General features: G+C 31.2%; 6 protein-coding genes, 1 long non-coding RNA gene and 1 other non-coding gene across 18 annotated transcripts in view; 5 read left to right on the top strand and 3 right to left on the bottom strand.

The window, feature by feature from the left end:
* Positions 1-24,047: 24,047 nt before the first annotated feature.
* LOC107909806 (transcription factor MTB1) lies at positions 24,048-27,050 on the top strand. Its single transcript, XM_016837467.2, has 2 exons — positions 24,048-24,494; positions 24,580-27,050. The coding sequence occupies exon 2, from the start codon at positions 24,789-24,791 to the stop codon at positions 26,637-26,639; it is 1,851 nt and encodes a 616-aa protein (XP_016692956.2). The 5' UTR covers positions 24,048-24,494; positions 24,580-24,788; the 3' UTR covers positions 26,640-27,050.
* A 5,516-nt stretch (positions 27,051-32,566) lies between these two features.
* LOC107922697 (copia protein) lies at positions 32,567-35,452 on the bottom strand. Of its 2 annotated transcripts, XR_005904827.1 has the most exons (5): positions 34,931-35,443; positions 34,419-34,524; positions 33,947-34,037; positions 32,718-33,709; positions 32,567-32,629 (listed from the first exon to the last, which is right to left on the bottom strand). XR_005904827.1 is itself a non-coding variant. In XM_016852829.2 (4 exons), the coding sequence occupies exons 1-4, from the start codon at positions 35,231-35,233 to the stop codon at positions 32,773-32,775; spliced, it is 1,437 nt and encodes a 478-aa protein (XP_016708318.2). In that variant the 5' UTR covers positions 35,234-35,452; the 3' UTR covers positions 32,567-32,772. The 2 variants fall into 2 exon arrangements, 1 of the variants encoding a protein (XP_016708318.2); XM_016852829.2 differs by having other exon boundaries at positions 32,567-33,709; positions 34,931-35,452.
* Positions 35,397-35,468, bottom strand: TRNAQ-CUG (transfer RNA glutamine (anticodon CUG)). The gene has a single exon. It is a non-coding gene; the product is annotated as a tRNA-Gln (tRNA).
* Positions 35,469-38,063: 2,595 nt separating this feature from the next.
* On the top strand, positions 38,064-50,692 carry LOC107909805 (lysine-specific demethylase JMJ25). Of its 7 annotated transcripts, none has more exons than XR_005904825.1 (15): positions 38,064-38,824; positions 39,061-39,191; positions 39,316-39,415; positions 39,524-39,656; positions 39,739-39,802; positions 39,897-40,671; positions 40,755-41,084; positions 41,189-42,107; positions 42,213-42,529; positions 42,603-42,675; positions 42,772-42,857; positions 42,954-43,073; positions 43,560-44,012; positions 44,361-44,770; positions 50,327-50,692. XR_005904825.1 is itself a non-coding variant. In XM_041080997.1 (13 exons), the coding sequence occupies exons 1-13, from the start codon at positions 38,342-38,344 to the stop codon at positions 50,402-50,404; spliced, it is 3,609 nt and encodes a 1,202-aa protein (XP_040936931.1). In that variant the 5' UTR covers positions 38,064-38,341; the 3' UTR covers positions 50,405-50,692. The 7 variants fall into 7 exon arrangements, 3 of the variants coding, with proteins under 3 accessions (XP_040936931.1, XP_040936929.1, XP_040936928.1); XR_005904823.1 differs by having other exon boundaries at positions 41,189-42,131; positions 43,676-44,012; positions 44,684-44,770; XR_005904822.1 differs by having other exon boundaries at positions 41,189-42,131; positions 43,676-44,012.
* Positions 44,546-52,104, bottom strand: LOC121209735 (uncharacterized). The gene is made up of 2 exons (XR_005904826.1): positions 51,968-52,104; positions 44,546-44,990 (listed from the first exon to the last, which is right to left on the bottom strand). It is a non-coding gene; the product is annotated as an uncharacterized lncRNA (long non-coding RNA).
* Positions 51,777-58,118, top strand: LOC107909804 (cyclic pyranopterin monophosphate synthase, mitochondrial). 4 transcript variants are annotated; one of them, XM_041080998.1, is made up of 5 exons: positions 51,779-52,197; positions 52,309-52,785; positions 53,404-53,522; positions 53,810-54,492; positions 56,879-58,118. In XM_041080998.1, exons 3-4 carry the CDS (start codon positions 53,421-53,423, stop codon positions 54,458-54,460), a joined length of 753 nt encoding a protein of 250 aa, XP_040936932.1. In that variant the 5' UTR covers positions 51,779-52,197; positions 52,309-52,785; positions 53,404-53,420; the 3' UTR covers positions 54,461-54,492; positions 56,879-58,118. The 4 variants fall into 4 exon arrangements, with proteins under 4 accessions (XP_016692953.2, XP_040936932.1, XP_016692955.2 ...); XM_016837464.2 differs by having other exon boundaries at positions 51,777-52,197; positions 53,810-58,118; XM_016837466.2 differs by lacking the exons at positions 51,779-52,197; positions 52,309-52,785 and adding an exon at positions 52,812-53,207 and having other exon boundaries at positions 53,810-58,118.
* Positions 58,119-61,928: 3,810 nt separating this feature from the next.
* On the top strand, positions 61,929-64,950 carry LOC107909803 (aspartyl protease family protein 2). Its single transcript, XM_016837463.2, has 2 exons — positions 61,929-63,784; positions 64,419-64,950. The coding sequence occupies exon 1, from the start codon at positions 62,309-62,311 to the stop codon at positions 63,776-63,778; it is 1,470 nt and encodes a 489-aa protein (XP_016692952.2). The 5' UTR covers positions 61,929-62,308; the 3' UTR covers positions 63,779-63,784; positions 64,419-64,950.
* Positions 64,951-69,241: 4,291 nt separating this feature from the next.
* The window catches only part of LOC107907895 (E3 ubiquitin-protein ligase SINAT5), a 3,612-nt gene continuing 1,090 nt past the window's right edge, over positions 69,242-71,763 (top strand). The window contains exons 1-2 of the mRNA XM_041080993.1: positions 69,242-70,020; positions 71,542-71,763. The exon at positions 71,542-71,763 is cut by the window's right edge and continues 165 nt beyond it. Coding sequence (XP_040936927.1) covers positions 69,799-70,020; positions 71,542-71,763 — 444 coding nt within the window. The 5' untranslated portion in view covers positions 69,242-69,798. The remainder of the gene's footprint in view (positions 70,021-71,541) is intronic.

The following is a 71,763-nucleotide window of genomic DNA, read 5'->3' as shown; positions in this document are numbered from 1 at the left end:
TTTATGGGGTAAACCGAAATAACGAAAACGTTTCTAGCTGAAGTATTTTTACCGAATTTGCAGGAAAACGCTTCAAACTGGAAACATTTTCTTTTCTGTCCCGAATTTGTAGCAAATCATTATGTTGGCCTACTCCCGTATTTTAAAAAAAAACAAAATTTTAGAAAATTTACTCTTAAGTTTTAGAAATTTTTAATTTTACTTTATATTAGTTAGTGGGCTAACTATTTTACACTTATAACCATTTCTCTTTTCATATTAATTCAAGATTATGACCAACAGTAAAAGGGGAAAATAACACTATGGTCTCCTAATTTACTACGACATTAATTTTTTGTATTAGAAATGGCAGCAAAAGTAAACAATCTCACAGTAGATTTGGTCTTATATATATATACACGTTTTAGATCTTCGGAGCTTTCATAGTTCCAATGGCTGTTGAGAATGTGATAGATGTTATGTAAACTTGGTTTCCCAGCAAACATGCAAGGAAATCGTGCATAGGCCTATACTGCTATAATTTGACTGCCCCTTACTACTGTTGAATTAGTTAAAATCTTAAATTATTATATGATCAAGTTTATCAACAAATATTGAAAGTAGTGGTGAAGTACATTTCACTTTTAATAAGGAAATATAAATTTGAAGACAATATTGTTTAGAGAAACAATCATAAACTTAAAAAATGAACTGTAAAACAGATATAAAAAATTAAAATATATATGACAGAAATTGAGGCAGCATATAAATTCTATTTTATGTTTCTTTCTTCGAGCTTTGGCTTCGAGGATTGCTATAATCGTATGACCTGTCAGGGCACATGTATGACAAGAGATACTTTGCCCTAAATTGCAACTTGTTGCTATCAATCACATGTGTGTTGAAATGGTGTAGCCCTATGCTGTTTTGGGGAAATTCGACCAACTCCAAACAACGCCACAACACCTTGTTTGGTTCGGCAACTCCTGGAGAAAGACGATCAATTAAACTCTTGAAATGTAAGATGGTTGGAGGTTTAACTGGACTCACACACAACTATTGGCCATGGCGAGAGCTCAGAAAGCAATTATGTAGATGGGAGGACCACTTTCTGAATGAATGTCGCATTCATCTAATGTTTCGTTGGGACAGAATGTTAGAGTAGTTAGTTTGTTATGAGTTGTTATAAGTTGTTAGTCTGGTGCAAATAAGTAGTTACGCTAATGAGAGAGGATGTTCAGTAGTATAGTCAGTAGTGATCTTCTATAAATACTTTTGTATTTCTTAAAGAGGGGGTTTTTGAGAATTCAATATATGAGTTTGTTCTTAATATTCCTAAGGTTTACCTTAGGTTCTTTCACAGAAACAAAGAACCACCATCCCAAGTGTGACAAGATCCATTTTTAACCAATGAGTCAGGTTGTTGTCAACGTTGAAGTAATTTGTGGATACTTCAGCTGATGCAACTGACAATGCTAATCTCCACTAAATTTTTAGGCATACTGCAAAATAATTTGTCACACTTAATAACTAGATGGAGAAACTTTTGAAGGAACATCTCTCTCTTTCTACTGAAGAAAATGATGAACTAAATCGTAGCACAAAGAAGGTTAAACAAGATAATCAGACAAAAATCAAAGATCATAAAGTGATATCATAAAGTTACTTTGGAGGGAACGGAGTTTGGTAACTATGAGGAAATGGTCCTGGAAAAGGAGGAGGAAAATCAGGTTTCAGAGGATGAAATGGAGAGTGAATCACCAAGGGATGAGAAAGATGTTGAAGGAAATATTTGTATTAAGCTTACTAAAGAGGAAAAGCTTAGGATAAAAAAGAAATGGTCCAACACACTCATAGTCAAAATTTTTGGTAAGAGTGTTGGCTTTCAACACCTCTCTTACAAGTGAAACCAAGTTTTGGAACATGCTGAATTTCTTCAACTGATCGACCTCGGCTTGGACTATTTCCTGGTGAAGTTTGCTTGCCTGGAAGATTATATCAAAGCGATTAAATGAGGGCCATGGTTCATAAACGGGAACTTCCTCACCATGAGGAAATGGAGACCGAATTTTTTAGCATCTCAAGCCTCCTTTAATGCTACTCGGTCTGGGTCAGACCGCCTGAGTAGCCAATTGAAGACTATGATGCTGAAATCTTGGCTAAGTTAGGAAAGAGCATGGGGTGTCTTCTCAGGGTTGATAACTTTACTAGTGAAAACTCAAGAGGAAAATATGCTCGTTATTGCATACAGGTCAATTTGGAGTAACCTTCAAAGAATTTCATTGTTGTTGAAGGTAAGAAACTACTTCTGTTCAAGACTTCCAGATCAAAAGATTTGCTTATCCACCGTCAGAATTTGGCGACTATATATCTAATCGAAGACTTAAAAAAAAAAAAAAAAGGGTCTGTTATATTCCCTCGTTAGATTGAACTCAGTTTGTAAGGCCTAGCCTTACCTTTTTGCTTACCAAAAAAAATTTAATGAGAATAACTTATAATGATTCTAAAAATTAAAATTTTGAGGTATTAATAAAATTTTGTTAGAGAATTAAATTTTAAAGACATGAAATTATTACTATACAACCATTCATAGAGACATTATTTTATGAACCATTCTCATTACATTATTCATGATATTTTTCCAATTATTTATTAGATAATTTTTTTCAGATCATTGACACATGATTTTGATAATTTCGAACCCTAAACCCAAAATATAGAATCCTAAAATCGTAAACTTGAATCCTAAACTCGTAATCTTGAACCCTTGAACCTTAAACATGAACCCTAAACTTTGAATACTTAAACCTTAAATCTAAACCTTAAATCTCAAACCCTAAACCATAAATCTCAAACCCTAAACCTTGGGGTTTAAGGTTTAAGATTCGAGTTTAAGGTTTAAGATTTTGGGTTTAAGGTGAAATAATTATCAAAATTATGTGTCAATAACATAGAAAAAATTAGATAAAAATAAAAATATATATAAACTTATGGAAAAAATAAAATGATTAAATTTTGTAAAAAAAGAAAATATTTGTTTATAATTTAAAAAATTAATTATTTTAAGTAATTTAATTAAATTTAAATTAAGTTGGAGAAGATATTGAATATAGATTAGTATATAATAGTACTTTGTTATTCTCAAATTTTAATAATGTGGTACTATTTTATTAGTGTCGAAAAATTATACTTTCTAGAATGATCCTGATATAATTTATTTCTAAATTTAAAAGATAATTTTTAAGATAAATTTTACCCTTCGTATTAATTTTTACCGTAATTTTCTAACCACAAAATCATAAAATTTTAATTAATTTTAAGTTATTTTAATTAAGTTATTTATATTGAGCCAAGTTGTCAAACGGATGTGTCCCCTTCCATCCAACACTACGACAACTTGAAGTTTGTTATATTTGGAGTTAGCGATAAACAATTTTTTTTAATTTTGAATGTATACAAACTTAACTTTGAAGACCAATTTATTTAATGTAGTTTTCTTTGAAAATTGGATTGATTCGAATCAAACAATTAAATTCTTTAAATTGTGGGAATAGATTAGGATAATATTTAAGATATCATCAAAGAATGAATCTCTAGGAGTCTACTTTACATTGGTCTTTATTAGTATATTATATTTTTCTATTTTATACTCAAGGAATTGACTGAAATTAATCTCTAGTATATTAGCAAATCTCATTAAGTTTATATATCGAAAGGCTTGCATAGGTTTATATACAAAGTATAAAGAGTACTTTATTATTCATTGAGCAGCGTGTTTGTGAGTACATTTTAGAGTAAACAGTTTGTGTTTACAACCTAAATTCCTAGGAGAAGATTTAGAGGTGAGTGATATAGGTTTTTAAGATACAAAAGTGAAGTTGTTATATTAGGATATTGATAGAACTTGAATCACTTATTGTATTAGGGATTAAAAATAGTGAATTTACTTATTGAAATAAGCTTCGCAAATGTAAAGAAACTGAACACATAAACTATCTCTTATGTCATCTGTTTACTCTATTTTTTATTTGTTTATCGCAGTATCACTCGAAGTGATTACAGCACACAATTTAAGGTTTTTCAAAATTAAATTTTAGTTTACAGTATATAATATCTATGTCTATTTATTCATAGATTAATTCCAAAATAAAAGTGTTATTTAGTTTTTATTTAAGATAAATAAATATTATTTAAAAATAGCTTAAGTGCACATTTTGTTAATGATAACTAATTTCTACCATCATGACTTTTGTATATTTAGCTTTTTTTTTTAATTGGTTAAATAATATATTGATTCATATAATTAATGCAAAGTAAATAATTCAAAAAATGATACTTAATAAGCATAATTAAAATATTCAACTATTTTGATAATTCAAATATTATAATAATAAAAGAAATATTAATATTTGGTATACAAATAATTTTAAAAAATTTTCTATATATTTTTTTAAATATTTATTTTTTTAAATATTTTATTATGCTCTTATAAGATATTTGTCAACCTTTTGATGTATTATAAATTAATACTCCACGCTGTTTAATTTTCATTTTTTCTTTTCTTAACAGTTAATAAATTTATCATCTTAGTTAATATATATTATATTTGATTATATAAATGTGTTTTCTATAAAATTTTATGCATAGAATATAAGGTTACTTATTATATAAATAATTAAAATTGAATTTTTTATTTACAATTTTGATAATTTTTTTAAATATAAAAATTTTAAAAATGTCTAAATCATTAATAAAATGAAGAGCAAAAAAAAAATTGGTTATAACTCTTCTATATATTACTACTTCTTTTGTCACATTGGTTACATGTGAATATTCACATTTATTTTTATGATTTAATATTTTTTAATTTATTCATTTAATATATATAATATTTTAAAAATTAATTTCATGATTTCTAAATTTTTTACTAATCTCATACTTTTAGTATAGATTGTATATACATAGATGAACTTTTTTTTTGTTAATAATAAATATTATAAAAAAATCAAAATAACTAATTTAAATTTTATTTGATGAAAGTAATTTTGATAATGATAATATTAATCAAACATAAATAAACGTATAATAAATGTCATAAAGTTACATTAATCCATTCTTAATAATCATATTGAGATGGAAAAGGTGAGTGAATTAGTATTTGGATTGAAATAAGGATGAGCATGGACCATCCGCAATTGGGCTTAAAAATTAAGGAAGGGAAGCAAGGGGGCTGCACTCTAGGCCTGTCCTGCTTTTACATATTTCACCACATCTCTTCACGACCCACATTCAGCCTCTCATGTTTTGAAAATAAATATGACAAAATCTAAAACAAGACAAAACATTCAGTCTCCCATATGTCTACCTTTAAGAGGCTTTGTATTCCATCTTAGTATCAACGTTCAAATAAAGGGCGTTATCATCATTTATTATTAACCTTTTTCCCCTTAATGGAATACACTTGGGCGGATTTTAATTTGTAAATAAATAAAGGAAATAATGCCACATCATCTTCATGGTTTTTAATTAAAAATAAATATATTATTTATGATCTATTTACCAATTATACATATAACGTTGAAAAAAATGATGTGTTTATTTTTAATTAATAAGAATAATAAATGATGTGATTAAGAAGGTTCATAAAAAAAATTAAAAATAAATTTATATTTTATTTTTAAAAAAAGGGGGGAAAACAAGTTTTGTTGTCATCATATCAGACATGTTATGGTAGATTCATCTCGTAACATGTAGAAAAAGGAATGGAAGAAGAAGATGTTTTATACCATTTTTTCAACATAAACTCGTATTACAGGGCTATCAAATCCACGCACTGATTCCAACTACCGAGTGGGGTTAGCACATATTTAGCTTATTTGACGTTTTAGTTCCTAAAATACAGCATTTTCATATGGTAAATGTGATCTCCTAAACTCTAAGGGTGAGCATTCGATCGAATCGAATCGAATCAAATGAAAAAATTTCGAGTTAGTCGAGTTGACAAACCATATTTTTGTTGTTCCAATAGGGTCGGAAGCGTGTAAATTATTGTACTAAAAAATCACACAAAGTTCAATTCCCAGGGAAGAGAGGTGGATCACATGGATCTCTTAAATACCAAGTCTTTCCTTAGACAGAATATCCCTTCTATAGTAATTTAATAGCACAATTAAATACTACTATTATACCCTCAAATATTGAAAGAAAAATAGGACAAGAAAGAACACAAGAGATTTAACGAGGTTCGGTAAATTATACCTACGTCCTCGGGCACTAACACCAGATGATAACTTTACTATCTCCAAAGTATTACAAACAAATAGAATTCCTTAAGAATTCTCAAATGGGAGAAGAGAGAAAACTAAGAGAGAAAGATTGGTTGGGATGAATTAAAATGAGAAATGAGAAGGCCTATTTATAGTTGAGGTTCAAGGACCAAACAATAAATAGCCCATTATCTCAAGGACCAAAAAAAAATTATCCCTTGCCACTTTTCCAAAGTTGGTGGTTGTCATTATTGATTGTCTCCCATTAATGTTAATGGCAACCATTATTAATTGTCTTCCATTAATGTTAACAATCTCCACCTTGAAGATTTGATTAGGATAATCTCATCTTCACACACTTCCTTCAACTCCCCAAATTCGATAAAGCTATCTTTTGTAGTGCCTACAAATGCGCTCTCGAGCGCTATACACCTGAAGGTGCTCAAATTCTCAGGATGTTAATCAAGTTCAAACAATGATTAAACTTGATAGTTGTTACCACCTTGGTCATCATATCTGCGGGATTATCTGCTGTCGGAATCTTCTGAAGTAGAAATTTTCTTTTTTCAAAGACTTCCCGCACAAAGTGATATCTTACGTCGATATGCTTGGTTCTTGAATGATAGACTTGATTTTTCGCTAAATGAATAGCGCTCTGACTGTCACAATATAAACTTATGTGACTTTGAACAACTCCTAAGTCTTTCAACAATCCATTAAGCCAAATAGCCTCCTTAACAGCTTCTATAACTGTCATATATTCTGCCTCTGTAGTAGACACAGCTACTGTAGACTGTAAGGTAGACTTCCAACTCACTGGGGCTTTTGCAAGAGTAAACAGATACCCCTTAGTTGAACGACGTTTATCTAAATCACCAGCAAAGTCGGAATCAACATATCCAACTACAAACTGACCAAGTGCTTCATCCTGTTCAAAAATTAAACCAATATCTACGATTTTTCGAAGATACCGTAGAATCCATTTCACAGCTTGCCAATGTCCTTTTCCAGGATCATGCATATACCTGCTCACAACTCCAACAGCTTGTGAAATGTCAGGCCTCGTACACACCATCGCATACATCAAACTCCCAACTGCATTAGCATATGGGACTTTCGCCATATATTCTCTTTCTTCTTCAGTTTTTGGAGATAATTGAGCACTAAGTTTCAAATGAGAAGCAAGTGGGGTACTTACATGTTTTATGTTTTCATTTACACCAAAACATTGTAATATCTTTTTTCAGATATTGCTTCTGATTTAAACAGAGCTTGCCTCTCGGTCTATCTCTACTTATCTCCATGTCGAGAATCTTCTTGGCCTCACCTAGATCTTTCATCTCGAACTCTTGATTCAACTGAGCCTTCAGCTTATCTATCTCATTTTGGCTCTTTGAAGCGATTAACATATCATCAACATACAAGAGTAGATAAATGAAAGATCCGTCATGCAGCTTCTACAAATATACACAATTGTCATATTTGCTTCTTGTGTACTTCTGCCTTCTCATAAAGCTATCAAATCGCTTGTACCACTGCCTCGGGGATTGCTTCAATCCATATAGCGATTTGTTAAGCTTACAAACCCAATTTCTACCACCAGCATCTGTGTATCCTTCTGGCTGAGTCATATAGATCTCCTCTTCTAACTCACCATGCAAGAAAGCCGTCTTAACATCAAGTTGAGCTAGCACCAAATTCAACTGTGCTACCAAGGCCAACAAAATTCTAATGGAGGAATGCTTCACAACAGGAGAAAATACATCATTGTAGTTAATTCCCTCCTTCTGAGCGTAGCCTTTAGCTACCAATCTTGCCTTGTAGTGAATATCCTTCTTGCTAGGAGATCCATCTTTCTTTGCAAATACCCACTTGCATCCGATTGCCCTTTTACCTTTCGGTAATTGCGCCAACTCCCAAGTATTGTTCTTCCGGAGAGACTGCATTTCTTCATCCATGGCGCTTTTCCATTTATCACTTTCTAAGCTTTGCATTGCTTCTTGATAAGTGATAGGAATATCATCAACAACGGGAAGGGCGTAGGCCACCATATCAGTAAATCGAGCAGGTTTACGAATTTCTCTCCGTGGCCTTGCAACTGCAACTGGTTCTGGTGTACTTAGTGGTTCTTGGGTCAGAACCTCTTCAACCTCTAATTCCTCCATTGTGGCTGGAAAATTAGACTTATTAACTGGGCAAATCCCCATCTGCTCAAACTCCACCTGTTTTGGAGTACACTCCACCTGCTGTGGAGTATTGCTCGTCTGAATATCTTTATCTGCTACCTTTTTCAATGTGGCAGATTCATCAAAGGTAACATCTCTGCTACAGATCATTTTCTTTGTGCTTAAGCACCAAAGACGAAATCCCTTCACTCCAGAAGTGACCATAAAGAGAGCTTTCTTTGCCCTTGGATCTAACTTTGACTCCTTCACATGGTAATATGCAGTGGTTCCAAACACATGTAAGGAATCATAATCTGTAGCCGGTTTTCCAGACCATACCTCCATAGGAGTTTTTCTTTCTAATGCAGATGATGGCAAACGATTAACAAGATAGCCAGCGTATGTCACAGCCTCAGCCCAAAATTGCTTGCCCAACCCAGCATTGGACAACATACATCGAACTTTCTCCAGCAATGTTCGATTCATACGCTCTGCCAATCCATTCTGCTGTGGTGTATCCCTAACTGTGAAGTGTCGAACAATACCATACTCTTGGCACACATCGAAGAACGGATCACTTTTATATTCCCCTCCATTGTCTGTCCTAAGCCGCTTGATTTTCTTGCCAGTCTGGTTTTCGATCATAGTTTTCCATTTAAGAAAAACTCTAAGCACTTCATCCTTAGTTCTCATGGTATACACCCAAACTCTTCTGGAAAAGTCATCAACAAAAGTAACAAAGTAGTGTTTTCCTCCCAATGAAGGTGTCTTGGAAGGCCCCCACACATCTGAGTGAACATATTCCAAAATACCTTTTGTATTATGGATAGCAGTACCGAATTTCACTCTCTTTTGCTTTCCCAGAACACAATGCTCACAAAATTTTAATTTGCAAGCCTTTGCACCTTTCAACAATCCTTGCTTTGCCAGAATTTGCAAGGATTTTTCGCTGGCATGTCCCAACTTCATATGCCACAACTGCATTGAGTCCAAGTCTTTGTTACCGGAAGCTGCAGCGACTACTCCAATAACTGTACTACCTTGGTAGTAATACAAGTTATTTTTCCTGATGCCCTTCAATATCACAAGTGCGCCAGATGTCACTTTCAAAACCCCATCTCTCATAGTAACAACTGAACCATTGGATTCCAAGGCTCCCAATGAGATGAGATTTTTCTTCAAACTAGGCACGTACCGAACATCAGTCAGAACTCTGGTTGATCCATCTTTATTCTTTAATTGGATTGAACCTATCCCAACAGTTTTACAGGCATTGTCATTGCCCATATAAACAACTCTTCCATTTAGTTCTACTAAATCAGAGAACCACTCCCGGTTAGGGGACATATGATAGGTACAACCCGAATCCAATATCCACTCTTCTGAATGGAACGACGATGATGATGCAACCAGTGATAGTTCAGAGTCACTAGTATCATGCTTAGCAACACAAGCATCTACAGCAGCTTTTCCCTTATTCTTCAGCTTTGGACAATTTTTCTTCCAGTGGCCTTTCTCATGACAAAAAGCACATTCATCTTTCCCGAGTCTGGACTTTGACTTTGATCTCCCCTTTTGAGTTTTCTTCCGAGTGTATGAACGACCTCGGACTACTAAAGCTTCTGTATCTCTGATTGAGTTTTTCTGTTTGTCCTTCTTTCTCTGTTCATAACTGTATAAGGCCGCACAGACTTCGCTCAGAGATATATCACTCCTGCCATGAAGTAGAGTAGTTTCTAGGAACTCAAACTCCTCAGGAAGTGACCCCAATAGCATCAAAGCCAAATCTTCATCTTTGAATGTCTCATCCATATTCAGCAAATCAGTGACTAACTGATTAAATTTGGTGATGTGATCATTCATTGTGGTACTTGGGACGTATGTGAAGCGAAATAGTCTTTTCTTCAAGTGGAGCTTATTTTGACTGTTTTTCTTCAAAAATTTTTCTTCAAGTGCCACCCACAACTTATTTGCAGAAGTCTCCTTTGAAAAAGTATACCTCTGCTCTCGAGAAAGGCATGATCAAATTGTGCCACATGCCAACCGATTGATCGCCTTCCAATCTTTCTCCTGTACATCATCTGGTTTCTCTTCATCAATGGCAATGTCTAGACCCTGCTGAAAAAGGGCATCTAGAACCTCACTTTGCCACATACCAAAATGGCCCGTGCCATCAAAGATCTCCACGGCCAATCTTGCATTTGCAATTGTCGGTCTTGTCCACATGGACGATGTTGAAGCTCCTACACCGACCGTTTTCTCCATAATCTTTCAATATACCTAAGGAAATCTTTTCTAATGTGGAAGATCAGTTTAAACTGCAACCACAGAGCATACTACGATTAACCTTCGGCTCTGATACCACTTGTTGTTCCAATAGGGTCGGAAGCGTGTAAATTATTGTACTAAAAAATCACACAAAGTTCAATTCCCAGGGAAGAGAGGTGGATCACATGATCTCTTAAATACCAAGTCTTTCCTTAGACAGAATATCCCTTCTATAGTAATTTAATAGCACAATTAAATACTACTATTATACCCTCAAATATTGAAAGAAAAATAGGACAAGAAAGAACACAAGAGATTTAACGAGGTTCGGTAAATTATACCTACGTCCTCGGGCACTAACACCAGATGATAACTTTACTATCTCCAAAGTATTACAAACAAATAGAATTCCTTAAGAATTCTCAAATGGGAGAAGAGAGAAAACTAAGAGAGAAAGATTGGTTGGGATGAATTAAAATGAGAAATGAGAAGGCCTATTTATAGTTGAGGTTCAAGGACCAAACAATAAATAGCCCATTATCTCAAGGACCAAAAAAAAAATTATCCCTTGCCACTTTTCCAAAGTTGGTGGTTGTCATTATTGATTGTCTCCCATTAATGTTAATGGCAACCATTATTAATTGTCTTCCATTAATGTTAACAATTTTATCATCCTAATTTGATTTGAAATTTTCTCGAATCGAGTCAAGTGAGATGGAATTCGAATTGAATCGAATATATTTGTTCAAATTAAATTTTAAAAAATAATTTTGGATCCTTGTTACAACTTTCACCTATCGTAATAAAATTCGTCCACAGTAATCAAATTTTTTATTACCTTTAATCACCTCATAATTTATTTATTAATCTTTTATATACGGTTTAGCTTCTTTACTTGCTTAGTTGTTTCAATTATCTTCATATTCTTGTCACTATATATATTGAAATTAAAAAATATATTAAATGTAAAAATGTGATTTTTTAATAAAATTTATTTTAAAGATAAAATGTGAAATTGATACCAATATAAAATTTTAACACGAATATTTTATGGCATTATTAATAATTCAATTTTAATATAAATATTTAATATGACTAAACAATTCAATAATATAAATAATATAAAATGTGAAATTTAATTTAATAATATAAATAGTAGATATAAATAAAATTATTACTATGTATGTTTAGGGATTTTTTTGGATAATTTTAATTTTTTATTTGGGAATAAAGTGTGAGAAGTAAAATTTTAGGGGGAAAATAAAAAGTTTTGGAGAGTAAAAGTTTGAGGGAAAGTAAATAGGGGGAGTAAAATTTTGGAGGAAAAATATTAAAAAAAATAGGGGGATGGGTTTGGGGTAGATGGGGGTGGGATGGGAAGGAAGTAAAAGTTTTAGAGGGAAAGTGGGAGAGAGAAAATTTAGGGGGAAAATAAAAAGTTTTAAGGGTTTTGGGAGTAAAATTTTGAGGAAAAGTAAATGGGAGAGTAAAATTTTGGTGAGAAATGGATTTTGGGTAGATGAGAGGGTTGGGATAGGAGGAGAGTAAAAGTTTTGAGAGAAAAATAAAAAGGTTGGAAGTTTGGGGTAAAACTGTAAAAATATTATAGTTTGATATTCGAATTCAAAAACTCAATTCGATTCGAACTCAAAATTCGAAAAAATTTGAGTTGACTCGAATAACTCAATTAAGTCAAATAATCTGATTCGTTTAACTTGAATTTTTTTAATTTTTTAAAATTAAATCAAATTTTGTTCACCTTTAATCAACCCTTTGTTTTCAAAAAATTACTTTTAAAAAGGAATATATATAATATATATATTTCTAGAGCTTAATTTTTTTTAGTAAAAAATTATTTAAATATTAGCATATTCATAAAAGTAAGAAGAATATAAGGTAGGGATTGCCCTATCCAAAAGGGAAAAGAAAATCCAAAATCATTTCAACGAGGACAAGAACGTCAGATTTATGGGGGAATAGGAGGGAAATTAGCATAGGTAGTGTCAAACCCTATTAGCACGTGAAATTTTGGTATAGCGACTTTTTTCTCCCTGCATTCAAATTAAGGGGATGTTAGTATTAAGCTCAAACTTTAGAGTGAAAATCCATATTTTTTTTAAAAAATAATTGATAATAACTAAAAAATTCTAAAAACTTTTTTTTCCAAGTTATTTGTTTTTTATATTTTGTTTTGTTCAATAACGGTGTCAGCTTTCAGTTTAGTTATTATCCGTCTTTTTTCTCTCGTCAACCATTTATTTCTTTCTTCTTTCCATTCACTACACGTATATTCTTTCTTTTCAGTTTATAAATATATTTTGTGAATATATTTGTTGTCTTTACAAGTTGTGATAGACATATGACAGTATTTGTCGTTTACTAAAACTTCACCGGCCACCATTAATTTTTCTTGAAAAGTGGGTGGCTCTTCGTTAACTTCTTAATCTATTTCTATTTTGAGAGTATTTTAAAATAATAAATTATTTCACGTGTCGATTTAGACCCATGTTGTCTTAAGTTTTATATGGTTTTTGTTTGTTTTTCTATTGTTGAATAAGTCTTCAATTTTAGAAAATTTTGTCTGCTCTTGTTTCACGGTTTTTAGTTTTGCTTATACATGTAATTTTAGTTTTACAAGTGATTTTATGTATGATTTTGTTGTCGGCCTCTCTAGTTTGGTGAATGCTCGATTCTTTTGTTGATTTTTACTCACCGTTTTGGACCTTTCGAGATTTATTTTCTTATCGTATTAAGTGTTCGTAATCACTTCAAATACGTCGTACTTAAATTGTGATAAAATCATTTGTCAACATGTCATAATGTTTTATTAATGCTGAGGCTATAGCCTTTTTTGTGTTGATGGAGCTAGGACAAACTATTTACTACGATTGTTTATTATTTTTTTCTCTGAATTGTATAATTCTAGCTATTGAATTGATAAATTTGTATTTAAAAAATAATAATTTGGTGGTATGTTATTCTAAAGTTACTTTCTCTGAAGTAATAGAAAGTAATTTACCTAATAATTAGGGAGACCTTTCTCATATAAATAAAAAATAGGATAAATTTAAATTTTCTTTTATTCGTGCTTAGTGTGTTAATTTATTAATCCTAAAAACAAAATTTTGAGAAAAAATGGCTAATTGTACGTACAAAGTTAATATGCAAGTTGTTTTTTGAATCTATTCACGTGATAGATTCAATCAAAATTTGAGAAAATCACATTTCGTAGACTAATCCAAATATTTGTCAATAACAAATATTATTAAAAATATTTTTAATGATAAAAATTACTGTACAATATTAAAATACATGAATATTATTTTTTATTTAATAATATGTAATTTTATAATGTAACATTATATTCTAATGAAAATGTTGAATGTTCGAAACGTGTTAATATAATTTTACTGAGAATTTAATCAATACTTTTTAATGTATGTCAAATGTTGTAATGTAACTGAAGACATTTTCATCAATCACGTCCTATTGGAATCATAATATTAAAAACATCAAACTTAACTTTAAATCTTAAGGTGTCAACACAAAATTTTAACTACGTGCTTCTCTAATATTTTTACAAAATTAATTTATATAACATTTAGTATGAAGAAAAAATTTTATTAAATCAACACTAATGTTTAAACTCTCATAAAAAAAAAGTTACAAAAGTTTCAACTAATTTATTCATTCATTTTAATATATATTTTAAAATTATAGTTTAAGTTATTTGATTTAAAATGTTTTATGAAATCATTAGAAAAAATAAACAACTTTATAATAAATTTTGTTGTTTTTTTAAATATATATATATTTAATTTTTAATTAAATTAGTGTTTGATTAACTCGTAACACCAGTTCGTTTAAACATTTAATAATAGTAGAGAATATTCATAATAACGACATTTCTTTTGTAGTCTTGGAAGGACTCAAATGTCAATCACGTTATTAAAACATAGATTTAGTTACTAGGTCAAGTTCGAGTAAGATTATGTATAGTATCAATATCATGTATAGTTGTTCAAGTCCAACTTAACCTAAAATATGGGCTTTAAATTTGTTCATGCTCATATAAATATGCAAATAGCTGAACCAAACTCATTTAGACATACACGTATTATTTTCTATTCATATAATTATTTTACTTAATATTTATATTATAGTACAACATATTTAAGTTTCATACCATATAAATTATATAATATTTAAAATAAATTAAAATATAGCATATCATAAACTTAAAATCAACCGCTAGATTAAATTCTAACCTTTAATATTGAAGTTTGAGTTAAGGTTATATTTTAAACTGGCATAAGTCTTTTGTTTAAGTTTATTTTTTAAATTCAATATTTTAATTATTTTAATTATATCTTTGAAAGCAATTTAAGCTGCTTATAAATATTGTTTTTAAAAAAAATGGCATATGACATAAATTTTCCTATTTTATGTATATCTTTTAAGTATTTTGGTTCTTTAAAAATAAAGATGGTTAGAAAATGGAAAATGATTTCCATTTGACAAGAAAACTTTTGAATAATAAAATTAGCTTTATCAGATGAGTGGGCCCGAAATCGGTGTTAAAGACATGTGATGCCCCGTGACAGACATTTCACATTTTGCTTTTTGGTTGCACCAAAAGACGTCACTCATTTGCAAATGACAATTTCAACTCTCACATGTACGTCCACATCCCACGTGCGAGGACACCCATCATCCTCTCTTCTTAACGCTAATCATCTTTTTTCTTTTTCATTTCTAAAAACTTTAGCCTCTTTTCCCCTAATCTCTCAGCATACTCAACTACTTTTTATAAAATCACAACAGTAACTACTTATTCAAAAATAATTATACCCAGAGACAAATCATATTTTTTAATATAAAAGTAATATCTATTATAAAAAAAAACTCATGTAAATACCATTTAAAGCTTCATAGTGTTTAATATAATAATTTTACTTTTAAAATTTTTAACTCTAATTTCTCACAATCTATTATCAATAGATAGGTTGTTGACGAAAAAAAAAAAAAAAGAAGCTAAAGATCCTTAGTGATTTGGGCCAATCTTATGGGCCTAGCTTAGCAGCTGTTCCGCCATATATAAAGACAAGCATTGTACATGTTTTTGTATTTAACGTGCGCAGTTTATTTTGAATTTTTTATTCTTACTTTTTTTAATTTTTGATAGTTGAAAAAATATTAACTTTTTCATGACACGATATTTTAAGCGATATGCTATACTTAAATAATTCATTGTAATTTAACCAGATTAAGCTACAATGTATAAAGTGATGGTTAAACTCATGATAATTTATTTAATATAATTTACATTTTGAAAAAAAAAACTATGTTATCCGTTTCAAAATTTCAACAATAATTTATTTACAAAATATTGCAGTGAAAAACAGTCTGGTAATTGGTTTCAATTTAATTCATTTGACTGAATGGCAGTGAACGCCGACGTAGCCAAAACAGTGCGGCTGGAAGCGGCAGGCGGTTGAAAATGGTAAAATGGGAGTGGACCAAAAACGAAAATGATTTTGACAGCTCAGTAGTAGGAGCAGAGCTAAAATGTCGTGGGATTATCAATTACTCACACACGTCTATCACGTTATTCCCATCTCTCTCTTTTTTACTTTCCTTTTCATTTTTTTTTCCAAATATGCGATTTATTTAGGAATCTTATTACAGTAAGATTGATGGTTGATAGTTCAGATAAAAAAAACGGAAAATATTAATTTATCGTTAATTATTCTATGTAAGATTTGCGCTGAAAAATGAAAGTTTATTTTTTAGTCTAATGAGAAAAGGAGAAATGAGCTAAATTTCAAACAAACAATATACTCCGATTTAATAAATTTTAAATTATAGGTATAATTTTTTTAATTTTTAATGTGACTTAATTAAACAATTATATTTTTTTAATTTTTTAATATGTTAATTTAAAAATAATCTTATAAAATTTTATCTTAGTGTTATCTAAATATAATTATACAATTTTTTTTTGTTTTTCATAATTGTACAAATATTAATAAAGAATTAGTTGATTTAATTAAATGAACATCACGTTCTTCTCACCCTATAAAGACCACCTCGATTCACGTTATTTCTCACGTGCTCTTCACGAGCTTTACGTCTCTTTCCTTTCTTCTCACCCCAAGGTTAATTTGGTAGTTCTCTTTTTTTTCTACTATTGGGTAAATTTAAATTTAAATTAATCAGAAAATTAATATCGAAAATAGAAAAAGAAAAACTGATTAAATTTTAGTTCATTAGGTTAAAATTTTTTTATGAAAAAACTAAATTATAAAAAAGGTAAAATTTAAACTTTTAATTAGTAAAAATAGTGGGAATAAAAAAAATTACTTATAAAGCAATTAATTTGTTTGGTGGATAAGATAAGTAAAACAGCATGCTGTGACGACACGTATGAGAGATCAGAAAAAGAACGCACGTGGCACGCGTATTCTTTGTTAAACGTGTTTCCTTTTTTCGGTTTCGGAAAGGCGTGAGTGACGGATGGACGTGATTTTTTGTTTATTCATTAAAAATTCAGACTTTATCATTTCTAAAAACTTCTTTTTGTTCTAATAATATGAAAATGAATATATTAACCTTAAAAACTATTCGCCACGCGTTAACACGAATAAAAATTCCTGTTTTTTTGTCGACTACCTAGTGGGTGCTGATTTTTACGCTGCGGTCGAGAATTTTGCTTTGTATTTTTATCTCTCTACGCACTGTGATAAAAAAAAATCAACTTAATTAGAAGATAATTTAATTAGTAGTCAACCATTTTAGGTTTTTCTTTTGGATTTTTAATAATTTTATGATTTTTTTGGCATATGAATATTTATTTTAAAAATTATAGTTTCAAAAAATAAAATTTGACTTTACATTTTTAACTTTTTAATGATATTTTTAGAGTTTCTTTAATTATTGTTAAAAATTATAAAAAAATCAAAAATGATATTTTAGTTATAATTTATAATCAAATTCAGTGTGAATCCTAGGCGTACCACATCATCATTTTATCCATGGTTTAATAGTAGTTAATGGATATGTGGCGAAAACCTTACAAATCAATAAATTTATTAATCATTCTATTTTTCATAACCTAGTGACCCAAATGAATACTTAGTAGTAGTTGGGTACCCCTTGATGTAGTTTACTTATTTTCTAAAATTACTATTAATTTAAGAATAGTTATTTGGTGCACAAATAATAGAAAATTTTAACTCCACAAATGATATTAACAATAGTCATTAAATTGTATTTAAAAAAAAGTTCAATATTTGGTATTTAGGCAGCAGAAAGTTTTTATTCTACAAGCGGGTTTAAGATTTTGACACGTCTTAGCTCTTTACCTTTTTTTTTTATTTTTTCTAAACAAAACTTAATGACACATGTCAAAATCTCAATATGTTTGTAGAGTTAAAACTTTTCAATTGTCGGTGTACCAAATAATTATCCTTTAAAAAATGAAAAATTATTCCACATTGTTTGTGGAGCTTTTAAACTCAACAAGCGGATTGAGAGTGTGACAAGTGTATTATAAGTTGTGATAAAAAATAAATTTTAAATATATAAATAAATGTGACAGTTGTTTCATCTTCAACCCACTTGTGAAGTCTAAAAAACTTCACGAATAGTCTATCAAATAATTATTCTTAAAAAAACAAAATTAATTAAATTACATAGATGATAAAATTTCTACATCCATGCTTAATTTAAAATATGAATATATCTTTTTACAAACATACAAAGGTGTGATAAAATCAATTATTTTTAATTTAGCTTTTCCCCAAAAATAATACCACATGAGGTTATTTGAATGGTTATGAAAATCTCTTAAAATTCACAATCTATACAAATATTTAATCACTTTAGTGTGATTTTAAATTATGTCATCAATTTATTTATAACAATATTTTTTAAGTTATAATCAACATTATTATATTTTCCTACTTATATATCATTTTTAATAAAAGAATTAAACATTATAAATTCAAAGATCAAATACATATTCAATTGTATTAAAATAAAAATTTATTACAACTTCATCTATATCTATTATTGAATAAATATAAAAAATATTTTTTTACCTACATCTGATAAAAATCTAGTTTAAGAACATCAAATCACCATCAAATGTTGTATAATTTTAACAGTTTCAGTACTAGTTACTGTAAAATTTAACTAGGGTTAAAGATACAAATTATTTTACATTAAATTCCAAGATATTCTTTTCACGCAGTATTCCCATTTTTATGGATCCATAATTCTCTTTTTTTTATTAAGTGAGCCACTTTGGACCATCAAATTGATAAAAGAAAAATGCTTTGTCGTAGAAACAAATGGAGTCACGCAAATTCGAAAAGAAACAAAAATTATTTCCGTTGTAAAATAAAATATCTTAATAATTAAAGAAAATAGCTCATAACTTTTTTCTTCTTCTTCTTTTCTCTCTTTTTTTTTTTTAAATATATTCTTAAAAATGTGTTTGGCTCGATATTGCTTTCAACATTGGCTTTGCCTTAGATTCCACTCAATAAATGGTGAGGGGGCATGGGATTGCTAACCATCTAATTTACCAATTTAATCGTAAAACCACAAAATTATAAAGTTGTAATTTTTTTTCAATGTATTTATTAAAGTAAACTTAGTAACTAATTCTCCGCAATAAACTCATTAAAAAGTAAATGTTAGTCACGACTTTTAAAATTACTTTATATTTAAAATAAAGATAAAACCCTTAAAATATAATATATATTTATCATCTCGTTATTAAAACTTACCGTATTGTGATTCCTTGAAAAGATCTCAACTGAAAACTTTATGAAACGTATAATTAGTAATATAGTTGAGTTTGTGAATTAATCGTTAATTTCAGGTAATAAGAAAAGCTTAAACTTGTTAGGACCCTACCATGGTCAACGCCTCGTTTTACTTTCTTTCTTTCATACCTAACCATGTACTCTCCTTGTACCTTTCCTATTCGCATTTGCAGCATTTAGAAAAAAGGAAAAATACTAGGCTATACGAAAATTAGATGTTTTATTATCCTATCTTTTTTCTAAAAGAAGGAATTTTAGGACATTTAAATAAAAATTTACGAATATTTTTGCTCAAAAGAAATTAATAAGAATTAGAGAGCAGTTAAGAGAATAGGAAGGAGGTCAAATAACAAGTATATCACAATATAATACAATCTTTGAGACTGTTAAACACATTTAATCACAATGTTGACAAATCTCGATTCAAAGTCGAGAAGCCTCATTAGTTGAAATGCTAAAAACTTAGAAATGTGTTTCATAATTTTCAAATTTAATTTTGTATTTCTATTTTTAGGATTTTAGTATTTTTAATTTTTAGATTTAAAAAATTAAGCCCAATTATTAACACTATTAAATTTATTGATGTGATATTTGAAATAGAAAATATTCACTTAATAGTCATATAACAAATAAATATATATCATTGCAATTAACCTAATTTCAAAGAAAATAATTTTAACAATAATAACAGTTGAATCTAAATTTTAAAACCTGAAAATAAAAGGACTAAATTCTTAAAAATAAAAATAAAAAATAAAATTCAATATTATAAAAGTATAAAAAGTACAAAAACTTATGGTATATTTTAACGAAATTAAAAATAAAAAATAAAGAAGAAAAAAACTATGACTTAAAGTTTGTAATTAAAATACTAAAAATTTATTAAATAAAAATGATCTTATTTAAATAGCATTTTAATGAAATGGTTAAATTTCATGTGAAAAAATATATTAATCATATTTTATTAATTAAAAATAATCTTCAATGTGTGAAATTAAAGATATCAATTCAATAAACTATTAAGTTCCTGATTAAACATTCTACTATGAATTAGGAATATTATAGATTTATAAATTGATTACTTGAATTTACTAACTCATAATTAATTAATTAATTTAATTTTATAACTCATTAATTAATTGAACTTGATAGATTTATGAACTTTATAATTAATCACGTGAAAAAATGTAAAATAAAATATGCATAAAATCAATAATATATGCACCTATTATACATATTTTAATTTTGTTGATTTGATTATCACATTCTTTCATTTTTTTAACATAATTTTCACGTTATTTATTTAATGGAAATTCACGATATATATTATATAGTAAGCTTACAACAATTATTTTTCTATAACATGTTCTTATAGGTGTATAATAACCACCTCTTTATAAGAGGTAAAATTTTTATACATAAGGTTTACTGCATCAAATAAGGCTAAATTGTTTTTGAGATTATCCCTTTATTACAAATTATTATCACTATTGACTATTCAATTTTATCAACCTAAGAGATCTTCAAAATTCAAATAAAGGAATGTAATTTTTAAATGAATTAATGCATCATTTACCTCCAAAGTTACACTTAATTATCACATTAGTACTTAATTTTTTTTTTCAATTTATTACTTAAAGTTTTAAACCGTAAATTACTTTATCCCAACTGTTAACGACATTAAATGATATGATAGTTTACGTAAATGACAATTAGTTGTATTTGTTTTTTGAAATTTATATATTTTATATAAAGGGAATTAAGATATTGTAAAATTGAGCTGGTAAAAAAAATTATAATTTTAAAAATTCGGGAAATTTTGAAAAGGGAAAATTATATTTTTAAATATTTGGAAATTTTATAAGCTTTTCTAATTTTTCTTTTATAAAATTTGACATTCTTTTATGTTTTTTCTGTTTTTTTATTATATATATATATTTATTTATAAAATTTTTATATAACTTTTCATAATTTATCTTATTTTTTAATTTGGCTCAATGATAAATTTGGTCACTAAAGTTTGCATGTTTTGTCAAAATTAAATTACTTTTTCTAATAAATTTAATCTTTCATACGTTTGTTTACTAATATGTTTTTCTATTGAGTTAATTTTTTTAGATAATTACATTTATTTTCTTAAATTAAGAGTTATTTTTAAATTTTATGTTTATTTATTTATTTCATTATTTTCACATGTAATTATTTTATAGGGTTATTTAATTAAAAATATTTCACATCATCCCGTTAACTTTTTTGACGGTACTTTCATTAAATCTGTTAGAAAACACAGTTTGAAAAAAGAAACAAAAGTTGATGGCAAAAAAAGACTAAAAAATATAATTAGAACCATTTTGACAAACCATGCATATGTTAGTGGTCAAAATTGTCATTAAACCTTTTAATTTTTTAATTTTTTTTGAAATTGACTTTTTTATTTTCGATCTTTATGTTTAATTTTATGTATTTTTAAAAATAAAAGTAAAAATTATATAATTTCCCGAGATTTCATACAATATTTTATATTCTTTTGAATCTTTTGTTAATTTATTTTTCCTTTTTAAAGTTACTCTCCTAAAAATATAAACTAAGTAATGTGGCCGGTTGAAAGCGTAACACGTCACTTTTTTAACATCTTAAGAGTTAAGGTGAAGTGTTATACGATTAAAAATTTTAAGTATTTAAGTGGTAAAAAAAATATTTAGGTAATTTAGATGAAACTTTAGAAAATAAATGTTGTATTAACCCTTTTAAGACTTTAAACTACCCCTGAAAATATAAGATTCCATTAACCGAAGGCAAAACTTGGAAGTGTATATGGGGCTTCTCGTTTGGTCCTTCGGTTTGGTTATTTCTAACGACTAACGTTGTTGTTGTCCTCGTTGTCTCCTTATGTTTGGTTTCAATAAAAATGACCTTTTTTTTACTAAAAAAGTTATTTTAAAAAAATAATTTGAATTCGCGTCATACATCTGATGACACAAATGTAATTATAAACTTTCTTAAAAAACAAATGTAATTATAACACGTTTGTGATGAAAATTTTATTTTTATCTATACTTATATTATTATGGTTTAATGACAATTTTAGTCATTATCGTTTACACATTTTGTTAAAATGGTCTTAATTAAATTTTTAATGAGAAATTTCATATGTGGAATATTTTTAATGAGATGTAATTTATTTCTTAACTAATCCTATAAGATAATTACATGTAAAAAATAATAAAATAAATAATACATTGAATAAAAAAACAACTCTTAATTTAAAAAAACGTAATTATCTAAAAAAATTAACTCAGCAGCAAAACCTCTCAATAAACAAATATAAACAATTATAAAAAAAACCCAAAGATTGATGACCAAAAAGATGTTCAAAAATACAATTAGGGTAATTTTGACACACTTATCATTTAATAGAGAATAAATTCAATTATTATTTTTATTTCATTTAACTTTATTTAAGATTATATTATCCTTCATCTAGCGGTCTAATAATAATCAGTATTTAATTTTAAGTAATAGACCAAACATATTTTATAACTTAAAATTTAACACTTAAATTTTCAATATTTATTTTTTAACACCTAAATTTTTCAATTACCAACCATATCCTTAGTTGTAAAATTATTAAAACCTCATTTGTTTATAAAGTAACAAACATGATTTTGAGGGTTTAAACCAAAAACATAGTAGTCATCACCATTTCAACTTTAACACTTCAATTAAAGCCACATTTAATTTTCATATAATTTTTTTATAAGCTTGTTACTTAATTTTTTTTGTCACCCACATTATGAGTGTGCTATAATAGTAGTTATGAAAATGAATAACGTAACATATAAGTCCAAGTTTTAGTCCACATGATGATGTGTCACTTTGAGATTTTACCATATAATAACTGAAACTTTTTAGAAAAAAATATATTATTTTTTATATAATAACGTAACATAATCTTTGAATGTCATATCATCACATGGATGATAATGAAAAATTTATTTAATTTAAGGATTTATATGAAAAATAAAATTGAAATTGAAAAAAAGTTACCGAATAGATATTTACCATAAGATTATGTGAAAAATAAAAAAATGGGTAAATTTGAAAATTCGTTAATTAAAAAAGTTGTATAAAAAATCTAAAATATATAAGCATTCCTAATTTATATTTATTATAAAATATATGTGGACATTAATTAAGTAAAACAAATATTTTCCTAGATAAAGAAATATTAGTTAGGGTCACAGGAAGAACGTGTTGCAAGTCTAACTTATTATTACGTGCCACTGTTTAGCATGAGATTCACGCAATTTTTATGTTTCCCTTATCTGTTACAACAAAAACTCTTTTTCATTACCCTTCACATTAATATCATCGAAAACATTTTTTTTAAAGGCAGAAACAAGAAACTTCAAACTTTATTATTATTATTATTCAATAAAAACTTCCCTTAAAGTCGCATGGAAAATTTTGGCCAAACAAAAAAAAAGTCGCATGGAAAATGATGTCTAAAAACATTACTAAATTCTCTCCCAACAGAAAATAATAATAATAATATTATTATTATATTATTTAGAAAAGAAAAAAAAAAGAGAAAAAAAATCCTTGCCGACTCTTACCCCTCAACTTCAGACCAATTAAAATTAAACCCAAAATTTTACCATGGTTAGTATTTAGCGCTAATATTCATTGCTTAACCATGATCCACTTATCGCATTTAGGATTTTAGAAAAAAAAGAAAAGGAAAAGGAAAAAAAAAAAATCCCTTCTCAATTTCCTCTCGTATTATTTTCTATCTCATGATTTGCTTCAAAAAGGGAAATTGAATGAAAGCCATATTACTTCTTATGTTTTCCTCTCTAACTGATCCTTTTCTTTTCTGGGGGATTTTTTTTTTGTGTTTTATTTTTTTTGTGTTTTGACAGTGCCTTGTGACTTTTGAGCACTCTTCTGCTGATCCCAAATTTGCTTTTCCATCTAAACTGGTGTGTATTATTATTTATCTTGAATTATTATGTCTTTTTCGCTTCAATTTTAGCTTATTTTTTCTGGGTTTTCTTTATTATTTAGGAGCTAGTAAGATCTGGAAAGGAGGGAAATCAGAAATGGATGCTTTTATCCTGTGCATGTAAGGAAAACCTAAGGGTGTTTCTAGGTTAGTTATAAATGCGTTGATTATATTCTTTTTAGGGTGAGATTTGATCTGGGTTTTCCGAAAACTATTCATCTTTGTTCTTTTTGGGATTTGTGGATTGGGTTGTTTGGGGGTGGTTTAGGATATGAAAATAGAATTGGGTATGGGAGGTGGGGCTTGGAACGATGAAGATAAGGCTATGGTAGCCACTGTATTAGGAACAAGGGCATTTGACTACTTGATATCAAGCTCAGTGTCAAATGAGAACCTTTTAATGACTGTAAGCAGTGATGAGAATCTTCAAAACAAGCTATCAGATCTCGTGGACCGGCCAAACGCCTCTAATTTTAGCTGGAACTACGCCATATTCTGGCAAATTTCGCGGTCCAAATCCGGGGATTGGGCCCTGGGTTGGGGAGACGGGTGTTGTAGGGAGCCTAAAGAAGGAGAAGAATCGGAAAGTACTCGGATTCTAAACCTACGCCTCGAAGACGACACTCAGCAGAGGATGAGGAAAAGGGTTTTGCAGAAATTGCATACTTCGTTCGGTGGATCAGATGAGGATAATTATGCCCTTGGCTTGGACAGAGTTACCGATACTGAGATGTTCTTCTTAGCTTCCATGTATTTCTCTTTCCCTCAAGGAGAAGGCGGCCCTGGGAAGTGTTTTTTGTCTGGGAAACATGTTTGGCTCTCTGATGCATTGAAATCGGGTTCGGATTATTGCGTTAGGTCATTTTTGACAAAGTCTGCTGGAGTTCAAACGATTGTTTTGGTCCCTACTGATGTTGGTGTTGTTGAATTGGGATCTGTAAGATCTGTGCCTGAGAGCATGGAGTTGTTGCAGTCTATAAGAAGTTCCTTCTCATCTAATTCCTCGTTGCTTAGGGCAAAGCAAATGGTTGCGGCAGCACCAGTGGTGAACGAGAAGAAACATGAAAACCCTTCCCACTTTTCGAATTTGGGGATTGTTGAGAGAGTGGAAGGTATCCCCAAGATTTTTGGGCAGGATCTGAACAATGCTTCACATGGTCATTCCAATTACCGGGAGAAACTTGCTGTTAGGAAGATGGAAGATAGACCGACATGGGCAGCTTATGCTAATGGTGTTAAGCTCCCATTTACAAGAAATCAAAATGGTATCCATGCTCCAGGTTGGCCACATGTTCATGGTGTGAAACAGGGGAGTGGGACTGAATTTTATGGTTCTCAAACCACAGCAAATAATCTTCAGGAGCTTGTTAATGGAGCTCGGGAGGAGTTTCGGCTTAACCAATACCAGTCACCAAAGCCGGTTCAAATGCAGATTGATTTTTCAGGGGCTACTTCAAGGCCTTCTCCTGCAACTACTCGGCCATTAAGTGCTGAGTCTGAGCACTCGGATGTTGAAGCTTCTTGCAAGGAAGAGAAGCCGAGTCCAGCTGATGAAAGGAGGCCCCGGAAAAGGGGTCGGAAGCCTGCTAATGGTAGAGAAGAACCTCTTAATCATGTTGAAGCCGAGAGGCAGCGGCGTGAGAAGCTGAACCAGCGGTTCTATGCCTTACGAGCTGTGGTGCCCAACATATCCAAGATGGACAAAGCTTCGTTGTTAGGGGATGCAATTGCTTACATCAATGAGCTTCAGGCAAAACTTAAGGTCATGGAATCAGAGATGGAAAAGTTTGGTAGTACTTCGAGAGATTCGGCAGGGCTAGATCCTAACATAAATGCAGAGAATCACATCGGAGCGGCTAATATAGATGTCCAAGCCGTTCATGATGAGGTTGTTGTTAGAGTAAGCTGTCCTCTAGATTCACACCCTGCATCAAGAGTGATCCAAGCATTTAAAGATGCGCATATCAATGTACTCGAGTCAAAGCTTTTTACAGCAGATGATACTGTGTTTCATACATTTGTTATCAAGTCTCAAGGATCCGAGCAGCTTACGAGGGAAAAGCTGATTGCAGCATTTTCGTGCGAACCAAATTCGTTACAGCCATTATCATCTCTTGGATAGCACACAATTGCATTTAACATTGTCCATAGGCATAAAATTAATGTGAAGAACCTGATTTGAAGCTTCTTCAGAGGGTTTTTTATAATACTGCAAGAGGATCCCTAAAAGAGCATGAAGGGCCTGCTAGGAGTAGATAATAACTACTTATTGACCAAGTAGAGCAGCAAAGTTTTATGTGATTTGTTTATATATTATATACATATACTGTCATAAGGAGGTCTTTTTTGCAACATAAATTAAATTCCCAAGTTTAGTTGTCTGTTTAGGAACTGATTTTACTTTATAATTTTTTTTTTTTTAGTTCTTTAATATCTTTTGTTTACCCAGTTTTTTTGTTGTCTGTTTCGTAAGTCATCATATATCAATTCATTAGTGCACAACTATGTGGAATTAAAGATGGATTTAAATGCATATTATTTCTGTTTTTTTTATAAAGTTCTCTTTCCCTTGAGCATGTTATCTGCAATGGGTTGTTCATTCTAAGTGTTGTATGCCTATGTATGGCCCTGTTGTATTGGTTAAATAGAGTATGAAATACTAGAGAGATTTTAATGGATTCTTGTACTTGAAGAAGTCCGGGATTGTTGTTAATTTAAGATCACTTGAGTTGGTAGGTTGGATAGTTATATACTCAGATTTCCACTATTACTACTACTTTTTTAAGAAAACCTATTTCACCATAGCATGTAGTGTTGGAGTCCTTAGTCAAACTTAGCCAACTCACAGGTGAAAACCAAAATATATATAAAAAAAACTTTACAACAGCAATCCACCAGAATCTATTATATAAAAAGAAAGCCTTTCTAGCAACTTAAAGAATAAAAACATATAGATTTGAACAGTAAAATTCTTGAATTGTAGTAGATTGCAGCACCACTTTTAACATTTTCCTTGCAAAAAACAATAAAGGAGGTGTGGATAACTTGAATCTTTTGTTCCTTAGAAGACAAAAATTCTAACGACCAAGCAAAGTAGATATTGAACAGGGTATTGTCTGTGTGGATCTTCTTTTTTTTTTTTTATTACTACTACATGGATTTGGAAATCAAGAGAACAAAACAATAGGAATTGCAGATAATGCAGGGGAGCAAAAAAAAAATGGGAAGGGAACCTATTCTTTTCTGAATTTCAGGGCCATCCCTTTAAATCTCTCCTTTTAACAAAGTTAATTGAGGTATCTCGAAAATAAAATGGCGGAATAATTATTAACCATTGATCAACCAAGCAAATCTTATTGAACAAGTCTGAAGATATGGGTGAAGTGGTCCTTGCCAATCCGCGTCCTTCCAGCCAATCAAATAATATTTGACATTTTTCATGAGGTACATGTGTTTTCTTCACACATATATATATATATTTTTTGGGACAAATAATTCAAAAAGCTTGACAATTCCACATCTTCACACGTGTTTTTGCTGAGAAAACCAAACCCCCTGTCTTGCCCATGGGTGGATCTTCATTCTAACCCCATCCACTGCACCATTTCTTAATTACCCTTCTTAACCCCACTTTGCCCATTAATTACTTCCATCTACCCCAGTCTTTCATAACTCAAACGTGGGCTTGAAAATGCTCCCATGTGCACCATTTTTCTTTTTCTTTATTAAATAATTTCCTTTTCTGAAAATTGAAACAAATGGATAACTGCTGAAACATATGCCCAAAATGAGGGGGGCCACACATTAAATCTTGCTTCCAACTTTTGCTCTCTAATTTGCCTTATTATCCCATCCCCTACGCAGCTTTGCAGTCCACATCTTAGGGCCCCATTTCTTGAAATTTTCTTTACTTTTACCTTTTAGGACAGATGAAGTTTTGGATTGGATTCAAATAACCTCTAGTTTAGTCTTGTGATCAAAGGCTCTAATTCAATGCCTTGGATCATCATATAAAAAAATGATTAAACAAAAAAAATTCATTTACTTGAGTGATTGTAAAATTACATAAATCAGTAAAATTGGTTGAGTTTTGTAAGGCAAAAGTTTAATAGGGTCAAACACGATGCCTATCGGCTTGGCCCTCAAGAGCGTTCAAACAAATAAAGAAAAAATTGACATTTAGACGTAAAAGTCTAGGACCCAACCCAAAACGCGGTGTTTTGAAAACCACATTTTTGGCAAAACTAGAATGACAGCAAAAATTCCCATTTCTCATAAATATGTTCCACTCTTATTTTTTCCCAATTACCTACTTCCATTTTGAATGATACATGCATTTATTATTTTATTGGGAGAAAAAAGATTATTAAATTTTCATAATTTTAATTTTAATATGTGGGGTTGAGATTTGCTATAGCTCAAAATGTAGGTTTTCGACAAACAAAGTGAGCCACCTACATATCAATCGCAGGTCAGGCCCACTGCTGGTCCAGTAACTTAATCTATAAGGGTTAAATATTAAATTAGTATATGAATTTATTCATTTCTCTCAAATTGATATTTATGTTTTTTTTATCCCGGATTGATATCCAATTTTTTTCATCAACTAAATTGATCCCAAGGGTTTAACCCCGTTAAATTTACAACATGTGACATAAATGACGTCATGGTGATTTCTCCCAAATTTTTTTTGACGTTCCTTTTCTTTTTCTTCTTCTTCCTTCAACTCAATTTTCTTATTCTTGTTTGACACTAACAGTCAACAATTTTTTTCACCACTCTTTTCCTTCCTCAATATTAAAACCTTTATATTCCATTTATTTTTTATTCTACTTGTTTGTCGACAAAAAAACTCAGATTTTTTAATTTTCTTTTCTACAGATGTTGAGATAATTCTTGTAAGTAATCTTTCCTTATGCCGTTGATTTATAGTATCTGATGAAGTTTAGTAAGTTTTAACATAGGACTCTGGTTTAGTTTCCCAAAATCACCCATTGAGGGAAAAGTGATAGATTTAATGTTAAAGTGAATGATAAATTAATAAAAGGTTATCGTTAAAAAAAAAATAGATAGCTTTTTCATCGTAAACAAGTCAATTGCTTGGGTTTCTAACTACTATATCTTTCTTCTTCGCTTAATAAGTATCTGCAGTAGGGTTTAGGTATATTTTGTATGGCTGTACCAGCGTTCTCTTGCCCGTCCTGATCTCATCTCGTGCACAATCCAAACCCAACACCAAAACCCTCAAATCCACCCCATTAACTTCCATTATAGCACCCTGCAGCAACCTTAAAATCCAAATTTAGTCTACACTCAAATATTCAATTCAAACACCCAAAATATCCTCTCTTTTTTCCAAACATATATTGAAAACGGTTTTCATTAAATAGAAAGAACAAACAAAGAAGAAACATAGAAGCTTTTGATTAAAAAAATTGAAAGTTTTTTAAACTTAAGTATCGATTTAGTTGATGAAAAAAAGTTCAAGTATCAAGCTGTGATAAAAAAAAAATATAAGTATCATTTTGGAAAAATTAGACAAATTCAAGTACTAATTTTATATTTAACATTATCTATAATCTATGTATAAAACCATAAATTAAAAAAAAATTGAACTAATAAAAATATTTTTTTTATTTTTCATCTGTTAAATTAAAATTAAAAAAATAAAAGATTTGAAGCAAAAATAAAAGTTTTGATAGTTATATTTTTAAAAATAATTGTAGTTAATAGAAGTTGAGATGATTTCATATTTAAAACTAATTGTAATTATATTTTACAATTATAAAAAAATTATACTATTTTTAAAATAGAATTATTACTTGAATACAATTCAAAGTATAAAAATATAGGAAAAAAATTGTGATAATTATAATTATAATTTCAATTAAAATTATTACTTGCAAATTTATTTCTAAAAAATGTACTAATTTGTTGATGTAAAATAAAGTTACTACTTTAATAGAATTTTAAGCATCTTAATTATCACTTAGGTGATGTTTGGAAAGCCACTTATTAATTGGATTTGAGTATAATTGCTTGTAATTACATAGAGTGACATGTTTGGAAGACCATTATAATTGGTGAGTCTCACCAAATTGCCTATAATCAGAGCTTCTAATTACACTTTTCAATTTTTAGGGTAAGAGTAGGAATTGAAGTAATTATGTAGATAATTACACTCATTTAATTTTGAAAAATATTTTTATACAAGTTTAAGTTATAAAATTTTATATTATAAGTATGGACACATATCAATGTTTTGGATAATTATGACCAAACATTTATTATATTATAAATATTAAAAATTATATTATAAAAATAATTTGTATTTTTTAAAAGTTATAATAAAAATATATATTTTATTTAAATCCTATTTTTTTAAAGTTATGGTAAAAAATTTATCTACATGTCATAAAAGTGTTATAATATATTTATTTATAAAAATATATGACCAAGAAATATGAACACAACTTATTTATGTGTTCATACAATATTTATAAAAATAATATGTTTATTCGTAAAAAAATGTGTTATAATTTTTTTATCATAATATATTTATATAAAGAAAAATTTCTAAAACTGTGAAAAAAAATAAATTATTTATAAGAAGTGTTAAAAAAATTATTAGACACTTTATAAAAAAAATTATAATTTTTTTATAAAGTTTATATTATTTTTTGACTTAGTTTATATATAATAAAAAGAGCTTTAACTTAGCATAATTTTTTCTCTGAATTAAGTTTATATAAGTTTTAATTATTAAAGCTACGTAGTATTTACACCATGAACCCAAACATTACATGGTAGATGTTAATTATCGTGGGGGTATGATATTATTTGAGAAAATGGAGCTAGATACAAGTACTAGAGACAATTTGCAAACCCTTTAATTTGAGACATTTAAAGCTCCGAACGGTGGTTGAGAGAATATTTATTATTTTAAAAATATTTTTGTTCCATATTAAGAAGATCACCTTAGTATAACATTAAGAAAAATGTTGGATTGTATTAATATGTTGTGTACTTCATAGGTTGATTTTGGATGATTCATACTTCAAAGTGTACATGGAAAAAAAAATCTTGATAATCTTAATTATTCAAATTATAAATAATGATAAACTCGGTCAATGACCAACATTTAATGAAAATGAGCTTATGTTAAATATTTAAAAGGGAATAACCCAACAAATATGGAGCACTAGAACAATTAGATAAAATTGCATAAGATGTTTATTTTTCTTATTATTTTTATTAGCAATCATATTATCAATTGTTTTTTTGGACTAACATAATACATATCATAATTTGATTTTAATTTTTGTTACTTGTTTAGATTTTTTTTACTGTGCTAATAATTTAAAAAAAATAAATTATGTAATTGCGTAATTACATTCATGCTACCAAATATAACATCAAGAATTACAATGTAATCACATTTTGTCAACCAAAAAAGTCTAGAGAATTGAAATTTTTTGTAATTACTACACTAATAATTACACTTTCATCAATTACTTTGCACTATCTAAAGAGATTCTTAATTAATATAAGCATTAATATTAGTAAAACTATATTATAGATTGAATAAGTTAAAATTACTTTAGTTATGATTTGAAAAAAAATTCTATTACAATATTTGAATTGACAAATTAATGTATTTTAATTATATTTAATAATTTAAATAAAAAATATTATAATTAATTAAAAATTAATTAAATGTTAAGCGATTCAAATCACACGTGTCATTAAAAGCTACTCCCTCTAAAATGATATTTAAGATATTAAAATATAAATAATTATTTGATACATCGTACATGAAAGTGTTTTAAACTCCAAAGTGAGTTAAGAATATGACAAATATCACATTTATTTATACATTTAATTCTTTTTACTATATAAAACATTTATCACAGTCTAAACTTATTTGTGAAGTTAAAAAACTCCATCTATTTTTTCCTGTCATGTTGTGAAGTCATCTAATCTTCGGTCAACTAAAACCAATCAATAGAAGCCAATATTTGGCACAATTAGAGAATTGTAGACACTCAATTGACAGAGGCAAAGGATCTGCAATATGTTAACCAAGCTCAAACCATTTACAAAATGTTCCACCTGCATAGAATGGGCATGTAGAATAAAATTAAAGAAGAAACAATGTTGAATCCATACTTACAAGCTAAAGCGATTTGGTGTTTATTACCTAATACAACGGAATAGAAGACCTGAGCTACCAAAACTGCATCCATTCCAATTAACTATACATTCCCATCAATCGCGTTTAACTCTGCAACAGCAGTTATTGTTGAATTCTCACCATTTTGATTCCCATTCACAGCTTTTTCGAATTTTCTATTACGGCAGAACTTGGAAATATGCCCCTTCTTCCCACAATAGTTACATTGTATGGGCTTAACATGCATTTCTGATTCTCGCTTTCTCCAGGGCACACCTGTTTTCTTTATATATCTTATCCTTGGCCCAAGATTGTTGGGTGGATCAAAGCTTGCAGACTTCAAATGCTCTGCTTGTTTGACCCGGTTACGAGACGACTCCTCAACTCTTATTCGTTCCATCAACATCCAGAAAGGAAGGTGTTCTTCACGCATCAACTTAACACAGAAGTCCTTCCAGGATGGTGGTAGCTTGGAAATGATGGCGCTAACATGAAAATTCTCATCAACCATTATTCCAGTTGCGACAATAGAATCAGCTATGTTGTTGAATTCTTGCATTTGCTCAACAATTGGTTTTTCATCAACAATTTGAAATTCAATGTACTTTCTAACTTGAGCTCTCTTTGTTCCAAATTCCTCGTAAAGATAGACTAATTTTAGCTCTTCCCACAGCTCTTTAGCAGTCTTAGCTTTCTTTGAGAATTGATAATACAGGTTATCAGATAAAGCGCTCAAAATGCAGTGGTGACACAGGTAGTCATCATTCATCCACTTTTTTTCAGCAACTTTGGCTTGAGCCAGTTCTTCACTGGTTGCTTCAGAACTAATATTGAGACTAGGGCATGGATCAGTAAGCACATACGCAATCTGCAATTGCTTTAAGAAAAGTTCCATGTGTTCTGCCCAGCAATGGTAATTCTTTCCATCGAAACGAGTGGTCTCAATTGGGGAAAATTCATGAGAAAAAGCAGTCCCTGAGTTAGACACATCTCTGTTATATTGATGATCAAGTTTGTCTCTGCATATATTTATTCAAAGGTCTGAAGTCAGTACATCATTACACAAATGAGTCTCAAGCTAAACAATATTTGAGAGATAGTTAAATCTGCAGGCAAGAGCAAGGACCCTGCAAACCTAGACTTAGGCAACTCTACATTAGGCATTACTAGAAACTTCTTGTATATCATTGACAGTCCTAGGTAACAATAAAGAAACTACCATATTGCTAAGCTCAAGACTGAAAATGGATTCCCACCTTAGCTTTGATTGCATTTTAGTGATAGCTTCATCAATTGCAGGGAAACTATTCTTTAAAGTTGACCAGGTTTCACTTACCAAGCTAACTCCTGCAGTAGGAAAAAAAGGAAATGTATGTTGAGAGAAAAGTGTTTGGTCCCAACACTGAATATAGCAATGACAAAACAAACAGCTCTGGCAACAGGAGAAAAACGAAATAATAAAAAATCCATGAGACATTAAGATGAGCAATCAGTCGGTAGATAGTAGATGTTTAAAATATCAATTCAATCAGTAAAATAATAATGGAGTAAGTAACAAGAACCAATATTTCTTATCCACCTGGACACAGGAGTCACTATAAAAGACAACACCAAACAAACTACAGCTTTTCTTTTCCATGACGTGCATTTATTATTTGAATGGAAACAAAAAAAGATATTGAAAAAGGAAAAGAAAAGAAGGTAGGGGAAGAGGACATATATCATTACCTCTTGCAGATGGGAGCTCTTTTCCATTTTTCACATAGAACTCTCTAATGGATACATAACTTTTTCCTCTAAAATCATGAACAACCACATTCGTCTTGTCTGCTAGCTGAATCAAAAATAAGAAATCTTCAACAAAAGTAAGGATTCAGTAAATGAAAACCAAGTTACAACATGGATTTTTTTTCCAGATCCAATATGGGTTCTGTACAGCTCTACTTACCTGTTACTGTATGTCCTTCCAACAACAAAAGTTTAAGGGAAACTAAACTATAATTAATACACTGACAAAAACTTCAGCAAAAAAAGTTCAAGCTTTAATAAATAGGATTCCAAGCAAATTAAGCAGAGGCAGATAGCTGAGATTGTAAAAAGATTTATTTATTATCAATTTCAGTTTCCAAACAACGAAGTATATATATCTCCATTTTACTAGTCTATTAGAAAAAAAAATACTTCTATTTCCAAAGTATTTCAACAATTAATCAACCCAAAGGAAAGTGAAGAATTCGAACCTTACAAATAATACGACCTCCATCCCCCTCAATTTCTTTCTTAACCTTAACAGCTTCTTTAGCCTCCTCTTCCACGGGCTTGGTATTGGGTTGTTTCCCATCCACATTTTCTTCGACAGTGGAGAGAAGAAAAGACTCCACTAATTCCCTAATAAATTTTCTGCGACTAAAATCAGAAAGGTCGATTGCAAGCCGCTCAGAGGCCGTGACTCGGACTTTAAACTCAGTCATCTCTTCCATATCGGCTTTGCTCAGTATATCCTTCACCGTTTCCTCGATCTTTTGCCGAGTTTCTTGTTCCATATTGTGTTGGGATGGGGAAAAAAGAAAAATGAGAAAGTAAGGTATTTGGATGTTGTTCAGGAAAGATTAATTTAGGGGTTCCAGTAGGGTGCATAGCGAGAAGAGTGGTAAGTCAGGGATTTGATCTTTCTCTCCGCTAAAGGAAAAAGAGAGACACAAAAATAGGTTCCACCGAGATTTGAACTCGGGTTACTGGATTCAGAGTCCAATGTCCTTACCACTAGACCATGGAACCAATGTATTATAATTTTGTTAGTACAATATTTTAGCATTAACTTTTAACTTCCTCACTCCCCACAATTTTTTAGGCATTGAGCTTGAGACAAATGAAGATTTATTTATATGCATCTTTATCATTCTACCTAATTTAATTCAATTGTTAATTTTCTTTTATAAATTTTATTTCAATATCAAGTTTACAAAATCTATTATTCATTTGGAGGATTTATTTATATGTATCTTTATCATTCTACCTATTTTAATTCAATTGCTAATTTTTATAAATTTTATTTTAATATCAAGTTTTCAAAATCTAATATTATATATTTATTTAAGTACCATTTGGTTTAAAATATAAATTTCAAAATTTGTTAAGCTAGTTCTTATTTATAAATGACAATTCAATTTTTTTAATACATATTAAATTTTATCACACTCGAGATATGATTAAAAAAAAACTTGATATTAAAATTATATTTATAAAACATTAATAATTAAATTATAGGTGAAATAGTAAAATATTTATAATTAAATATAGATTTAGGTTCAATTATTAAGCATTATATTTTTAGTTATTTTATTTAAATATTTAGTATAAAATAATAAAAAATAAAAAAATATATTAATATTAAATTCTTTATTTAAAAAGAGCTTTTAAGTAATTTAGTAATATCGACCCACATCATAGATTTAACGTAAGATTGTAATGTTAGTTTATTATTAATAATTAAATTCATATAAACTAATTTGATTCATATAAAAATATTATATTAGTTATCACGACTAAAATTCATATACTAATTAATTATTAAAAATAGATAAAACCATGTTAACTAAGGTGAAAAAGATAAAAATATAAAATTAAATTAATTATAATGTAATTAGTGTCGTAGTTATATACAAATTAAACTTAAGATATAGACATTTTTAATCTAAGTACATTTATTATTTAATAATTTCAACGAGAATTATACCATTACATTGTTTAATGTAAAAGATTATATTTATAATAATTTATTTTAATTTTGCTTTATAATATTTATTTTAATATTAATACAATGTTTATAGTTATATAACAAAGTAATTTACAATGATAAATTATTATTTATTGTTACAAATTTATTATTATTTTAGGTAATTTATAACTCCTAACTTGACAACCAATTCACAGAATAATCTATATATATACACAAGTTTGAAAAGAATTGAACTAACTAATTAACTTATATAGTTCATTATAGTACATTTTTTTTTCATTTTAAATATTTTTTTATTTCTTGAAAAGTTTTGATTGAATGGATTTATTTTGATAATAAAATTTACCACACTTATGAATAAGGAATTTAATTTTGTTAAATGGACTTTTAGGAATTAAATAAAAAATTCAAAGATAAAATTATTATGTAATTTTTTAAAAAATATAAATATCTTTTATTATAGTATAAGTTGTTGTAAAAGTTATTTTACTATTATTTATGCTTTTCTATTATGGATATTAATAAAATATTAATCTTCAAATATGTTTGCATAGTTTGAATATTATAGTAACTAAACCATTTAAAAATTTATATTAGTGAAAAGATTATTATAAAACATAATTTACGTCTTATAAAAATATTATAATATATTTATTTATAAAAATTACAGTTATTCATAAAAAATGTTATATATATTATTATAAATTATTTATAATTTTTTTAAATTATGATAAAAAATTATATTATTTATAAAAAGTGTTATAAGAATTATTAGACAATTTATAAAATCTTATTTATAAATTTATTTATTATAAATATTATATTATTTTTACTTAATTTATGTATTATAAAAAAGATATAACCTAATATGAGACTTTATATAAGTTATTAAAGATATAAATTTATTTGGATTGTGAACTCAAATATTATAAAGTCAATACTAATTACACAAATACAAAAAGTTTTTTTGCACCATACTGTGAGGGTATGATATCATTTAAAAGAATGGTGCCAGACACAAGTACCATAAATAGCTTATGAGCTTTTTAATTTGAGACATATAAGGTTTCAAAATGTGGTTAAAAAGACATTTGTTGTTCTATAACAATATTTCATATATTAACGATATCACTTTAATATAACATAAAAAATAAAGTTGGATTGTATTAGTTTATTGTATATCTGATAACTTTAATCATATGTAGAATTGAGATAATTCATACTTCGAAGTGCATATGAAAAGGGGAGATATTGATAATCTTAATTATGGATATTCAGATTCAGATATACTTTATTAATAATAAATAGATGATGAGAAGGAATATATGTTAAATATTAATGAGATAATAATACAATGAATATGCATAGAATAATTAGATAAAATTACATATGAAATTTATTTTTTCAATTATTTTTATCGATAATCATATTATCAACTATTTTTATAGATTAACATAATATATATAATGATTTATTTTTAATTTTTTGTTACTTATTTAGAAATTATTTTATAACACTAAAATCCTTTTATAATAATTGATATTTTTAAAAATTATAAATTATGTAAATATATAATTACAGTTTGATAATTTCATTCAATTAATCTTTAATCTCCAAACAAACCCTTTGTAACATTTACGAGAGAACGGTGAAAACAAGAAAATAACCGAAATTAGGGAAACTTTTCCCCTAGCGGATTTGGCAAATCACATCGCTTTCAGGACTTGCCTATTTGTTCGTACAAGTGCATTGGAATTCGAGCAGATGTTTATAAATTCTCAGCTTATTTTTTGCCGCCCGTATACCATAAAACGCCTCTCAACTTGTGAAAGAATCTCAAAGTAATCAAACTTTCAAAGATTTCGTCTAATGGCAATCTGAGCGAGAGGTTACAATATCTACCTACTTAGCCATGGATTCACCGTCGGGTAAACGTTGCAGGAGAAGCGCCGGTCTAGGTAAGTGGCGATGCAGCGAAATGGCGTTGCCTTCAAGCTCGTATTGCGAGAAGCACAACTGGCAAAGACATAAACAGGCTCAAAAAAGAATTCGCAGAGATGGAGATAATAACAGCCACTGTAAATCCCGCAAGTTAAAGAGAAGTGGCAGTGTGGGAGGTGAATTCAGCGGATCGGAAATGAACAAGAAGAAGAATGGTAGAGAGGAGGAGTTGAGCGGTGGATCGGAAGAAGGGGACGTGCTTGTCTTGACAGAGATGTTGGCCAGGGAGCGCGAAAAGGAAGAGAAAGATATCAAGGGGAGTAAGGTTGGTTCTCGAAATTCAGTGAAGGAGATAGTGGATTCCGGTGAAGGAAAAGCTAATTCCCGTAAAAAACAAGCCTCCGTTAAAGCTGTTAGGAATGGTGCCGCTAGAGAGAAAAAATCCGTCGAGAAGGTTATTTCAACATATATATACCATTTTAAATATGAAACAGCTAGCGTACTTTAATTTCTGCTTCCGCTTCATTCATATTTTACAACAGAAATGAGTACAGTGGATTTTCGTTGTTTAAGTGTAGTTTTGTGCATCAATAAATTGTATTGATGAAGCAGTAACTGCTTTATATCCAATGTATTTGCATCATGTTCAAAATTGATCTATATCTCAAAAGAATAACTTTTGCATTGCAGAATAAGAAGAGTAAAAGCAAAGAATTTGGAAGTTTAATGTGTCATCAGTGCCAAAGGAACGACAAGAGTGGTGTTGTTTTTTGTTCCAGTTGTCAAAGGAAGCGTTATTGTTACGAGTGCATTGAAAAGTGGTAAGTTTAGCGATACAGATTTTGACAAGACCATGCTTGAACATGCTCGGGTTCTCATATTTGACACTAGTTCCCTTTTGGTTACCTTTTTATATATGTAGCTGAATTGTTTGGGCTGAAATAGGTATTCGGAGAAAACAAGGGATGAAGTTGAGGCTGTATGTCCGTATTGTCGTGGAAATTGCAATTGTAAAGCTTGTTTGCGTGAAGTTTTGGTTGTCAAGGTAGAAGCCTTTAATTTCTTTCTCTATGTAATCTAACTGCCTAATGTGCATGTCGTTTCCGCTTTCTTTTGTGGTTGTTATTCTTGATTATTTATAGTTCTTTGACAGGATATCCGCAAGGATATAGAGGCCAGTGTCAAATTGGAGTGGCTAAAATATTTGCTTCATAAAGCTCTCCCAGTTCTTAAGCATATATACAGGGAGCAGAGCTCTGAAATAGAGATTGAAGCAGACATAAAAGGTAAAAAATGACACAAAGCACTTGTAAATGAAATTAGTTTATGCTCCTTATGCTTGATATTCTTATCGCCTTTGTATGTTAGGATCTCAATTGGCAGAAATTGATATAACAAGGTCTAAGTTGGACAAAAGCGAACGTTTGTACTGGTATGTTTTCGAACTTGTTAAAAATAAATCCGTTGAGACTTAGTTATCAAATTTGAACTTAATTGAAGGAACTGTGCATTTTTTTGTACGACAGTGACAACTGCAATACATCAATTGTTAATTTTCACAGAAGCTGCTCCAGATGTTCTTATGATTTATGCCTAATCTGTTGTCAAGAGCTAAGAGAAGGCTGCCAACCTTGTGCTAATGAAGCAGAAACATCCAGCCAACAGTTAGTTGAAAGAGCAAGTTTTCAAACTATAGAGAAGGATGAAAAAAGTAATGCAGCAAGGAGAAGACATGGATGGGAAAGCCAAGTGCATTCACACAGTAACGATAAAGCTGTTACATCTTCTCATTTGCCTGATTGGCGAGCTAATGCTAATGGTAGCATTCCATGTCCTCCAAGTGACTATGGAGGTTGTGGTTCTTCTACACTTGAGTTGAGGCGTGTTTTTAAAGCTAACTGGGTAACTAAGCTGATAAATAATGCCGAGGACATTACCAGTCAATACAAGCCACCTGACGTTGATTTCTATATGGAATGTTCTTCATGCCAGCCAAATGCTTTAGATGGAAACAGCAACAGTAGTTCTAATGTGAGGCATGCAGCTAACAGGAAAGAGTGTTGTGATAACTACTTATTCTGCCCAAATGCTCTTGATAGATCAGACGATGAAAGTGAGCATTTTCAGAGGCATTGGATGAGGGGTGAACCTGTGATTGTCCGTAATGTTCTAGAGAAAACATCTGGTCTTAGTTGGGAACCCATGGTCATGTGGAGGGCTTTCAGAGAAACAGGTTCCAATGTAAAATTCAAAGAAGAGACTCGAAGCGTAAGGGCCATTGATTGCTTAGATTGGTGTGAGGTTAGTTATTAGTTATGTAACCTCTAACTTCTGTTGAATGTTATAATTTCTGTAGATCTAACATGTTTATTAGTGTCATGTAGGTCGAAATTAATATTCACCAATTTTTCATGGGCTACTTAGAGGGTCGTATGCACAACACTTGCTGGCCAGAAATGTTGAAATTGAAGGATTGGCCTTCATCAACCTTATTTGAAGAACGTTTGCCCAGGCATAATGCTGAATTTATTGCTGCACTCCCTTTCAGTGACTACGCTGATCCAAAATTTGGCTTTTTAAACCTTGCTGCACGGCTTCCAGAGGGATCATTGAAGCCAGATATGGGACCCAAGACATATATTGCATACGGATTCTCTGAAGAACTTGGTAGAGGCGATTCTGTAACAAAGTTGCATTGTGACATGTCTGATGCGGTATTGTTTCATCTACATCTTTCATCTTATGTGGCAAGACAATGATACCTAGCATTTTTCTCCGTAGACTTCAATTCTCTAATGTTTTATAGATATGATTATAGGTAAATGTATTGACCCACACAACTAAGGTGAAAATTGCTCCCTGGCAACGCAAAGAGATAGAAAGCATGCAGAACATGCATGCTGCGGAAGACATGCAAGAGCTATATGGGGGTGTAGATAAAGCTAAGGTTGGAATGGAAGAAAGATTATTGAAGACAACCCATGGGGACAAGATCATTGTTACTGATTGCGCAAAGAATGGAAGCATGGAGCATGGGCACTTGTTGTTGGAAGAGAAACACATAAAGGAAGGGAAACTGGATAACGAACAATCAAATGCTAATCCACCCGTTCCAGATTCCTGGAATCTAAAGATTGCTGGATTGGATGAATCAAAGCCTGGAATGGGGCATTCTGTTTCCTCTGAAAATTGGGAAAACAATAGTATTGGGACAGAGTTGCTTCAAGTAAATGATTCAAATCCTCGCATTCTTGATTTTAATAAAAATGGTGTGACACAAGGGGTTAATAATAACCCTGAAAAAGGCTCCTTCGAGGAAAATAGTGACAGAAAATTAACTTCAAATATGCCGAAAGTTGAACCAAACAAATGCTCTTTGTCTAGCAGTGCAGATGAAAGGGATAATCTGTTTGTTGAAAATTTGAATAATAAATCAAGCATCTTGAAGCATAATGTGAAGGTAGAAGCAGAGTCATTTCCAGAAAATAATGACAAAGGGAGAACTGATAAAAAGATGGAAAATTTTGAAATGGAGAGATCTCCATCAAGCAGCATGGTAGATAAGCATTACTTGAAAACAAGAAGAATGGATCATAGTTTAAGATTGGAGAAAGAGGTCAAAAATATTTCAGGAAAGGACCAAATGGATGAAAATGTCTACTCTTCAGAGTTAAATGCTGCCACAGCAGAAAACGTGACTGTGAAGTTAAACGAGCAAAGCGTAAACCAATCTAAAGGTGGAGGAAACAATTCTTCTAATGGTGCGGATGTTCTGAAAGAGATTTTTTTTGTTGGAAAATTGACAATCTCTACTGATTATGCAGTTTTTGATGTCAATGCAGTGGTAACTGAGAGCGAAGGTTTAGCTGATTTGAGTGCATCCTACCTAGAAAAGATTAAATGTTCAAACGACATGGTGGTAACGAGGAAAGACAAGTTTGGGATTTCATTCTCTGGTGATTGTGCACTTAGTGTCCCTGTTTCGAAAGAATCAGACCAAGAGGCTGTCAAGGATATAGGAAATGATGATAACTCAGAACTGGTCAAAGGTGGTGCTGTCTGGGATATCTTTCGCAAGCAGGATGTTCCTAAAATCATTCAGTATTTGGAAAAGCACAAGAAGGAATTTCGCCATGTTAACAATCTTCCTGTAATTTCAGTGAGTACCCTTACTGCCACTGTTGAACTTTTAGTATGTTTTCTATACTGGAGAGCTGAACTACTTTTCTCAGGTCATTCATCCCATTCATGATCAGACTCTTTTCTTAAATGAGAGGCATAAAAGGCAACTGAAAGAGGAATTTGGTAAGAATATTCTCTTTGTTTATCAGTCAATAGCAAAGTACAATGTTCCATCATTCATACCGCAACTGTGTCATTAATAATTGGTGTTGAATGCAGATGTGGAACCTTGGACATTTGAGCAATACCTTGGTGAGGCTGTTTTCATTCCTGCCGGATGCCCTCATCAAGTGAGAAATAGACAAGTAATCCCTCGGCTACTGACAATCTTATGTGTAGAATGTCTTAAATTTCATCTTGCTCTATTAATTCCATTAACTTCCTATTTTCTCTTTTACTAGTCTTGTATTAAGGTTGCACTGGATTTTGTTTCTCCCGACAACATTGAGGAATGCCTTCGATTAACTAATGAGTTCCGTAAGCTCCCAAAGAACCATAGAGCCAAGGAGGACAAGTTAGAGGTAAGAAATTTGAATTTAATTTCTTTATTTGTTTGAATAGGTTTAAGTAGAATGCATTTGGTAGCCAATTTTAATGATGTTATGCTTAACTTGGAAAAGCCTTTGGAATGGACATATTCAACTGTCTCTCCTACTTAAGTTAGGTTTTTATGTTGTAGGGTTACTTGGTAAAGTAAGTTAGGTTCAGGGTAGTTAGTGGTAGAATTCTATATATGTTCACAGCTCTTTGTAATTAAGATAAATGCATTTTCAGAATTAAAAAAATTCTCCCATCCTCTTGCCTCAACCATCTCTTTTGCTTTCATTGTTGAATTTTGACATGGTATCAAAGCCTACCAAAGACTCCGATTACCTTCATCTTTTCTTTGTTTTTCATTGTTCTTGATTGATATGTTTTTCGGTTATACAGTTTATATTTTTTGGTATTGTGATTTTATCACATTCATTGCTGTCTCTTTAAGTTTTTTTACTTGGTTCAAATTGGAGTGTTTGGAACTTTGCAACAATTGTGAACGAGCATGAATTCAGCAATGGAGGTTTTGCAGCTGTAATCTCTATTGATTCCCACCATCTGTTGTACTTTCATCTGTCAAATACACTAGGCACGCTTCTTGTTTCGAACCAACTATTGGGGTTTGAGAATTACAAATGTTTGGAGGCGTTAGATGCGCTCTACATTGTTGGCAAAGAATAAATTGGGCTTTGTTGATGGAGTTTGCCAAAAGGAATCTTATGATCCCATCTTTCATCATTAATTGGAGCGCTGTAATCCCATTGTTCTTTCTTGGATTTTGAATGCAGTTTACAAAGTATTTTTAATAAGAATCATCTTTGTATCAAGTGCTTCTTTAGTTTGGCAAGATATTGAAGAAAGGCGCGATAAGGTTGATGGTACTTGGGTTTATTTTCTCCATCAAGAAATTCCTTCTCATGTGCAAGGTATCTCGTCAATCTTTATCTATTCTACTCCAATCATATTGTTATAGGCTGAATTTGATGCATTAATGCCGCTTGTTCTCGTGATGCGTCAAGGAAAACATTCAACATGTTACACAACAAAGGCTCTTTCAGTTTTTGATGGGTCTAAATGAACCCATAACACTATTAAGATTAGTATTTTACTAAGGCCAAAGTGTTTTTGGAAAAAAAATACTTTTGAGAAGAATTTAAAATTTTCGACTTTTGATAAAAGTACTTTTGGGCCAATTTTTCACATGGGAGAAATATATTTTTTTTAAAGTAGCTTATTTAGGAATGTTTTTTATTACTAAATTAGGCTCCATGCAGCCTTTGCCAACAATTAATCAAGCATGTTCTATGCTTGTCCAAGAAGAGTCACAAGGCAACACTCTGCAGCTTTAAATTCCAAAGCAATGTTTGCGCCTACTGCCTTGTAATCTTCGAATGCTCAACAAATAAAAAAAAAGTTCAATGGTATATTTAAAGACGGCAAAGTTAAAGTGCACAAGAAAGAGAATTGTTGCTGACTGATTGGATACCCATCAGATTTCAAATTTACAGAGAAAAGGAATCTAAGTTTATCATCCTCAGCAAATCATGTTATTGCCTTGGAATGTTTAGATGGAAATGACGCTTTGACATCTCAACAGGCTTTAGTCTTTACTCAAGCATAGTATCAACAAATTCTGGGATTACTTAATAAGGGAATATCTGTTGATGCAACTGCAATATGACAGGTATGGTTTCTAGATTCACCTCTATCAAAATATCATCCTTAGAATGGATCTTGAACACACGGGCTACTAATCATATGATATCTGACTTGCAATGTTCAAAATCTCCAATTTCTTGCTCTTCTTAATCAAGTTTTGTCCAATTGTCTAATGGTGAAGCAATCCCCGTTACACGTATTGGCTCATATACTCTTCCAATTGATGATAATCTAACCAGCATTCTCTACACACCAGATTTTCATTAAGATTTGCTTTCCATTTCGAAATGCACCCTAGATCTAAATTGCTTTCTTTCATTTTATCCTGATAAAGAATAAGGTCTGCCATATCAAATTCATTCATATACTAAGTTAGCTTCTGTATCTTTCATTGTGGTTTTTATATATATATATGAATTAATTAGAATAATCTCTTTCGCATAATGGATGTAGACATGCATCATTGTCAAAAATGAACTAAATGTCTCTTTTCCAAAATAAAATTTTGAATAAAAATTATTAGCATAATAATAAATTTAGCCCTCAACATTTATCTATTTTTTTACTTTAATTTTATCCATTTTGGCAAAACCACCTTTATCCTCAACAAAATTTTAGTCAAATTATTATTTTTATCTTAAAGTTTAGTGAAAACTTCATACTTTTTTGAATTTTTAAAATAAAAATTATGAAGTCTTTTTGAATATTTTAATAATTTTGTATTTTTTATGAAGTATATATCAATTGTCGAGTGAGTTGTCATGCCAATGCCGATAAAATTTTAATAGTACTATAAATTTTTTCTTTTAAAAAGAAAGTAATTTGACTAAAATTTAAAATTTGAGGGCCAAAGTGAAAAAAAAAATAGGGTCAAAATAACAAAAGTGAAAATGTTAGGAGGCAAAGCCAAAATCATGTTGTTTAATATTTTGTTTGTCCTCTTGTTATTTAATCTTCACTACATTTTCCAATTGTCTAATCATGTTGTGACATTGTTTTTTCTCTTTCATGTTGACTTGTGGGGTCCATATCGTATATCTACCTATAAATGTCATAAATTATTCTTAACCATTGTTGATGATCATATTAGGATTACATGGATACTTGAAAGTGATACAGTTGTTTGTTTAAAACCATTTATTCTTATAGTTCAAACTACTTGTATTTAAATCGTTAAAATTAACAATAGTGATGAAAATTTTAATTCAGAAAGTAACCCTTCTCTTCTCTTGGCATAATTCATCAAATTTGATGTGTTCATAATCCATAATATAATAGAGTGTTTGAATGAAAAACATATACTTGTTAGAGGGTTGTTAAAACAGAGTGGAAATAAAAATTGATTGGACAATTAAATTTCTTAGAAAATTTACTAATGGAAATCAAGTTATAAGGGTATTCTGAAGCATATACAACTGATATTAAAGGTAAAGGCAAAGCGGAGATGAGATAAATTTTCTTGACACCTTTGACCAAAGATTGAAATCCATTAGCTAAGTTACTTGTAGTGGAGGAAGAAGGAGAGGTGAGAGTATAAAATTATTTTTATTACTAGAAATATGGTCGAAAACATCTAAGTTAAATATCTAAGGTCCATTTGAGGAAAAATGAGTTACACCAGCAACAAAATTATCGAATTGTTGTTTCAAGGCTTGATATTATAAATATTCATCATAATCTGATTTAGATAAGGTGATAGATTTGACTCATCTTTATGTATGAGAAATTAGAAGCGGAATAGTCCTATCTCCTTAAACTTGGGTTAAATGTGCAATGGATGGATTATTGCAAGAGAATCTCCCATGTAAAGCCCAACAAATTTCACATATGTGCCCACTTTGATCATAGTAGGTGCTATGAGGCTAAGCTCTCTCCTTCTTCCTTTTTTACCATCGCCTTGTGGGCTTGTATCCTAAATGGTTAGCATAGATGATTATACCTCTCATTGAGCTTAAGTTAAGGAGATGCGAAGTAGTCAAGCAGTTATCTAATCAGGAATAGGAATGGTTGAGCTAGTATTAATATGATTTTCATCGAAGCTAAATATGTACGCAATCCAATCAGAGCCAGAACCATAAAGAATTTATCCCTTTACTTCTCCTGATACCCAAATTTCTTGATAAGAAGCATAACAACATTAAACTCATCCTTCAACAATTCAACTTGACCCAAATAACTAGTCATATATCTTATTGACTTTACTGTAGATGGACAAGATCTGAAATAACTTTGTTGATCCACTGAATATCATTAGTATATAGGTTCTTGGCCTTAGCCAAACTCTGTAAGAAGTTTTGCAAGACTATAGCAATGTAAGTAACTTTGGCTCAAGCGAATGTCATAGCAGGCTACATAATTGGGATCAAGTTTAACCTAATAATCTCTACTCTTTTCATCAACGGCATTAACATCTTTTTTAAGACGTTCTCTATAGCCTTTCCCCATAAATCACAATTCGACAGAAGCAACCTAAGAAACATAATTATTATTGCATGATAGTTTGATAGTAGTAATAGTAGAATAATTATAGAAAGCAGAGAAGAAAAGTTTGGTAGAACTTGAAGGATCCATAGCAAGGGTGAAAGAAAATTAATTAAAATAGAAGTTAAGGTTGAAACTATACGGGGGCAGCACCACTGGAGGGGGACGGACAGCACAAACCTTCATGAAGACTCATGGAGGAGAACGATGGCCGGAGGGTGGTGCATGCACTTTCAAATACCAGCGCGTAGGAAATGAGTAGAAACCTTTGTGGTGCGTGTGTGGGCTACACATGCCGATTCTGGCAATGATATTTCGACCGGAGGGTCGACAAAGGCTACATATTTTAATGGGAGGGGCGATGAGAGTGGTTTAGCAGAATACCATGTGAAATTGAGAGAGAAAGAAGAGAATAGAGAAGAAATAAGGTTGTTGTTCTATTTCTATTATGGTTGTTTCAGCCGTGAGGAAAATAGAGGAAAAATAGAGAAAAGGGAAATATTCTAAATCCATTTCTATATAAATGTACACCGTAATACATATCCTCTTTATACTAGTAGTTATATATACAAAGAAGGATATATCAAAGATTACACTTCCTAATTCTATGCTAGTCCGATCCCTAAGTTTTTGCTAGTCAATATGATACATTAACGTAAGATTACTATCATCAACAATAAAAATTAAAACAAATACATAAAATTTATTTTAAAGATTTAAAAGATTTAAGAAAAAGTTCATAAAAAATTTTAAAAACTTGTGCACGTCAACAATGAAGGAAATGTGGATTGTCATGCTGATTGTTACGGTTGTGTTGTTTAAATTGTAACAATTCAATTAACTTTTCTATAAAAAAATAATTTTACTAAATTTAAAGGTTAAGGGTCAAAGTGATCCTAGAAAAGAATTAGGGCCAAAATAATAAAAAAATAAGTAAAAATAAGAAGTGTTAGGAGACAGGACACATGAAAAATAATTCCCATACTGTATGGGATAGTTCCTATTGGTTGCAAATGAGTATATAAAGTGCCAATGGATAGGTTGAAAGGTTCAACCATGTTTAGTGGCAAAGGGATATGGCTAGAAGGAAGGAATTGATTAGTGCGTCACCTTTTTCAGGTTGCAAAACAAGTTACTGAGAAGCTTGTTATTGTTACAGTATCAATGTTCAATTGGCCTATGTATCAAATGGATGTGTACAAAAGGTATACATGGACCTTCCATCAAGATTTCACAATCATGGGGAGGATTGAGTATGTGAGTTTCTCAAGCTCCTTTATGGCTTGAAGCAAGCTTCTCACCAATGGAATTTAGAACTTACAAAAGCTCTCTTTGGTGATGGTTACTCAGAGGAAGCATGTCTACTCAATGTTCACTAAAAGACAAGAACGTAAAATTGTTGTTTTGTTTTTATATGTGGATGATCTTGACCATACAAATGATGTTGTTTTAATATCATATTTGAAGTTCATAATACACCAGCATTTCAAAATAAAGGACCCTTGAACCAGTAAGGTCAAAAGTTGGAATTGTTTTGAATTAGAGAAAATATGTCTCAGAACTTATTTTAGACACAAGGCTAGAGGGAGCCAAAACAGCCGGCATTCTGTTGGAAAATAAAAAATTTCCACCAAAAATGATTATTAGCATTTGCAGATAGATATTCATGAAGTCTTTGAAGATGAAACTCTTTATCAACAGCTCATAGGAAGGCTCTTGTTTTTAAAACACACGAGATGCAACATCACATATGCAGTTGACAATTTAAGCCATTTCATGTAGAAGTAAAAAAAGTCGCATTACGAAGTTTCATCCAATTGTTAAGGTATATCAAGAAGGATCCAGGACAAGGCATTCTTTTTATTGCCTTTGGTTCTCCAAAATTAGTTGCATATTGCATTTCTAATTTTGCTTCTTGTCTTATGACTAGAAAGTCAATGATAGATTTCTACAGAAAGCTAGGAAACTCTTTTATATCCTAGAAGTTGAAGCAAAATACTATTTCAAGGTCCTCAATCAAAGCTAAATACAGGAGGATGGCACTCACTAATGCAAAACTTGTTTAGTTATTAGGACTCGTAATGGAAATTGGATTTGAAGACAAAAGACCCATCAAGCTGTCTATTACAACCAAGCAGCCCTTGAAATTGCTACCAATTAGACATGGGTAAGGCTACTCATCCAAGCCCAAAGGTCTACTCGAAATTTGAAAGTATTTAGAAAAATCCTTAGACTCGAAAAATGAGTTGGGCAAAAGAACTTAATTTTCCTATAGATAGAAATTAAATCTTTAGTAACAAATCTTGACTTCTATGGGGTGATGGTTAAAACTCTTGTCAAATAAGTATTTGACATGGGTTCAAATCGTATTGTCTCATCCTTTACCCTTGCATAAAAGAATAATAAATGAGAAATATTTAAAATTATTAAATATTAAATTAAAAATAATATAAATATTTTTCAAAAAATTAAAAATTAATATTATTAGGCTTGAATTTACCATTTAACAGGTTTAAGTAAGATTTTAGGTTTACATTTTGAGTTAAGTTAAACTTAAGTAAGAATAAAATATGTTAAACACTTCTATTGCCAATCCAATATATCATAAAAGAACTGAACAGATAGAGGGAGAAAACTCGGGAAAATCTTATTCAAACCCAACATATATCCATAAAAGGGCAACTTGTAGAAATCATCACAAGAAATCTTGAAATGCAGCAGCATGGTTATTTTACTTCTAAGTTGAGGGAGAGTGTAGAGAATCAACTAGACATGTTAATACTTGGGTTAGTTAGTAAAGGAAGTTAGTTTCATGTTGACAGGTAAATTCATTTTCAGAATTAAAATGAAAAAAGAAAAAGAAAATTCTCCAATCTTCTTAATCATCTCTTCTTGCACTCATCATTGAATTTTGACATGCATACAAAATATCATCTACTGAATTGTCCAGAAGTTTAAGAAGAAGATGATTTTATCGTACTGCAGGCATTATGGTGATCTATCAAAATTAAAAACGTAGATAATGAATTGCCTTTAGAGATTCTATTAGACGAAAGTGAGTAATTATGTGACAGATTTCATTGGATTTTCTCATCTACAGGTAAAAAAGATGGTGCTCTATGCTGTTAGTTCAACTGTGAAAGAGGCCCAAAGTCTGATGACGCCTAATCAGGTGTAAGATATATCTAAACTTTTAGAATCTTAATTTGGGGTTCAATAGTTTAGCCTGTAAATATCCGATGGATGGGGTTGTTCATAATTGGATTGCGTTATTTTACTGGCCTTTTTTGCTCCTCAAGGTTGAAGTTGTAAATTGCACCAATCACCTTGTAAATGTTTTGTCAAGCAGAATGTTAATTGTTAGTAGACATAAATTAGCCATGATAGAACAATAACAACATTGGCCAGCTTTTTTGTTCTTTCTGTAATTTGCAACGCGGTTCTTGGTCCATTTTAATTTGTTACATTTGTTCTCTCCCTCTCTCTCTATTTATAAATTTAATAACTACACCTCACATATGACAAAGACAAATCGAGTAAGTGTCGGAACATGTCAAGTTTAAGTCGAGTTCATGTATTATATCAGTAATATTTATAGTTATTTAAATTCGGTTTAAAATATAAATTTTAAATTTTGCTTAAACTCATTTATATTTGTAAATGTCTACTTTAAATATGCTTGAGCTTATTCATATTATTTAAATTAATTCTTTTAAACATTTATATTATTTTTGTTAATATTTAGTTATTTTTTATAAACAATTTTTTTTAATGCATTATATTAAAATTTTAGAAGTAAACAACCAAACACGTATTTTAATATTTACATTATGATTTTTTTCAATAATCATAGCATATTTATTTTTATATTATATATAAATTATATAATATAGATTAAAGAAAAAAAATCTTATTATAAACTTAAAAATGAAACTAGATCAAATCAAGTTATGATTCATTTTAAAATGAATTTTTAGGTTAAACTTAATATTTTTATTAAATCTTCAAAATGAATATTCTGATCTTTAAATAAATATAAGTGATTAGCTTTAAATGGATTCTTGATGAGAGGGGAGGGGTAACCTGAATTCGTGGTGTAAGCATGTGAATTTGGTTTCTAAGTGTAAAACTCAAATCATAAGGTTGAGCATCGTGGTCGCTTATTTCGTCCCTTAATTATATGGTCGAGAATTTATTAAATTAAAATACATTTTTAGTAAATTATTTATCCTTCAGAGAACACTCTCGACGAGAGTTAAAAAGATTATTTTATTACAGCCACTAATAATAAAATTAGATTGAAAAATTAAAATATTTAAATAAAAATGTTTCGAAATTAAAATATAAAAACTTAAACTTAAATTTGAAAAAAAAATATTTTAAATATTTAATTAAAATATATTATTTAACAAAAAAATGAAAATATTTTTAGAAAAAGAACTAAAATATTAAAAAAAATCTCTTGAAAATAGTTTAAAAATGAATTGAGCTTTAATTAAAAAGTCCAATCAATTAAATTTTTAATTAAAATTTAACAATCAATTGGATATTTTTAATTGTCATCTCCGTTAAGGTACTTATGAGCCCGTTAAGTCCTTGCTAACTTGTTTGATTAACCCACGTGGCAATTAGATTAGAAATTATTCTATTATTACGTTATTAATGCCATGAAATTTAAATTAAATTAATAAATTTATGAAATAAAAAAAAAGTATAAACGAAAAAAAAAAAATCTTCTTACCACCATCGACTGAATGTCACTCTCACTCCCCTCCCACCATGGACCGCTCAAACCCCCCTCGTGGCCACACTCCGGCTTTTGTTTGCGTCAGCAACGCCACCAAAAGGAAGGTCTCCCCATCCTCTTCAATTTCCGCGATCAAGATTTCCGAGAACCTAGCCCAAAGTGCTCAAAATCAAACCTTTAGCCTCGACCTGCCTATGCTCCTGTTGATCCGACTTGATTTTCTAGTATGTTGCTCCTTTCGTCAGCAGTTAACTTTCGACCGTTCGGATTAAGCAAAAAATATTCCGAGCCTCACATTCTCTAACTTCTGATTTTTTTTCCCTTTTTTGATGCAGACTTCAACTCGGATCTCTCCTCTTTTTTTTTTTTTTTGTTTGCTGAGATTTTGGTTCATGGTTTCTTATCATTTGGTATCTATTATTGTTTTGGGTATTTTGGTTTGATTAAGTCTCGAGTTTGGTAAAATGGGTCAAGGTTTGAGGATGATGGTGAGGTTCTTGATGAGCAACAGTGCAGGGGGCTTACTGGTTGATAGTGAGTTGTTAGGATTATGGGTTGCTGGTTGATGGTGAGCTGTGAGGAGTATGGGTTAAATGGCAATGGAGGGTGCGCAAGAGGTGTTGGGTGGTTCGGTGGTGGTGAGTGCACAGGAGTTGGGTTTAAAGGTGATTGATGATGGGTTAATGGTGGTGTGAATGCAAATGGTGGAGTATTCGAAAGGATAATGGTGAAACCATGTGGGGCTTAATAGTTGCCTGTAATTGATGCCAAAGAGGTGGTCTGGTTTGATTGATGGTTGCCGGAAAATTAAGGTTTTTTTTTTTAATTTCTTAATTCTTTAATTTAGTCAAAAAAATCTGATCCAATCACATGTCGTCATGTGGATTAATCAAACAACTCAGGAGTTGGCCTGAAAGGAAATGACAATTACAGGGGCCCAATTGATTGATTGTTAAATTCAATTAAGAGACTTTTCAACCAGGGTTCAATTGATTTTTAAATCATTAAAAATGGGCCTTAATAGTACTTTAGCAAAATTAGAAAAAGAAAAAACAGAACAGAACAGATGGCTATATTAGCAATTACAGCTCGAACGGTGCGTTTGAGTGGCCGATTGTCTTTGACTCATTTCACAATCAGCTCTCTCAGACTAGCCGTTACCTTACTTTCTCGTAGTCGTAGACTCGAACTGACTGACACTCTCACTAGTCACTGCAATCTACCGAAAATTCCATTTTTGTATTGCTCAACCTGTTTTCTTTCACCTTCTAATACTATAATTTCACCTTATTTTCACAAATTTTAAAACATAAAATATCGTCTCTTTCCCCCTTCCCATCATTAACCCTAATTTGTTTGTGAAAATGCCTGAATAAGAACCTGCTTTCATTTGAGAATTAAGATCCTAAAGCTGTAACTTTTTGTCTCAGTCTTGATTATTGGCGTCATGTTTCTTCGTCGACTTGCTGTGATAGTTCCTCGCTCTACAAGGTTCTTCAGCAGTAAAGGTAGCCTTGACCTTGGAAGCACCATAGCTGAACTCAATAAGGTATTGCTATTATGTGTTTATAAGAACTAAGAGATATCCATTGTTTTCTTATTCTTTGTTTGTTCGTTAATTAACGTTTGCGGAAATATGACAATTATTGAACCGAAACCATAAGGATTTGTTTGTTTTTTCTATGATTTGATGTATCTAATTGAAGCCGCGGTTCAATGCCTCTTATTTTGTCTCACCATGACAAGTGCTATGCCTATTATTAAAATCTACTACAAGTACTTTACTCTCAACAGAAACTAGAATGCATGTGATTAATCTCCAAATTTTGGTTTCAGGAAATGGAATCTGTCTTTGGTGAACCTCCTCCAGAAGGACTAGCCAATTCTGGAAATAGAAGCTGCATGGCTCAAGATGCCCACCATAACTCTCATGTTATTTTGGGTTCTACTAATGATAAGTTTGCAGCTCAAGAACTGAGCTCTATATCTCATCATTTAGGTGAAAATAAGCCTGGTCTGTCCCATGTTGGCAGCACAGGGAAAGCCCAAATGGTAGATGTCTCACCCAAAGAAAATAGTAGCAGAACTGCTATTGCTAGTTGTAAAGTAGTTTTGGGGAAAAAGGTGTTTGATTTGGTCTTGGCCAACCAGATGGCTAAGGGGGATGTTCTTACTGTGGCAAAAATTGCTGGCATAAATGGGGCAAAGCACACCAGCACTCTCATCCCTTTATGCCACAACATCACTTTGGCTCATGTTCGTGTTGACCTAAGACTCAATCCTGAGGATTTTAGTGTTGAAATAGAAGGAGAAGCGGCTAGCACAGGTAAAACTGGGGTTGAGATGGAAGCAATGACAGCTGTGAGTATAGCGGGATTAACCGTGTATGACATGTGCAAGGCCGCTTCAAAAGATATCCAGGTCACAGATATACGGCTTGAGCGTAAAACTGGTGGGAAGACTGGATATTGGTGCTGGGAGGAATAAGATTTTGAGACAGTGCTGCCAAAATGTTATGGGTAAGCGTTTTAGTAGATATTTGCATTTTTTTAGCGGAATGGTAGTAATCTATGTTCTTTTAAACATGAAACTTGGTGGCTTATTTCACGTTTTCATTAAAATTTACAATAAAAGGAGGCATTACGTGTAACCTATATGCAATTTTAAACTAATCTTCCTCATGCTATTTTGTGGACCTTTTAATTCTCAAATGTATACCTGTTCTACACAATATTCGTAAAGTTTTGAGCACACATATACCTATTTGGTAAGAAGATTCAAATGTTGTACCTTTTTAGAAGGCTATTAAGTGGAATGTACTGATTTGTGTGGCTTTAGAAGGAATAAAGTAAATAGAGATAGGGGAATAAAGTAAATAGAGATAGGGATGTTAGAGTTGAGCCTATTGAGATCTGTAACTCTTAGGAGGCTTACCAAGTGGAAACCATAAGTCTCTATATTTACAAGAGGCCGAAAGTTGTTGAGGGCAAGGACCCTATGTGACTGGTCTGGAAACAGCAACAAATGCGAGGAACAAACTGTTAACAGGTACAACTGTTCAAGGTATATCCAATCATTTAATTCTAGGGATTATTTTACAGTTTACAGGTTGCCTGCAATATGTAAGTGCATTTAAATTTATCAGTGATATGTAAGTTCATTTAAATTTAACAGCGAAAGGAAAATTATAGTCAGAATGAGCCTTTAACTATTGAATAACTCTCAACTATGGATTAATACTATAATAATTATAACTCAAATTGACTACTTTTTCTTTTTCTCGGGTTTACTGGGAGCCAACTTTGTAAAATCACTTTTTCCCATTTTAATTGGCAGATTGCTTTGCTTAGTTGTTGAATCTAAAGAGTTTGCTTTAATTATTTAGTTTCTTCACCTTGAAGTTTACACTATACACTATCAATCATTCCCCTGCCTTGCAAGGCAGTGAGCAAAGGTGAAATCCAAAGCCCTTACAGCTTTTACATGATGCTTTGTTTAGATTTTTTTTTCTTAGCAACTATTATCTGATTTTTTCTTAAGCAACTAGGATCCACTTTTCATGGCATCAGCATGTTATATTTAGTCACAACTGGTTGAATTGGATGACAATGACATCATGGACTGTGAACATGGGCAATGTTGTTTAATCTTATGCTGGGAAAAACCAAGATATGCCCCATGATTTGCCCTAATAATAATGTCTTTGTTATGCAATTTCTTTTTGGGTCTCCTCAACTTTTGCATTATTTTCAGGTTATCTTCTTTCTTTTCTTTTCTTTTTTTTTGGCTTTTTAGAACCCCACACGGTTACAGTTTGTGCAAGGGAAAAAAGTTGGTGCTTTCTCATTATATTGTGCTAAGCCCACATTCCAATGAAATTTTTTTTTTTTTTTGTTTCTTATGAACAATGTGTGTCCTTTAAATTAGTTGTGGGCTTCTTTATCCTTCTCTTCTCTCCTCCCACCCCCTTTTCGATCCATTAAATTCTTTTTTCTACTGTAATATGTCTATCTGCTAAATGCTTTCCCTTTTGTTAGGTATACTCGGTGTAAATTTTCAGTTACCAAGTTGTGTCTCTTCATGTTGCATCCATTCTATTGTTTATAATGTAAATACAGTGGTTGGCTAATGACTTGATGTTACTCAAATTCAAGTAAATCTGACAGAAGGGCAAGTGCTAAAACTCCTTAAATTTTCTCCTAATTCACATTTATTTGCCACCCGATTCAAACAGAAATGGATATGCAACAGCATATAATAAATTGTGGAAATCAGTGCGGTATGGTGAAACATGCACACATTATTCTTAAAGATAAAGAGATGTGCATTTATTAGACATAGCTGCCATTCTGCAACTAGTTTTGCAGCCTATTCAGGCATTTATTTTCTTTATCCTCTACTTGTCAAATTAAGTTTTGGCCATAAATATGTATCCTCTGTAATACTGGCTAGATTTATAGCTTCATCTACTAGAGAATCCAATGACTTGTTTAGTTTCTCTTTTTACAATGTTTTTTGCTGTTTGTTTGAAAAACAAGATGCCTATGAAACTTGCATGTTCCTTCCTAATGCTTTAGCTCTAGGGCTCTTGATTAATCTTTGGGAGCACTAATTTTATGTCTTAATTAAGCTTTTGGACGATGCATCTCTAATGTATAGCTTTTGTGCTTGTGAAATAACATATAATGAGAACAGTATAGCGTAAATATCTGAGTTTTTGTAGTCATAGATGATTAAGAAAATAAGTTAGCACAATTAGCACAATTCACAGTATTGATTTACCAGACTAACTACATTGTAATCGCTTTTGACCAATGTTCAAAAACTAATTACATGGTATTTAGCTTTCTCCTTCGCTTTATGGGAAATATGGCTGTTACGTAACTGCATTGTTTTCAAAATCAGATACCCACGACTGGAAGCTGCCCGAGAGAGAGCAGTAGCAGGGGCTTTCGAATTCTTTGCTTTCTCACCTGCTATTAAAATCAGACACCCACATAGCCGTGATGGTTAAATGGCAACCCCCCCCCTCCCACACGCACATAAGGATGGAAGAAGTTGAATGCAGATGACGTGTGGCATTCCGGGGAAGGCAGGTGCGGGAGCACTTATAAGAGATTCATGAGGGAAACTGGATTAAGGGTTGTTTCTGACACATCCCTAAGGCCAGTAGTATCAAGGCGGAATTATGGGTTTAAGTTAGTAATTGATTTGAACATCGCTCATCTTGAAGCTGAAGTTGATGCTATAATTTTTATTATTATCCTCGTCTCTAACTTAGATGTTGGTAACATTATTCTTGTTACTCTAGTTGATGATTCCAGATGCTCCGAACTACTATCTCATATATTAAAATCAAATATATCTTCAAGGAAGGAAACCGGAATGCTGATGGTCTAACGAATCAGTAATTCGTAGGCTGTAGATGTAGGGTTGAAAGGCGCAAGCACAAGCACTCTTCTATTTGCTTTGCCATGGCATTGGCTGCTATGCTATTTTATACATATACTGTGTAGAGTATACCATATCTGATTAAATCAACCAATCAGCTAAGGTAAAAGTGAAAGTTGCATCAAGCTGGTAGGTATGGTCCACTGGGAGGTATTGGATTTATTGCCCATTTACCTTCCACAGTGACTGCTTTTTCGCAAACCCAAACCTAAGCTAGCATAGCTCTAGCCCCCTACAGAACCAAACCAGCAGCAACTTCATCTGTAATGGCTCTAGCTATTAAATATTAATTTGCTTTACAGGGTTACAAAGTACTTTCTTGCCTGAATATGCCTAGCTATTTTAAATAAAACAAAAGCAATGATGTTAGATTATTAGACTGATTGCTGTGCTGGTCCTCACTCCTCACTACCTTTTTCATTTTTCTTTTCTTTTGATGTGATGTATTAGTTCATTACATTATCGGTATATCAATCTAATGAAAAGCTAGTTGTTACGAATACTGTACAGTAGCAGCCTTTAGTCCGGTAGGTGCCAGATCAGCCGCCATGTCAGCAAGCGTTAAAAAAGAGCACACGCGAGAAACGAAGACCTCCTCATGTTGAGTTGGAATAGGTTATGCAATCTGTAATGCCTTGTCTGTTTCTGGATATCTCTCTTTATTTGATCATCAATAAAATTCTATTAGAGTTCATGACACTGCTATATCTACCACTTCTTTCCTAGCATTGTTTTGGTTGATGCAGTCTTAAGTAGGGAAGTTTTAATAAAAGATTTAAGACTTCCAACTTTCTATTATGTGCTCTTGGCTCTGCCAATTAATTGCTTTGCGAAATCCATCTCATAAACCAAATTCAAAGTTGAAGTTTTATGAAATCATTGATTTAGCATAGCAAACAATGTAATAGAATCCAACTCAACTTACACACATCACATGTCCAACACCACCTAATCAACTGAAGTAGGCACCGCTCTGTAAACAACAACTGCACCATGGATGGGATGGCTTCTGCTTCTGCCTATTTTTTAACTTTTCCAAGTAAAAAGATTAACCTTTTATTTATGAAAGGGAGTACAAAATTAAGATTAATGATAGGGTTTAGAAAGCCCAGCAATGTGCCTAGAGGAGCATTTATGGAATTCCTCCTAGAAATTCAATTAATTAATTAATTAATTAATAAGGAGGTTCTGAATTCCAAGACTGAGATTATGGAATGACATGTTTCTGGTTAACATTTCCATTTGCAAAAAGAAAAAAAGAAAAAACAAAAAAGTATGTCTGTGGGAAGTCAGACCAAAAACAAGATTAATTTTATTGAGATCCTTTAAAGATTTGATTATGTCCGTCTTATATGTCGACCTTGTGATCTAATCTCACCACTAACAATAAGCCACGTTACCAAGATTTTATATCCAAGTAGAAACTCCTGATTCCAAGTGCCACATGCCGGATTTTCTATCTTTTCTTATAACATACATACACGCCTGTATTATTCTAACGACCATGATCGAAGGCTTCTGAATTCTTAATTATTTTGCTTCTCAATCAGAAACTGTTTGTATTTTATTTATTATATAGTACAGTTTAGTACCAAAGTTGATGACACACAACGCATGTGCTGCAAAATGCAGTGGGCCCCCCACTTAATACTATCTTTTTATTCATTTTTGTTTTTTTTTTAATATTTTTAAAAATATTGAAATGTAAACAAGATTCTTCGTTTTGATGTTATTTTCTTTACCTCACTTGTTAGATAATATATAATATTATTATTAAATACACAGTCAATACTTTTATTTATTTATTTTAAATATATTTCAAATGACACATGTATTAATTTTTTACATATATGGGTTTTTTACTAAAACAAATTAAAAAAAATTATTTACCAAAATAGGTTGTCAGCCAAATTATTTATCAAAATGAGGTGTTTTTTCATTCGCGCCTATTTGACAGGCGTGAATGATTATTTTATATTAAAAAAATATTTTTTTTTGTTTTTTATATTAAAAAAATATTAAAAAATTATTTTCGGGTCAGTATGACCCGCGTATAAATACGATTACAGGTTGCGCCTACTTGAGAGGCGCGACTAATCGAGCCTTTCTCTAAGGCGCAAATGATTGTGCCTACCTCAGAGGCGCAAATGGTTGTGGTGGGGCCCACACGAGCTTACCTTTTCCCCTATATATACCCCGATTATCAAATGAACACATCAAATGATTGGGTGGATGCTGGTTTTTTCACTAAAATAAATTTAGAGGTTTTTAATTAGACGGCATATAAATGAATTATTTGTTATGCTCCTATAATTGGTGAATACAATATCAATATTCTAAATTTTGGTGAATACAATATCAATATTCTAAATTTTGTAGCAGGTGAAAGTTACCAATCGTATTGTTTCTTTTATGGTCCCAATCATATTCTATGTATATGCTAAAGTTTAAAAAGAATAGGTTTGTATAAATTTTAACTTGATTTTCAAATAAATAAAAATAATAATCATTCTTTACGGGCTCGATATTTGTTTAAATATGTGAGTCGATATTATGCTTCTTCAATAATCACACTTAATTTTGATGGTTATTTTATCTACTTTTTGATGTAATAAAGATGTGCCCTTATCTAGAAAAAAAATAAAAAAGATTAAAAATATTGCTGACTATAATTACATGGTGGTAGACTTTGTAAATTGAACGCGGAAAAATATGAAATAAGAATTTTTGAACATAATTATTATTTTTATTGAATTTGAATGAGTTGGTTCGATTCCCATAAAGTAAAAATTTGAGAATAAATTTATAAATTACAGAGGCTGCAAGGAGGGACTGTTCGGGCAGCAGGGCCAGCGCCGTGGGCAGCATGCAGCAGCTGGAGGTGCACTGTTCGGGCTGCCCATTTGCGCCTATCCAATAGGCTCGATTCCTTTTTACCCGTATTTTGACCCGTTAAACCGTATTTTTACCTGTATATATATTTAAATATTTTTAATAAAAATAAAAAATAATATTTTATTTAAAAAACAAAAAAAGAAGAAGAAATTTAATATAAAATAATCATTTGCGCCTGTCAGATAGGCGCGAATAAACAAAACACTCCATTTTCGTATATAATTGGGCTGACAACCTATTTTAATAAATAATTATTTTTTTTAATTTATTTTAGTAAAAAAGCCTTATATATATCAAATGAGAGTCCATATAAGATTGTTGAAGTAAAATGGGATCTATATGGAAGATGACTCATAATTAAGTCATCTTCCATATAAAGTTAGGAATTGTAAAATAATTTAATTGATATTATATATGCATATTTTTAATAAAATCTATGTAATTATATTAACATAAATTTTGACTAAATTTGATAGATTTAAGTATTATCAATTAAATATTAAAAATGCATGTTATATAATTCAATTTGAAATTGGAAATTTTTAAATGTAATATATATTTTATGATGTGATATTTGTATTTAATAAATATTATATATTTTTAGTATTATTAATTTTTAGTATGTTTTTCGAGTTCTAAGATTTGATTATAATATATTAAGCCTTAAAAGAATAATACATATAAATTAACTAAATTTGTTAAAACATATATTTATTTTAAATTTAAAATGTATTTTTTAAAATAAACAAATTCGGTCAAATTTTAATAACGAGTGAAAGCCATAAACCTCAATGTGAATTTTTATTATATACTTTAAAATATATATAAATTTTTAAATTTTTATAAATATTTTTTTTATTTCTTTTATATTTTTTTTATTGAGAGAGAGAAAAATTTATTTATTTCCTATGTTGTCATGGGTCAAAAGTGTATCTATATCAATGTATTATTTGAATTATTCGAGTTATTCGAATTATGCAATTCAATTCGATTGAAACTTGAATCAAGTTATTCGAGTTGACTGAAATAATTTAAATAACTTGATTCAATTAACTCAAAATTTAAATTTTTTTAAAATTTTTTCAAATCAAATCGAGTTATACTCATCCTAAATCATAAACCAATATGAAAAATATATCTTTTAAAAAATTACCCATGTTATTTTAACCACTCGCATATTTTTACCCACAAAATAACTTCTTCATATATTTTGAAATTTTAAATTTAAGTGCGTAAATTCTAGTATGCAAAATATATATAGTAGCATTTGAATTGCCGCTAAACTGCATTGGGCAAAAGGGTGTTGTGGCATGTAACCAACGCAAAAGCCAGTAAACTAAGGCACGTGTCACTTCTGATAAGAATCTTGTAACGTTGTCAATGGACTTGATACTTTTGTACACAAGTACGAATTATGAATGCAACAAAAAATTGGGCGAAAAAAAACTAATTAAAACAGATAATACGATATATAAAAAAAATATGAGAAAATATTTAACACAAATAGGATTTAAAGATACTAAACTGGAAAGTAGCTTAAGAGAGGAACCTAAAAATGGCAGAGAAGAGAACATATGAAATCACGAAAAGAAGAGCATCTTGTTCATCAATTAATATAAGGATCTATTAACATATAGGAATCTCATCGAGTCCTTGCTATCCCACTCATAACAAATATGGTTGCAGCAGCAAAATGCAACAACCATTCAATGGAACATCTATACTTAAATTCGGCGTTTGTAGTGGGGTGGATTTACAATTCAGTTCATGGCTGTGGAACAAACTCGATCTCGAGTTTGGGTTCACACGAGATCTCTCTAGTTATAAACTCGCACAAAAGGCCTGGCCACAAGGGTAAAACAGACCTTTCAGTCTCTTTCACTAAAGGGTATTTGTAATTATTGACGTTCAACCAGAGCGCTCCCCGTTGTAATATTTAAATTCTCGCTGCCAACTCTATACTCGATTCTCTCACTCTCACTATAATCGATGGAAGAAAAATCGAAAATCAGTCTGCTCTTTTCCTCCTCCGTCCTCCTCCTCCTCTTTTCTCTCTCCGCGGCTGTTTCCAACCCTTTACAGCTGCAAACCTTACTTCTCCGCCCTCTTCCTTCTGCGCCCACTCTTTCATGGACAGATGCCGAACCCGAACCCGAATCCGACTCCTTGGTCGAAATATCCGAGCTCAACGCAGTAAGTTCTAACACTACACTGGAAATGCATTTAGAATTGCATCACTTAGATGCTTTTTCTTCGGAAGAGACTCCTGAGCGACTCTTCGACCTTCGACTGCAACGCGACGCGCTCCGCGCCGAAACCATCTACTCCCTCGTTTCGAAAGCAGTTGCGCGTAATCGTCCACGCGCGCCTGGACGTCCTGGATTCAGCAGTTCCATTATTTCCGGACTTGCTCAAGGTAGTGGTGAGTACTTCACGCGCTTGGGGGTCGGTACTCCTCCAAGGTATCTTTATATGGTGCTCGACACCGGCAGCGATGTGGTGTGGGTTCAGTGTTCACCATGTAAGAATTGCTACTCTCAATCTGACCCCATTTTTGACCCGACTAAATCTCGCTCTTTCTCCGGTATTCCTTGTGGGTCACCGCTTTGCCGTAGCTTAGATTCATCGGGATGTAATAAGCGCCGGATGTGTCTTTACCAAGTATCCTACGGCGACGGTTCTGTTACTTTCGGCGACTTCTCCACTGAAACACTAACGTTTAGGAGAACTAAAGTGGGACGTGTGGCGCTCGGTTGTGGTCACGACAATGAGGGCTTGTTCGTTGGTGCAGCTGGCTTGTTAGGCCTTGGTCGGGGAAGACTATCATTCCCCACCCAAGCAGGACGCCGCTTCAACCGGAAGTTCTCTTACTGTTTGGTCGACAGGTCCGCTTCTTCAAAACCGTCCTCCATGATTTTCGGTGATGCGGCCATTCCCCGAACCGCCGTCTTTACTCCTCTTCTTACAAACCCTAAGCTCGACACTTTCTACTACGTTGAGCTGCTTGGGATTAGCGTCGGTGGGACACGTGTCCGAGGGATCACGCCTTCTTTATTCAAAATGGATCCAGCTGGTAACGGAGGGGTCATTATTGACTCAGGCACGTCTGTCACCCGCTTGACCCGACCCGCTTACATCGCAATGAGGGATGCGTTCCGTATCAGGGCCTCGAATCTGAAGCGGGCGCCTGACTTCTCATTGTTCGATACATGCTTCGACCTGTCCGGCAAGACTTCCGTTAAGGTACCGACGGTTGTTCTACATTTTAGAGGGGCGGACGTGTCATTGCCGGCGACGAATTATTTGATTCCAGTAGACAGCAGCGGAACCTTTTGCTTTGCTTTCGCGGGTACCATGAGTGGTTTGTCCATAATTGGAAACATTCAGCAGCAAAGTTTCCGGGTGGCTTTTGATTCAGCGGGTTCTCGGATCGGGTTTGCTCCCCGTGGATGCGCTTAAACATGGGTATGGTTCTTTTATCTATTTTTACTAAGGTAAGGGATAAATCTCTTTCCCTGCCTCTATTTTAGGGTAAGAAGGGAAGAACAAAAACGATCTTCCATGGATTTGAATGTAAGACAGGAGGAGAGGGAGATGATAAAAGGCGGGTAGTTTGTTAGAAATAGCGAATCAACGTTGTTTTGCGGTTTTTCAGGTGTTATCAATTGTATTTTTCAAATATGAAGGTCGATTTACGCGCTACTTTTAAGACACGGGGAATATAGTTTATTACCTGTTTAATTAATTATAAGTTGAATTTAACTTCAGTTTCTAGAATATAAACAGCATAGAATCCATAATCATCGCCTGCATTTTCCTTTTTGATGCTCCGCAAAAATACAAAATGGATCAGAGCTGGTATTCCAGTAATATTTCAATCTGCCATCGATATAAATAAGAACTTGGAGTGATGTGTGCTGAATTGGTAGCCAGCCTGGCTGGTAATGGAGGAGGACCAACCACAATCCAAAATCGATGGATCTCTTTCAAAGAACCGCTACTAAGTAGTTAGGCTCATAGACCTTTTTCGATAGCTTGAGCAATTTATCAAAATTTCCTAACTAGTTACTGATTTATCCTTTTCCCAACAATTATGCAGGCCACAGAGAGATGGTGGTGCCAAATATGTTAATTAGCACTTGAGTTCATGCACCAAAAGAAAGCATTTTTGATGGCAACCTCCGCCCTTTTGTTTTTTTTTTGTTTTTTTTGTTCACTATCCTATAATGCGGCACTTTGGGTGCATGCGGTCCTAACACCTAAGCAAGCATGATGACACTTGTGCAAAAAATCACTTAGCTCCACCTTCACAAGATGCAATTATCTAAAGTTTTAACAAGAAATTAAAAAAAAAAAAGAAAAAAGGCCCGCCCGCGTGTTTAATGGTGAGTACCAATTTAGCGCAAGTCAACGAAATTGGGTACCCCCACTTTGTTCTGTTTTACGTCCACAGGCATGAGGGAGTGGGACATCTAGCAATCATGTAACAAAAGAGCAGTGCTTTGCAGGGGGAAAAAGTGCAATTATCTCCTTTTTACACTCTTTACAGGGTAAAAGAATATAAAGTACTCACTGGGAACCTTGTTGTGTGGGAAAAGAGATATTCCTTAAAATATATTGTTTCTTTTTTATTTGCCTTGAGTAATTAATCTTAAGTTTTACATGTTAGAAATAATAGTTGATATAAAATTTAATAAATTATAAGTTAAGATTTGTCATTTTAAAATATCAAAAACAAAATTAGATGCGAAAGCGTACTTGAATTTATCGATTTTTTAAAATCTACAAATTTTACGGTTTTTTATCTTTCAAATTAGTACGTAAATAATTTTGAGAATGTGACTCTTTTTTACAAAGATGAGATATTAAAAAAGTTATCTAATATAATTTGGGGATATTAGTCTTAATTTTTAATTAGCCCATCATTAATTTTTGACCCATACTTTATTAATAACTAAAGTTCAATAAAATTAACTAAATTAGATATTTTTAATTTGAACTAATATTTTATGATAATAAATAATAAGATATAATTATTCTTATTATATAGGTAATGTCTACATCTTTTAACATTAGAAATAGACATATCTTTTAAACGACTTATTTTAGTTTCGTTTCATTTTATGGATGGGTAATTTCAAGTATTGTTGATTATGCTACTTTCTTCTTTGATTTCGAAAGGTTATGGTATACGCAAATACAATTGCACATGCCAGGGTTTCTCTTTCTCCTTTTATGAATGATACATGCCTATCACGACAAATACAATGTTGAAAGATTTGAAGCAAGAGCATGTTAAAGATTGGACCAAAGACGGGGTTTCCTGGAAATCTAGATGATTGATTTTACTTTTAGTAGTAAATAGTACCGCTACTGTTTAACTAATGATAATGACGGGATCAACATAATCTATTCATTCTGATCCATTATTTGGACTTACAGAAAGTCTCCTTTTGAAATTGCTATTAGGTTTTTTAAATCTATTTAAATTTATTATGATGATGTTTGAAAATGACGAACTACTATCTTAGTCGATAGAAGGGAATTCAGATGCTGGCAGGGGCTTTGGTATCTCTTAAAATAGATTATTTTTGTTTTAGCTTTTTAAAAATTTTTAAAATTTTAAATTAGTAAAATTAAAATTACACTTTTACTCTCTAAAATTATGAAATTTTAATTTAATCTTTTAAAAATTTTAAAAATATAAACTATTAAAATTTAAAATTTAATTCCAACCCCCTTAAAAAAAATTTCTAACTTCGCTCCTGTTAGTCGATTTCATATTTAAATCCTATCTGAAATTTGAAACTTCGACTTGTTCATCTGCTAACATTTGATTAATGGTTATAAATTAATTTTAAATATAACCTAATACTATATAGTGGGATATTTAATTATTAGGTAACATTGCAAAATATTTCTACTATAAAAAAAATCTCAACCATTAGAAAAACTTTTTTTTCTCCAAGTTGTTTTCTCTCTCTCACCAACTTACTCGTTCTTTCTTTTTCTCCATCTTTCTATACGCTTTCTCTTTTTTCAGTTTGTAAATATATTTTATGGGTATCTTTGTTGTTTTCACAAGTTGTAATGGATAAATGACAGTGCCTATTGTCGCTGAAACTTCGTTGGTCACCAGCAATTTCTCTTATAAAGTGGGTGACTCTTTGTCGTTTTCTTAATTTATTTATATTTTGAGAGTATTTCAGAATAATAGATGATTTCACGAATTTGTTTAGACCCGTGTTGTTTTAAGTTTTATATTTTTTTTTGTTTTTACTCTATTGTTTAATAAGTCTTCACTTTTAAAAATTTCTGTATGCTTTTATAACACATTTTTTAGTCTTACTTATGTATGTAGTTTGCCAGTGATTATAGGGATGATTTTATTACCATCCTCTCTAGTTTGATGGATGCTCGATTCTTTTATCGATTTTTGTCCACCGCTTTGGATCATCCAAGGCTGATTTTATTATCGTATCAAGTTCTTGCAATCACTTTAAATATACCATGCTTGAGTTGTGATAAAACCAATTACCAATATACTATGATATTTTATTGATGTTGAGATTAAAACCTTTGTTCCCCAAATTGTATAATTCCATTAATAAAATAAATTAATAAATTTACCTTGCTAAAAAAACACTTCTCAACAATTGGGTTCTAAGCACTTAGATATGTAGTTGATTCTAAAACCCACCCGGCACTGTTCCCGTTCTTATAGTTTAACCCAAAATCAACTTTGGGCTAACTTCTGATTACCCAATCCACCAAATGGGCTCACTGTATTATTCATGATCTTACCAACAAAATTTGTTTTATCAGCCGAATAACAGATAAGGTCATAAGAAACCAAGATTTATGTTTACTTTTCTATGTTCCTATGCGGGTCGACCCTTCGTTCTCAAAGTAAAAAAAAGAAAGGGTAAACTGCCTTCTAGTCCTCCAATTGTTGATAAATTATTATTATCTAATTATAAAAAAATACAAAATGGTCACCTTATTATTTGAATTTCTTTTTTGTTGGTAACTGTCTGTCAAATGATTATGTAAATATGACGTAATAGCTTTTAAAATTGATAAAATAATAATTTTAACCTTTAATATTTATTTATCGTATCAATTTAATCTTAATTCTAAAAAGTTTAACTCTCAATATTTACTCGTGTAATTTGATATGTATTTTTTTTCAACTTTGCTTTTCTTTGACATCCTTTCACCTTGAAAAACTAAAAAATAAAATAAAAATCTATCAACTTAATTACGATTGAAAATATATTAAAAATGAAAACGCCAAAAAATTCAATATAATAATTTTTATCTTTTCTACTTTTTTTTTAAATTAAGCCTCAATGTTACAAATAAATAAAACTGAAAAAATAGATTAATTTAAACAATATGTAAATGTTGAGGGTTAATACAACTTTAAAAGTTATCAAGTTATCTTTTCGTTAGTAATTTAACGGCTAATGATAAAAAAAATTCAAATAATTGGGTGACAAAAAATCGAATAATTAATAATTATTTTATAATTTTTCAGTGATAAAAAAATTATTGATAATTTTGTGACCACTCTCTTCGTACCATTTCAACAAAAATATATTAGAATTCTTGTGCTGTAGTTTCTTCTTCAAGCTGAAGTAACGTTGGATACAAGTCACCTCCTCCTGCCATTATTATCCCAATATTTATTTAGGACTAAATATAATCTTTGTTGTCTTAATTTTTTTTCTAAAAACCTTTGAAATATATAATATATTTAAAAAATTAACATAATCATAATATATATAAATATGCTTAACAACTATTTAATTCAATATGGTAGGGAAAAGGAGAAGACTATGATAACCCATAATCAAAAAGTAAGGTGCAAATGCCAAGTTCCCCTCCCATGATCTAATTACTGCATATAAAACGACGACGTAAGGAGATGTTGACTAGATACATCTTGCTTCTAAGCTCAATTTCCATAAAGTGTGAGTTTGGATGGGCGCTGCATTTACCTGCGGTTAGTGTAAAAATAGCGGTAACGATGAGATTAAATACTGTAGCGTGAGACAAAAAATAAGCTAAACGCACCGCACCGTACCGCCGCCCCAAACAAAGCAAAAAGATGAATGCAGGATTCTGCAATAAAATGAAGCTTAGTTTTCCAATACTAAACAAACAATTCTAGATGATGACTTTTACCATACATGAATACGAGCCACTCTTTTTTTTTTTAAAGACAAAATTAAAATATTTGAATTTTTTAACTTCAAGAGCTTAGCTCATTTATTCTTTTGATTTAATAATTGAAATTTAATTGATATCATTGTCAAAAGATTTCTATCAAATTGAGTAATGTAGCATAAAAAAATTGCTCATATAGCCAATATTATACACTTGATAGGCAAGAGCAAAGCTAGTACAATTTTTTAGGGGGGCCAAATGAAATTTTAATTTTTATAGTCTATATATTTATAATTTTTAAAAGATTAAATTAAATTTTTATAATTTTAAGGTGGCCAAAGTGTAATTTTACTTTTACTAATTTCAAAATTTAAAAAAATTAAAAGGATTAAATAGTAATTTTCTATTTTTGGAGGGGACGGGGCTAGGCTAAATACGCAAACAAAATTATTAAACATAGAATTGTAATGTTGTTAAACATCATTTCAAAGTTGATTTATTTTTTTCTCAAATAACTTAAAGTTGGTTAAGTGAGCAATTTTTAACAATAAAAGGCCCCATGATTCAATGAAAGTGCTGTAATGATACTAGTAATTGGACTTCAATTATTAAATAAATAATAATTAGGAGATTAAATTTTAAATATACAAAAAGATAGAGACTAAAAGTGAAATTAGACCTTTAAAGATTATCCGTAGTAATATGACTCGTACATATCCCACCTGTTGTCCAAAGTTCAAACAAGGAGGGTTGCTTCCAGCCGAGTGATTTAGAGTTTATGTTTTTGCAAGTTTTATCGTATAATATTGAATGAAAAATTAAAAAAAAAATCTCAAAAAATATCCTATTATCCAGTTATGGCGGTTGGCCCGACAAGTAGCTCATACAATACAATTATGTGCACGTTATACGGTAGAAAGTAGAAAGGTCATCTCTTACAGCATACGAGGCCCTGGCCCTACATTGCCTCCATAATAAATTCTCATCCAATGAATAAGCGACGAGAGGCAGCAACCAACTTCCATCGTTAAAACTTAAAAAGGGTTTTCTTTTCCTCTCAATGATTCCATCTAATCCCCTAAATCTTTATCGACTTTCATTTTCTTTTAACCGTGCTTTCTCTTTAACCTGGAACCGTTTGATGCAGTTCATTTTCTGATCCGGTTTTTAATCTAGTTTTCATTCTTTTTCTTTTTTCGCATCAATTAAAGTGCACCCAAAGTTCTCGTCTTTCCAGAAAGGAATAATACCCATCGGAAAATAACCGGTCCATTTTGATAAGGTTTTTTTTTTGGATCTCCTTTTGTATGGAATTTGATAGCATTGATTGTATGACATCTTCAGATGTGATTGATGATGATGATGAGATCCATCATCATAATCAGTTGTCTTCATTGTTGAAGTCCCATAGCAACAATGGGAGCAGCAACAGTATTGTGTCACCTGCGGTTCACTCAAGCACCACCAGTGTCCATGAACTTCTGGAATGTCCTGTTTGTACCAATTCTATGTACCCTCCCATCCATCAGGTCGGTCTTTAATTCCAATTTCTTTGATTCTTTTTTCCTTCTGGGGTCTTGAATGGTTTAATTTTGGTTTCTTTGTCTTTGTTTTTAAGATTAATTTATTGGCTTTGACTGTTTGTTTGAGGTTTACTCTCCTGTGTTGAATCTGTGCTCTTTTAGTGTTAGAATTAGGACTATAGATTGGAGAAAATTGGTTTGCAGGGATGCTATTTTGTGGTGACTTTTGTTGGATGTTGGGTTGTGTTGGGTTGTGTCGGAGATGCTGAAGTTGAAGGCCTTTTTGTGGGTTAGAGGAAGACGTGAGTCTAACGTTGCATCTTTTGGGATTTTGATTTTTGAAATTTCTGTAGTTTGGTTTTACTGTAGAATTACAGTACAGGACAAGAATCCTTTCCATATAATGATATAATCTATAGCAGCATTTCCATGAGTAGGGCAGAGAAGCAAATATATATATTCTTTTTTTTTTGGGGGGGGGTGGATTAGCAAATAGACGAAGATCATAGAGTAATCATACTGTAATGTTAGAAACCAGCACTTCAATTTTTGTAGTTTATTCTTGTTGGTATTGCCTGTAGCCTTACCCTATACTCATGAGGATGTCTCTTATATTTGGGTCAGGCACAGTGAATTGTGGATTGTAAGGTGATATGTGCAGCTGTTTGTGCTATAAGAAGGATATTAGAAAAGTGTGTTTTAAACATTGGTTTTCATTTGATCTTAATCTGAAGTGGCTAAGAAGGGCAAAGTGCAAGGGAAACTAAAGAGCTTTTAAAACACTACCCGGTCATGCATATTTTGGGAACCAAGAAAATCAGAAACCGATATTTCTTTAAGTTGCATAAGTTCACAGAAAAAGCATTTGAATAGTGGCTTAAGCTACAGAATAAAAAATAATGCTGATAAGATTGTTTTCATAGCAATAGTAATTGAAGAGTGCCTTATGGTATATTATTTTTGTTCTCCTCACGAGAATGTATTCCCTACAGTGAAGACTTAAATTGAGATGGGTTATCACTTGATATCAAGTAAATTTGTGTATTTTCCCCTTTTTCTTTCTTCATATGGGTTCATGCACGTATCTTTAGCCTCCACATGATCAGGTGGCTGGTTAAATGGTTGCTAACCAAAGCAAATTTGAATAGAGGATAGCTTTTTTTCTTCTTTTTCCCCCCTCTTTCTTTTGGGGTTTGGGGGATGAGGTTGCCATGTGTATGGTTTTGTCTAGACAAAATTTGATCTGCATGGTTTCTATGATTCTTTGTTGTGTGCTGATAAAACCATATATTTGTATGTTTTGCTCTGAAAGTGTTCCCAAAGTCATTTCTAGTTTCTGTAGTTCTACATGTCAAAGGCTAGATTCTATTTTCTGAACCGTTGGTTTTAGTGGAATAGAAGTATGCAATGCTTAGAATGCTAGTACAACTAGACTGGATTTCTCATACTGTTATGCTTAGTGAATCTTGCTGCTCCAAGTATTTTCTCACCTTATAATTGTTGTTTTAACGGTATGTTGTTTCGCAGTGTCACAATGGGCATACTCTCTGTTCGACCTGTAAAACAAGGGTACACAATCGGTGCCCCACTTGTAGACAGGAGCTTGGTGATATTAGGTGTCTAGCACTAGAGAAGGTAGCTGAATCACTTGAACTGCCTTGCAAATATACATCACTTGGATGCCCGGAGATCTTTCCTTACTACAGTAAACTCAAACATGAGGCCCTATGCAACTTCAGGCCATACAAT

The sequence above is a fragment of the Gossypium hirsutum genome, chromosome A11, assembly GCF_007990345.1.
Source record: "Gossypium hirsutum isolate 1008001.06 chromosome A11, Gossypium_hirsutum_v2.1, whole genome shotgun sequence".
NCBI classification, from domain to species: domain Eukaryota; kingdom Viridiplantae; phylum Streptophyta; class Magnoliopsida; order Malvales; family Malvaceae; genus Gossypium; species Gossypium hirsutum.
Note: the sequence above shows the minus strand (reverse complement) of the source record. Positions and strands in the feature narration are given on the sequence as shown.

Coding starts and splice junctions, on each gene's coding strand:
- LOC107909805 (XM_041080994.1), top strand. CDS start 38,342: ATGGATTCACCGTCGGGTAAACGTTGCAGGAGAAGCGCCGGTCTAGGT. Junction 39,192..39,315: donor TACGAGTGCATTGAAAAGTG/GTAAGTTTAGCG, acceptor GGGCTGAAATAG/GTATTCGGAGAAAACAAGGG. Junction 42,132..42,212: donor AGGAAACAATTCTTCTAATG/GTGCGGATGTTC, acceptor ATGTCAATGCAG/TGGTAACTGAGAGCGAAGGT.
- LOC107909804 (XM_016837464.2), top strand. CDS start 53,421: ATGTTTCTTCGTCGACTTGCTGTGATAGTTCCTCGCTCTACAAGGTTC. Junction 53,523..53,809: donor CCATAGCTGAACTCAATAAG/GTATTGCTATTA, acceptor TTTTGGTTTCAG/GAAATGGAATCTGTCTTTGG.
- LOC107909803 (XM_016837463.2), top strand. CDS start 62,309: ATGGAAGAAAAATCGAAAATCAGTCTGCTCTTTTCCTCCTCCGTCCTC.
- LOC107922697 (XM_016852829.2), bottom strand. CDS start 35,233: ATGGAACAAGAAACTCGGCAAAAGATCGAGGAAACGGTGAAGGATATA. Junction 34,525..34,930: donor GAGGTCGTATTATTTGTAAG/GTTCGAATTCTT, acceptor TTTTTGATTCAG/CTAGCAGACAAGACGAATGT. Junction 33,710..33,946: donor AAAATGCAATCAAAGCTAAG/GTGGGAATCCAT, acceptor AAATATATGCAG/AGACAAACTTGATCATCAAT.
- LOC107909806 (XM_016837467.2), top strand. CDS start 24,789: ATGAAAATAGAATTGGGTATGGGAGGTGGGGCTTGGAACGATGAAGAT.